The sequence below is a fragment of the Narcine bancroftii genome, chromosome 1 (genome assembly GCF_036971445.1).
Source record: "Narcine bancroftii isolate sNarBan1 chromosome 1, sNarBan1.hap1, whole genome shotgun sequence".
Classification (NCBI taxonomy): Eukaryota; Metazoa; Chordata; class Chondrichthyes; order Torpediniformes; family Narcinidae; genus Narcine; species Narcine bancroftii.
Window position 1 is genome coordinate 403,165,458 of NC_091469.1, and position 72,089 is coordinate 403,237,546.

A 72,089-nucleotide genomic window follows, 5' to 3' on the forward strand; every position below is an offset into this window, starting at 1 on the left:
TTCGGCAGCACGGACTCATGGGCCAAAGTGGCCTGTTACTGGGCTGTATGTCCAAACTATTTTAAAAAAAAGTACATCCACATTCTGTAAATTAGTCAGTGAATTCAAACCTTTTGGAAAGATAAAGACTTCAATGTTAGAATTGAGGTTTACTCCAGGTGTCCCAGTTTCCTCCATATCACAGAGGTGTGCAATTGAAATTTGCAGCTAGTGAGCAGTGAAATTATAGTGATGGTGAGAATGAAGAGGAAAAAAATGGGATCAGTGTAGGATTGTAGTGCATGGAGGTTGATCTCAGGGAGGCCAAAACTCGTGTTCGTGCATTATATGAGTTTATGAGAAATCCCACTTATTGCATTGTAGCTTGTGTGCTAAAAATTAGAGAACATAGAAATCTACAGCACAATAAAGGCACCTTGGCCCACATTAGTTGTGCCAACAAAATAACTAACTCTACCAACTGTCTCTAATTTCCCAATTGTATCAACCTCCAGTTGCATGTACCTATCTAATACTCTCTAAAAGATCCAATTGTACCTGCCTTTACCACCATTGTCAGGCAGCACATTCCATGCAACCACCACTCTCTGTGTGAAGTACTTGCATCTTACATCCCCTTTGTTCTCACTCCCAAGCATCTTGAAACTATACACCCTGGTGTTAGCCATTTCAACCCTGGAAATATGCCTCTGGCCGTCCACATGATCGATGTCTCTCATCATCTTGTACACTTCCATCAGGTCACTCCAAGGAAATAAAATAAGGTTCACTTAGCTTATCCTCATATGTTATGCTCTCCAATCCAGACAACATCCTTCTAAATCTCTTCTGACCCTCTCTTTAGCATCTACATCTTTCCTGTGATGAGGTGACCGGAAAAGAACACAATATTCCAAGTGGGATCTAACCAAGGTTTTATATAGCTTGACATCCTGTTTTGCGGAAACTGCCAAAACGTTTGGCCTGGAAGTCCGCCTGAAGAAAACGGAGGTCCTCCAGAGTCAGCCTGAAGAAAACAGAGGTCCTCCATCAGCCAGCTCCCCACCACGACTACCAGCCTCCCCACATCTCCATCGGGCACAGAAAACTCAAAACGGTCAACCAGTTTACCTATCTTGGCTGCACCATTTCATCAGATGCAAGGATCGACAACGAGATAGACAACAGACTAGCCAAGGCAAATAGCGCCTTTGGAAGACTACACAAAAGAGTCTGGAAAAACAACCAACTGAAAAACCTCACAAAGATAAGCGTATACAGAGCCGTTGTCATACCCACACTCCTGTTCGGCTCCGAATCATGGGTCCTCTACCGGCATCACCTACGGCTCCTAGAACGCTTCCACCAGCGTTGTCTCTGCTCCATCCTCAAAATTCATTGGAGCGCCTTCATCCCTAACATCAAAGTACTCGAGATGGCAGAGGCTGACAGCATCGAGTCCACGCTGCTGAAGATCCAGCTGCGCTGGGTAGGTCTCGTCTCCAGAATGGAGGACCATCGCCTTCCCAAGATCGTGTTATATGGCGAGCTCGCCACTGGCCACCATGACAGAGGTGCACCAAAGAAGAGGTACAAGGACTGCCTAAATAAATCTCTTGGTGCCTGCCACATTGACCACCGCCAGTGGGCTGATATCGCCTCAAACCGTACATCTTGGCGCCTCACAGTTCGGCGGGCAGCAACCTCCTTTGAAGAAGACCGCAGAGCCCACCTCACTGACAAAAGACAAAGGAGGAAAAACCCAACACTCAACCTCAACTAACCAATTTTCCCCTGCAACCACTGCAACCGTGTCTGCCTGTCCCGCATCGGACTTGTCAGCCACAAACGAGCCTGCAGCTGACGTGGACATCTATCCCCTCCATAAATCTTCGTCCGTGAAGCCAAGCCAAAGAAAAGAATATAACCTCACATTTCTTGAACTCAATCCCCCAGTTAATGAAACCCAACACACCATATGCCTTCTTAACTACATTATCAACCTATGCAGCAGCTTTGAGTGTCCTATGGACACAGACCCAAGATCTCCAGTTTGTCCACTGCTCAGAGTCTCCCATTAACATTGCATTCTGCCTTCAAATTTGACCTTCCGAATTTCTTGGTTAAACTCCGTCTGCCACTTCTCAGACCAGCTCCTATCAACATTGCTTTGTAATTTCTGGCATCCCTCTAGACTGTCCACTTGCTGACTATCTCTAATCAGATTATGCCTCTCAAAATACTTGTAAATCCTTTCTTTCAGGATCTTCACCACAGTTTGCCCATCACTGAAGTGGGATTCACTGGTCTATAACTTCCTGGGTTATCTCTACTCCCTTTCTTGAACAGGGGAACAGCATTTGTTAATCTAATCCTCTGTACTTCTCCTCTCCCCAGTGACCATGTGAGGATCATCACCAGGGGCTCATCTTTCTCCTCCCTCACTTTCCTTGGGTTTTGTTCTTAAACAGTTTCTGGAGCCATGGAAATGGGGTATTTGGAATAACACATTGAGAAACGGATATGACTCATTCTTCAAGATTCATATAGTTCCTGAAGCAAACCATAAAAAATAAGTTTAAAATATAACTGTATTTACATTTTTGTGCAGAGTTCTCGAAAAAAACCTAAGCAATGAGTACTGCTCAAATTTACATGGGTATAATACTGTAGATCTGAGATTAAAAACACACTCACGTCCCTTTTAGGGTGAGTTCTAGAGTGAATGGTCTTTGAAGTGCAGTCATTGTGGACATGCAGGAAGTGTAACAGCTAATGTGTGCACTGGAACAGTAAGATAATGATCTTGCAATCTGTTTCTCATTCTTCTTTTGTATGGTTGCTGCCAGGACAGATACAACTTAATACCCATTAAACAGTTTAATGCTCCAGTAAGCAGAATCATGAGAATGTGGTCCATGGTTTGAATAGGGTTGTCACAACCACATCCTGCAGCTCTCCACGTACATGAGGTGACAACAAGCACCCTTAATTCTGGCTGGAAGTTGACCCGATATAACTCTTGTGGTTGAAAGCTGAAAAATTTGTTCTGGGTTTAAGATTATATGTTTTTTTTTTCCCAGATGGCAGTTTTGTGTGACACTTTTCTCCAAACTGCTGCACTCAGTATAGGCTGCCCAGACTTTTCTTTTTTGCTGCTTTTTTTTTGTTTATTTTGGGAGGTTAAATGGGGTTTTAACCATTTTTTTTTTCTTTTTTGAATATTCCAAATTGAGGAGAAAGGGATGATGTTCAATATGTTGTAATGTTATACATTGTATTATGTATTGCAATATATTGATGTTGTACCAAAGTATTGTAAACTGAGCTACTATACATGTCAGTGTACACATTGTGGAATCACTGTACATGTTGCCAAGTTGATGTATACACAGGGAAGTCAATGTATACACTGTGGAGTCTAATGCAAGACTGACACCTCCAGGCTTGCATGCTGGGCTTATATACATCACTGTTTCTGTCACATGGACAGGAAGTGATGTCATCAGCCCAGATAAAAATCTGTGTTGGATGAAGGTCAATTTCCCACATTTTCTACAGCATATCTGCCATTTTGGGAGCCGGTTTGCTTGCTGGTAAGTGAGTCACCACAATGTTCCTGTTTTTACAATTTGATTTTGTATTCTATTCTCCTCTTGTATTGTTTACTTATAATATGTTTAATAAAAAGATTGAGAAATAAAGAAAGAAAGACAACATAAGTAACACCACAGATTTGCTTAACAATAGAGAATAGATAAGGATTCAAATTTGCAGTACCCGGACTGAAGTTTCAACTTGAATTTAATTGGCACGTATATCTCACAGCCTCTTGCCCATCTGCTGAAGCCCTGAAAATTAGCAGTGTACATACATTACCATCCTCAGATGGTAATGTAGCTTTGTCCTATTGCATCCTTTGATAGATTTTCTCCTTTTACTTCACTGGGTCAAAGGACCTGAGCCATCCAGAGCACAATTCCTAAAAATGTATGTGGAATTTTCATAAACACAAACATGCTGGAGAAAGTCAGCAGGTACTACAGCATCCATGGGAGACAAATATGTTTGTGGCCTGTGAAATGTTGCAGCAAAGGTAATCTGTAATAAGGCTGCTTGTCAATGTAGATTGTTGGAAATTGACAGTGGGGCTAGCATATTTGAACATTGAACAGAGAGTGGAAGAACGACACATACTCACATAGTCAAGAACGGTTTATTCAACTCTCTGCTCCTGCTTATATAGGCCCAGTCTCCCACCGCTAGGCCTGGTTTTCCTGCTGTTGTCAGCAAATATGATGTCAATGGCATTCCGGCCACTAATTGGTCAGTATTCCCACTGCACAGGCAGCTTTATCTGGCCGGTTCCCGGGTAGCGGGCCACTACAGGACTCCCCCCCCCCCCCCACCCCCAGAACCAGCGATCCAAGTGTTGTCCTTTGACAGGGAGTCGTGGAGCCTGTATAGTGATCACGTGGCTGGTTTCCTTGTGTGCTGGTTTGAGGCGATCAGTAGCGAAAGTCTCTTCCTTTCTGCCAATATCCAGCACACATGTGGATCCATTGTATCTGGTCACTTGATAGGTCCCCTTGAATAGTCATTGCAGAGGCATGCAATGTGCTCCCCATCACTCAAAAACATATTTACATGTCTTTAGGTCCTTGGGTTGCCTATGTGACAAAGGCTGTGCTATGGCTAAGGTGCCTAGTAACTACCTTAGCTTTTCCAACATTGCTGCTGGTGGTCCTTCTGGGTCCTTGGCAGCGGCCAAGAACTCCTCCAGTATAACCAAAGGTGTGCCATACACCATTTCCACCACTGAGGCATTGAAATCCTCCTTTGGTGCTGCAGGGCTGCCCAGGAGGACCCAGAGTAGTTCATCTGTCCAATATGGTCCCTTGAGACAAGCCATCAGAGACACCTCCAGGGGTCTATGGAACTGCTCCATCAACCCATCGGCCTGGGGGTGATATGTCATTGTGCAGTGGAGTTGGGTTCCCAGAAGGTTGGTCAGTGCTACCCAGAGCCCCAGGGTAAATTGTGCACCCCTATCTGAAGTCATATGCTCTGGAACCCCAAACCTTGCCACCCAGGTATTGATCAAAGCTCTGATGCATGACTCAGTTGTTGTTCCTGCCAGCAGAACTATTTCTGGCATCTTGTGGAGCAGTCAACCATCATCAAAAGGTACCTTGCCCCACGGGAGACCGGCAGCAGTCCTACAATGTCAGTGTGTACATGACTGAACCTTCGTCATGCTGGCTCAAAGGTTTTGGGGGGGGGGGTGGGAGGATGTGTCTTGATGTGTGTTTGTACCTTTGAGACCTGACAAGAATCAATGGTCTTGGTCCATTGACTGACCTGCTTATGGAGGTTGTGCCAGATGAACCTGCTGGTTACCATCTTGATGGTGGTCCTGATGGTTGGGTGCTCCAGGTTGTGCACTACATTGAATACCTGCCATCTCCAGGATCCCAATAAAATGGGGCAGGGTCTACCAGTGAACACATCACACAGGAGTATCTGGGTACTCAGGCCAATGGTGATATCCCCTAGGCTAAGCCCTGAGACCACCATCTTGTATGTGGGAATCTCGGGTCTGTCAGTTGTGCTTTGGCCAGGGCCACATAGTCTATCCTCTGGGATAAAGACTGGATGGCTTGAATCACCAGTCATGACAGTGAGTTGGCCACTACATTGGCTTTGCCAGCAATGAGTTCTATGTCCGTGGTAAACTCAGATATTAAGGACAGGTGTCTTTGCTGCCTGATACTTACTGAAGGTGAAGGTTAATGGTTTGTGGTCTTTGAAAACCTTAAATTGCCTCCTCTCCAAAAGTATCTGAAGTAAAGGTTTAAAAGTAAGTAGCTCAGAGCGACCAAACAGAGCAGAATCTACACCAGACTGCCAGGTACAATGCCAAGAGTTCACAATCAAAGGCACTGTATTCACATTTAGGCAGCCAAAGGTGTCTGCTAAAGAATGCTGGGGCTGCCATTGTCCCTCGATCAACCTGCTCGAGCACACTCCCGATCACCATGTTGGAGGTGTCTACTGTGAGGGTGGTCAGGGCATCTGTCCTAGGGTGCACCAGAAGTGTACTGTTGGCAGGTGCATCTTTTGCCTTCTGGAATGCCTCTGATGCTTCCCTGTCCCAGTTACCTCTTTCTTTTCCTCGCCATGAATGTGAACAGGGGGTGCATGATGCAGGCTACTGCTGGAATGAAACGGTGGTAAAAATTGATCATACCGACCAATTCCTGGAGATCCTTCACTGTGTGGGGTTTGGTGAAATGCCTGATGGCCTCAAAACTTTTTGGGCAGGGGGTGTCACCCCATGTTTGTAGATTCTGTGGACCAGGAGGCCTATTGTTTCTAGCCCAAACTGACATTTGACCAGGTTGATTGTGATGCCGAAGTCACTCAGGCAGGTGCACAGTTGCCTTAGGTGATTTTTTGTGATTGCTGCTGGCTATCAGGATATCATCCAGGTAAATGAACGGGAACCCGAGGTCCCGGCCTACTGCATCTATGAGTCTCTGGAAGGTCTGAGCTGCATTCTTGAGACTGAAAGGCATTCTTAGAAACTCAATCATCCCAAAGGGAGGGATGATCGCAGTCTTAGGGATGTCGTCGGGGAGGACCGGAATTTGATGGCAGCCCCGGATGAGGTCGACCTTTGGAAAATATTCGAGTGCCCTGTATTTTCGTGGTGAAATCCTGTATATGTGACACAGGATACCTGTCTGGTGTGGTGGCTTCATTGAGGTGGCGGTAGTCTTCACATGCTGCCTCTGGTTCCAAGTGCAGGGGAGGCCCAGGGACTGTTAGAACACCACACTATTCCTCCATCTTTTTAAGTTCCTCTTTCGCGAGATTGAGTTTCTTAGGGGGAGGGTGCCGTACCCTGGTGTGGAGTGGAAGACCCCTCTGTCAGGATGCTTGGGCTCAGCTGAGGTAAACTGGGGTGTCACGATGTAAGGGAATTTGGCCAGGATGCGCATTAACTCATTGTCAGAGACTGTGGAAGAGACGAGGTGGGGTGCCTATAATTTGGCTTCGCCCACAGAGAAAGTCTGAAAAATCCTGGCATGCACCAAACGCCGCCCTTTGTGGTCCACTAGCAGGCAGTGGGCCCGGAGAAAATCTGGCCCCAGGTGTGGTTGTGCCACTGTCACCAGTGTAAAAGTCCATGTGAACCAGCTGTTGCCAAAGCAGAGGGGGATGGTGTGGATGCTGAAGATCCTTATACTGGTATTGTTTGCTGCTCCCAGGATCGGGCCCAGTTTCCCATTCCTGGTATTGTAGGCTGATGGAGTGGGGGGGGGGGGGGGGGGCGGGTGAACACTGATCTCGGCACCCGTGTAAATCAGGAAATGCCAACCCAAGAGGGAGTCCCAGACGAGGAGGAGGCTGTCTCATTGGCAAACCGCTGTAGCCACTAATAACGGTTGGTCATGGTGTTTCACAAAACATGCTGGGGGGGGGTGGGGCAGCATCGTCAGGCCTCCATACCCTGTCGCTGATGGTGGAAATAGTACTGATCGGTGGGGGAGTACACTTGCCTTTCCATTGACTGTTGAAGCCTGGCATTTGGCCTTGTGTCTATGGCGCAGCTGTCATTTTTCACTCTCCAGAGCACGTCTGCCCTGGCGGCAACTTCCCTTGGGTCACTGAAGTCCTCATCAGTGGATATCTTCAGGCAGCTGTTCCAGAAAAACCTGCTCAAAAAGCACCGCTCTGGCAAGGCCAGCATGTCACTCATGAGGACAGATTGGGCCCTGTTCCTCCAGACCGTCCATTTTCAACAGTCAGGTAGCACACTGCTCTGTGAGATTCTGAAAGTTCAGGTTAAAAGCTTTTTTGAGGGGATCGTATTTGCAGTTCTGGAGACTGCCTCAGGGAATCAACAACTCTTGCTGCTGTTTCCTGGTCGAGTGAGCTCACCACATAGTAGTACTTTGTGGCATCAGCAGAGATTTGTCTGAGTTGGAACTGGGATTTAGCCTACTTGAACCACACCAGTGGCTGCGTTATCCAGAATGTTGGCAGCTTCAAGAAAATTTTGTGCAGGGTTAACTGGTTGGTCATCTTTGGGTCCAATACCATTTAGACCGGTCAGGGTCACCAATGTAGTGGGTACTACAGCAGAGAGTGGAAGGACAATGTGGTTATAGTCAAGACTGGTTTATTGAACTCTTTGCTCCTGCTTATATAGGCCCAGTCTCCCACCGCTAGGCCCAGTTTTCCCGCTGTTGTCAACAGATGTGATGTCAATGGCATCCGGGCCACTGATTGGTCAGGATTGCCGTTGCGTGGGCGGTCAGCATGGAGAAAGGACGTTAGCCTGAACGGGCTTTGCCGGCCACTACAGTCTGAAATACCACTTTCCTTTCAGTGACATTCTATTGAATATGGGGGAAGGAGGGAAACTGGAAAGTGGATGAGAATGTGACCCAGGATAAATAGCTGAATCAATATATACCTTAAATTATTTACACAAAAATAGAATTCACAGTCTCTAATGTAAAGATTCAAGTGTAAAGCTCCATTTGCAAACCATAACCATATAACCAAAAAACATTTACGGAGCGGAAACAGGCCATGTTGGCCTTTCGAGTCCGCACCGGTTCATTGATTTTGTGCGATCTCTTCAGGCAATGGTCCCGTTCTTCTTCTTCTTCTTCTTAACCAGGGTCTCAATATCTCTTCTTTTACATTTTTCTTGCAGTTCCTCCAAAAATTCGTCTACCCCGCAAACTCCAGGAAATGTTCAGTCCATTTGAACAAAAGTAATGCTTGGGTGAAACTTGATGGTTGCATTCAGGTACATTAAAAATATATAATTGCTATTATTCCAAAGTATGTGTGTTTAACATGGTGATTATATTTTTTTTTGAAAACTTTATTTATAATATTTTTTAAAGATAATACAAACAATAACATAAAAAACACTTGTTATAAAAATACATTATTAGTAAAATACATAGTCTTAAATTAATAAATTAATAAACAACCCCAACCCAAACTAAAAAAATCCCCAAACTAACCCTATTTCTACAAACTAACGGAACCTTATACAAAGTCTAAAAAATACCTCAACATAACATATATAAAAAGTAATTAAAATATCTTAATTAACATATACTAAGACTCATACAATTTAAATATGGATCCCACATTTTAGTAAAAAAGGAATAATTATTATGCTATGTTATTATATTATGTTATTTTTTCTAAATAGATACAAGATTTCAATTCATTATTCCATCTTTGAATACTAATCTCAACATCATCTTTCTATGTTACATACATTTTCTCACAACTGCTAAAGTTAAATGAATAAAAATGATTTGAAATTTATCCAATTTCAATCCCCTTAAATCCATCATAAATCCTAATAAAAATAATATAGGATCAAGTAATAACTGAATATTATATAAACAATCTAAAAATTGTCTAACTTTTAACCAAAAATTTTGCACCTTTTCACAGAACCAAACTGAATGTAAAAAAGTCCCTTTTTGTCCTCCACACCGGAAACATAAATCTGAATCCCTAAATCCATATCTTTTCAAATCTCCAGTGTCAAATATAACTGATGTACAAAATTATAATTAACTAAGTTATACCTTACACTAATCAACTTAGTTACCGCATTTTCACATATCTTTAATCAATCCTCCTCCAATATAAGTTGTAAATCTTTCTCCCATTTACTTTTTATTCTAAAAGCACCAAGTTTATTCATCTTCTCTTGCAACAAACTATACATTTCTGATATAAATCCTTTTTTCAAAGATTCTGTAATTAATCTTTCAAATCTAGACAAATTAAGGAGTTTAATTTCTTGTCCAAAATTTTATTTTAATAAAGCTCATATTTGATAATAAGCAAATATTGAATTCATTGAAATATAATTTTTTTCTTGTAATTGATTAAAAGAAAGAAAAACTCCTTTCTCAAAAAATCCACTACCCTTTGAATACCTTTTGAATCCCATTCCTTTAAATAACAACTATCCATTGAAAATGGTATAATCCTATATCTATATATAGGAGTCCAACCAGTCATTTTACCCTCAGCTCCAATTATACAATCTCTCTTATACCAAATGTCAATTAAATATCGAAGTACAGGAACATTATAAGACTTTAAAAAACTTGGTCTCCACTTATATATAAAAGAATTTGCATCACTTTCTGAAAGTTGAGTTAATTCTACTCTAGCCCATATAGAAATTTGCTGCATATTTAACATTCAATTAATAAATTTCAATTGTGGTGCCTCATAATAATTTTCAAATTTGGGTAACTGAAGACCTCCTAACACATATTTCCAAGTCAATTTTTTGCAGGGAAATTCTAGATAATTTACTCTTCCACAAAAATAAACGAACAGCTGCATTTAATTCTTTAAAAAAAGATTTTGGTAAAAAACAAGGAATAAACTGAAAACGGTACTGTATTCATCTTAATACAATTCACTATTAAAGTTAAGGGTAAATCTTTCCACTTCAAATTTGCTTTAATTTTTCTTAACAATGATATATAATTCAACTAATAAAACTGACAATAATCCACATTTATTATAACTCCTAAATACTTTATCTTTTCAGACCAACAAAACTGAGTAATCTGTTTACACTCCGAATTATCATCATTTGAAACAAGTAGCAATTCACTCTTGTCCCAATTAATTTTATATCCAGACATCTTTCAATATTGTTCCAAACATGTCTGTAAATATACTAAATATTCTTTAGGGTTCGTTAGATAAATTAACACATCATCCACAAATAAATTAATTTTATATTCATCTTCCCCAACAGTAATACCTTTAATATTAACATTTTTTCTAATAGATTGAGCCAAAGGTTCAATTACTAAAACAAATAAAGCTGGAGACAATGGATAACCCTGTCTCATTGATCTTGATAAAATAAATGATGGAGAAATTACTCCATTTGTTAGTACCCTGGCTGAAGAATTATTATATAAGGCTTTTATTCATCCAATAAAAACTGAACCAAATTTAAAATGTTCCAAAATTTTAAATAAAAAATGCTATTCAAGATGATCAAAAGCTTTTTCTGCATCTAAAGCCACTATCAAAGATAAATCACATCATTCTCTAGAAATATTAATTAATGTAATTAATTTAACAACACTATCAGCTGAATAACAATTTTTAATAAATCTTATTTGATCTACATGAATTAACTTTGGTAAATATTTTGCTATCCTATTTGCCAACACTTTAGCTACAATTTTATAATCTACATTTAGCAAAGAGATTGGTCAATACGAGCTACTTTTAACAGATCTCTCTTTTTTTTGGAATAACTGTAATTCTCTGCAAAAAGATTCTGGAAGAGATGATGTTTCTACTGCTTGTTCTAATACTTATCGGAATACCGGAAGTAATAAATCATAAAATTCCAACATAAATCCATCCTCTCCTGGAGATTTCCCATTAGGCATCGTTTGTAACACTTCTTTAATTTCTGTATCTTTAAAAGAATCTAACTATTGAATTTCTAAATCATTTAAAAATGGAAGATTTAATCCAGCCAAAAAAGATTCTACTCTATCAACATCTTGTTCGACCTCTGACATATTAATCCTGATAAAAAGAACTAAATTCATCATTAATTTCTTGAGGTTTATAAGTAATTTCTGTACCTTTTTAAACAGCATTTATTGTCCAAGAAACTTGTTTCATTTTCAACTGCCAAGCTAAAGCCTTATGCACCCTTTCTCCCAATTCATAATACCGCTGTTTAGATCTTTGAATTAATTTCTCATACTGGTAGGTTTGTAAAGTATTATAATGCATTTTCAAATTAGATAACTGTATATTTTATCTTCAGAAACATTCCTCTGCAAGTCTTTCTCCAAATTTTAATCTCTTCCTCAAGCCTATTACTATCTACCAATTTTTTTTTCTTAACTTTAGAAGTATAACTAATAATTTGACCTCTTAAATATGCTTTTAAAGCATACCATAACACAAATTTACTTTGCACTGAATTTAACTGTAAAAATGTAATAATTTGATCTCTAATAAAAGTAATAAATTGTGGCTGTTTCAATAATGTAATATTAAATCTCCATCTATAACTAATTGGAACCACATCAGAACTAACACACGAAATCAATAAAAGTGAATGATCTGACAATGTTTGGCTTTTATAATCAGGACTAACTATTCTCCCTTGTAACTGAGCAAATACTAAAAAAAAATCAATTCTTGAAAAAGATTCATGTCTAGCTGAATAAGATGAAAAATCATTTTCAGTCGGATTCCTCCATCTCCAAATGTCCACCAAATTTAAATCTTTCATAACTTCCACCAAACGGTCCACCATCTTTAATTTTCTTACAGACTTTGGGGATTTATCCAATAAAGGTTCTAAACAACAATTAAAATCTCCTCCCATCAATATATTATCATTTGTCTGATTTAATTTTAAAAAAGCTTCAGAGATAAACCTATCATCATCTACATTAGGAGCATAAACATTTAACAATGTCCATAATTCAGAAAAATCTTACAATTAACCATCAATACCCTACCCTCCTTTTCCAATTCTGAATCCAATGTAAAAGGCAATTTTTTATGAATTAAAATTGCAACTCCACACGCTTTAGAATTAAAAGAAAATGAAATGACTTGGCCCACCCAATCCCTTTTCAATTTTAAATGTTATTTTTCTGTTTCTTGTAAAAAAGCTATGCCACTAGCCTACTGCAGGGAGTGAGCTCTGTACCTGCAAGAAGATATCCGGAGGACAGACCATACCTGGTCAGCTGTCAATCAGTTGACCTGAATAGACCTAAGTCCACCTGGCCGGCTGTCAATCAACCACCCGGGATATAATCCTAAACTGGCCCCTCCTGAGCAGTCACTCTGGAGTTACCAGTGCAGCTACCACTGTAGCAGAGACTTTTAACTGAATAAAGCCTGTTGTGCAGTCTTTCTTGAGTTTCGTGACTGCTTACTGCTGCAGCAACCCATCACAAAAGCCACGTCCACTTTCATTTTCTCAATATAAGCTAATACGTGCTTCCTTTTTATTGGATTACTCAAACCCTTAACGTTAAAAGTTGCATTATTTAATTTAGACATTACAACTAAAATAAATCAAATACACGGTAAAAATAAATACAACTAAGGCTCCAAACTACTACTGAATATATATAAACCCTCCCCCATAAGCAACAAAAGAAGAAGGAAAAAAACACCCCCAAAAAAACAAACCCCCCCTCCCCCATTAAACTAAAAATACAAATAACCCCCTCTAAAAAAAAAATGCAAAAGCAGTACTCCCCTCTATATACCAGGTGTGGTTAACGCCAACAGTGGCTGATGTCTTCGGTAATAACTGGGTCGTCATCTTCTCCCCAACCAGACAACTCCATAATGAAATACATAGTCCAATAAAGATTCAGATGTAGTCAGAACTTCCACCTCCGAATCCATCAATTGTTCAGTTTCCAGCTTTCTACCTCCCCATCCATTTCCAGTTTTATTTATAGTCACCAAAATTTTTGTAGAAAGATCTTGAGTCAACTTGGAATCTGACAAAGAATTAACAAAAGCTAATGCGTCTTGTGCCCTTTCAAAAAATTGTGACTGATACTGCCCATAAAATACCTTCAAAATTGCTGGATATCGAAAAGCATACACAAAACCACTTTAGCCGCATTAAACTCCTTCTGTCTCAAAATAACCTCCTGACTCAAATCAACATTAGAAAAAAGACCATCATCGGGCTTTGATTCATATGAGCTTGCTGAATTGTCGTACGTCAAATCATTTCCAAATCCTGATACCTAAGACATCTAACCAAAACTGCCCGCGGCAGTTGACCTGATAAAGGTTTCCTTCTTAAAGCATGATGGGCTCGATCTAATTCCAAACCCTCAGGAAAATATTCAGAACCCAAAACATCAGAAATCCATTCTTTAAAAAACCTTATAGGATTTCCTCAGGTAAATCCACTATTTTAATATTATTTGATGACTTTGATTTTCCAATGAATCCATCTTCTGCAAAAAGAGGAAAATTACAATCATCAAAAAAACTACATTTTAAAGCACTGGAAAAAAAAAGAACTTGGGCCTACCGAAGAACTGAAGCCTCAGGATCGATTTCAGATGGATCTGAAGCCCCAGTGTATTTCTTCAGAAAGGTTGTCTGAAATGGCAGCATCCTCAGTGTATGCAGCGATGCAAGATGGCTCCACAACTGCCTGTCTGGTACCGCTCCAAGAGGTGTGTGAGAGCGCCACGCTGAGTGCTGCTGGTAACATGGCCATGCACGGGGTGGCTGGGGGACATGAGTAAGAGCGTGTCAGCATGTCTATAGGTATGCTGATGTCTATGCCGATACGTTCCCATTCAAGTCCCGATCCCACGTGACTGCCGCTGCTGGTATGCGTGCTAGTGCGTGCATGTGCTAAACCCTCGAGTGGGTCCGGGCTGTGGGGGTCCCATCCACTGCAGCACTGACAATGTCAGCCTGGCATGGAGATGGGTCCAGACCCGCAGCCAGGCTGCTAGAGAGGTGAGTGCAATACATGAAGAGGAGGAAGAAGAAGTATATTGACTATTTAGATGAAGAAGATAATGAGCTTCTTATGGCTGCTGCTAATATTATGGAGGGTAGGCCTAAAACCTTAAAGGCACCTTCACCATATAAATCTCCAAGTCTGCGGAGCCCTTCGCCTGGACCTGATGTGGTAACTATGTTAGAATGGATAACTAAGCAAAATGAAAATTTGATGGATTATATATCTACTAGCTTTAATAGTATTGACGAACAGTTTGCTGATATTAGAGTCAGAATAACTGACATGTCTGGGTCTATTGCCTCAATGAAGTTGGACATTAATAAATGTTTGACAGCTGTTGATGTGATTCAAGACAGAGTGAAGAATGTTGAAGATAGAGTTGACCAGATTGAAGAATCTATTACTGGATGGCAAATGGAGAAGAAAAATGTTTTGCAGAAGATGGTGATTATATCTTAAATTAAATGGAATTCACAGAAAGAAATGTTTGGCCTGTTCAGGCTGCACTCAGTATTCCCTAATCTGACTAGTGTAACAGTATAATTGTAAATGTTTTTTTTTTCCCCTCTCTCTATTCCTTGTCCAGACTTCTCTTAAATAAAACTATACTCTTCAACTCATTTATCCCTTTGCTCTACATTTTCACTGATCTCTGAATCAGATTTCTCCTGCATTCTGTGTTTAAAAAAAAAAAAAATATTGCCCCTTAAATTTCTTTCCCCTCAACTTGAACACGTTCTCCAGTGGGCAACACCTTTACCTTGGGAGTAGATTCTAACTGTCCTCCCCATCAATGCCTCTCATTATGTTATACCTTGTACCTGCACCATCCCTTTGAATCTTTCTCTCACGTTCTTCAATCCTTGTATACAATTATTTTTACAGAATGACACTGAGAAAGTGACATTGTTCTCCAAGATTCAAAGCATTTTTTGAATAACTTCTCCATTTTTCATTTCCAAGCTTCCAGAAATAAATCTCAGGGCAATTTAGCTTTAACCTCTGGGCATATTTTTCCCATAATGTACTCCATTGTCTGCTTCATTTAGGTTCTTATTTTCAAAGATCTGATTGACAGTCTGGCAGAGCCCTGAAGTTTTTGGCAATCCCACATTGGAAGAAGAGCAAGAGGACCAGTGTTCAGCAGACATGATGCCAGGATTTGTTGTATGCAAGAGAAATACAGGACAGCAGATGTTGGAATCCTAAGTCAACAATGAGAAGCTGGAGGGACTCAGGCAGCATCTTATGGAGGGAGATGATCAGATAGTCTTTCAAGTTGAGACCCTTAATCAACACTAAACTGGGAATGGACAAAGAAGGGGGGAAAAGACTGGGGTGAGGCTGTGGTGATAGAGCATTGGACAGAAAATGCAAGAGTTGGAGGAAGAAGTAGATGAACCCTTTGAACATAGAACAAGGCACAGTACAGACCCTTCAGGCCTCAATGTTGTGCCAGTCTATATATTCTAACCCAAAAAAGACTAATCCCTCCCAGCATTATAACCTCCAATTCTTCTTTCATCCATGTGCCTAAGAGTCTCTTAAATGCCCCAAATTTCCTAGCCTCCACCACCCCTGGCAATGCATTCCAGGCACTCACAACTCTCTGTGCAAAAAAACATCCCTGATATAACCGTTTACAGCACGGAAACAGGCCATGTCGGCCCTTCAAGTCCGTACCCCTCGGCTCTCGCCCCCCTCACCCCAACCTCTTCCACCAGGGTGTCATCTTGCCCTAGCACCAAGGTCAGTTCATATTCCCTTTCCCCCATCCCATCTTTCCCCAGGGCAGGACCCCCCCCCTTTCTGATCTCCAAGGATCAGATTCCTTCCCACACCCCCATTTTCCCAAGGTCAGACACTTCACAACCCCCCCCAATTTTCCCCAAGGTCAGACTCTCTTTTTCTCCCCTCCCATTTCCCCAAGGTCAGACACTCTTTCCCCCCCCACCCCCATTTCCCAAAAAAAAACCTCCCTGATGTCTCCCATAAACTTCCCTCCTCTCTTCACTTAATACAGATGTCTTTTGAGGCCAGATAACCTTGAAGAAATACTCCTTTCTTTGAAAGGAGTTCTGTTAAAGCCTCTCACACTTCTTACCTTCAATGATCCCGACTACTCTCCAGCTATTCACCAACCACCTACCAGCTTGTGCACCTCCCATTCCCTTACATTTTGTCTGTTGCTCCAGATTTCAGGCATCTGCAGTTTTTCTTATTGCCACACAAAGATGTCACTGGGAAGCTGGGAAGGAACAAGTTAGAGAGAAAAGAGAGTAAGGGAGTAGGCAAAAACATGTGTAATCATCGGCCTTATTTGCCACAGGACAGGCTATCAGCTGTACAGAATGCTCTAAAGCTTGCAGGTCTGCTGGGCCACAGACAAGTACACAGTGCTATAGTGAGATTCCTGATCGATACCATCAGTCACCTAGGGAATGTTAGCCTTTGTAATCTGTTGGAAGGCAATTGTTACATCCTACAAGCCTCTTGTGAATGTCAGTACTTGAGGTCACAATAATGGTTACCCACCATTTCCTTATGGTCCATAGTCAATGACAATTTTGTGCTGAATTCCTTCATGCTCCTTGACATTGCATCAGGCTCTCTAATTGGGCAGCCAATGTAACAACTTTTCTATTTTGCTTTATCATCTTTTGCAGACTGTTTCACCAATATCAACAGCTGAATCCATTGCAGCAGAACTCCGCTGAAATTGCCTCCTGAAGGAAGCTGACACCACTGTACTCTTTCAATGGATTTAGTATACTTGAGTTCAGTGGGTCATCACATATAGCCTGGATCATTAAACTCGCCTCTAAATTATATGCCATGTCAATCTCTTAACTGGTGCTGTATGTTTTTACTCAAGGGACAATGTGCCAATTTCTTGCTTTTCTCCCATCTCCTGGAATGGATAGAGTTGTTGGCTGTTTGAGTGGAACAAGATCTTCCTTTTACCATGTTCTCCTCACTACAGGATACCAGATACATCATCTGCAGCTTGGGAACCAGAACAATAGTGGATGGATGGTAAAATAGAACAAGATATGGAAGATTCGGTAGCAAATGGCCAGTAGTGTCTATTGTTTCATCCCTCCCACAGCTTCTCTCATGATTCTCTTTACCTTGTTCAATGAGAGGTGTCTGTTATTGTTGAATAGCAAGCAATATGTTTAAGGGCTGAGGTGAGTGAGCAAGGCTAGGTGTGTGAGCTTATGAATGTCAGGCATAACTCTAGATTGACAATGCTTTTTAGGGTAATATCCTGGTAATAATTATCAGACCATAAAATTAATTGGATCGCCCACATCAATTCAGGTGTCAGAAAATAATTTAAGAGACTCAACTCATGACACCCCATTTTCTTTTTATTATCTACAAAAATATACAATTTCCTATATTCCTATATTGGAACAAGAGAGAACTATTAAGGAATTGCACTCTTTTTAAAACAATTGTTGATTTATTATGCTTAATTTTCCAAAATTGTCTATTATTGTCAATAATACTGAAGTTCAATGGACCTTCTGTGGATTAGTAATTAATGCAACAGGATAAGAGATGAGTTGGCTAGCATAGGCTGGGAACACAGGCTACATAGTTGAACTGTTAAGGACCAGTGGAAAACTTTCAAAGATATTCTTCACAGTGATGAACAGATGTATATTCCAGTTAAAAGCAAGGACATATAGGGTAGGAAGAGACAACTTTTGAAAAATAAGGAAATAAAGGGATTAAATTAAAATCTTATGCCTCCAAAGTGACCAAAAGTAGTGGGAAACTGGAAGGTTGGGAACATTTCACAAGAAGAAAACATAAAGCAATAAAGAAAAGGAAGTTAGATTATGAAGTAAACAAACCCAAATTATAAAAACATATCATGGAAGGATTATATGAAACAGAAAATGGTGGCTAAAGTGAATGTATGTCCCTTGGAAGATGAGAAGATGCAGTTAATATTGGGTAATGTGGAAATGGCTGAGGCTTTGAACCACTGTTTAGAGTTGGTATTCATAGTGGAAGACGTGTAACATGTCAAAGAGAGATATTATCAATGCTATGGGAGTTGAGGACCTCAGTTGTTATCAGTAAAGATGTAGTGCTGAGCAAACTAATGGGTCTAAAGGTAGATATGTCCCCTGGTCCTGTTGGAATGTATCCTGGGGTTCTGAATGAAATTGAATGTTTTAGTGGAGACGTTTGTGATACTTTATCAAATTCCTCTGCACTCTGGGCAGGTCCTGGGAGATGGGAAAACAGCAAATATTAACCACCGTTTAAAAATAAATGGATTAAAGCAAAAGCCAGATGACTATAGCCCAATTGGCTTAATGTTTATAATAAGGAAAATGCTTGAAGCTGTCATTAAGGAAGAAGTAGTGAGACATCTAGATTGAAATTGTTAATTAAAAGGAAAAGGCAACATGGATTGAGGAAGGATACATTTGAAAAATTTACTGGAGTTCTTTGAGGATATAACATGTGTAGTGGATAGAGGGGAACAGGTGCATATTGTGTAGGTAGTTCAAGAAGAGACTTTGACACAAGAAAAGGATGCATGGAGTTGGAGGTAATGTATCAGCATGAATTTGTGATTGGTTAACCAGGATGAGGCAGAGCAATGGGATAAATGGATGTTTCTCTGGTTGCCAATTTGTGATGAGCAGAGTGCCGTAGGAGCCGGTGCTTGGCCTGCAATTGTTCGCAATGAATGATTTGGAACAGGGTACCCAGTATAGTCTATATAGTATTGGGTCATAAGTGGAAATGACACACACATGCACACTCAAACACACTCGCACACACCACCCAAGGTTACACAATATCTCATGATCAATCATTATCACTTACAACAACAAAATATCAGATAGTCACCAGAAAGAATTTTGAAACATAAACCAGCATTGAACTGAAAATAAATTACAAAGGATTTCCACTGACAATGTCAGTCATAGATCAACTAGTGACATAGAGTCAATGCTGCTTTCTTATTCATAATATAGATATTTATTTTGTCTGTATGTGTGTTGTTTTTGCACTATGGACCGGAAAATGCTGTTTCGTCGGGCTGTACTTGTATAATTGAATGATAATAATCTTGAATTTGATCATTACTGTTCAACCATAATTGTTCCTTGAGCTGTATGGCTTAATGACACTTTTTCAACAGAAGGCTAGACGTGACTGCTTAGTTGTGGTTTAAGTTCACCAGCTGCTGTGGTGGGGTTCTGTTATGAGCCCAAAGGACCCCAAAACCCAGCAGCAATAGACATTCATAAAGACAAGTGGCTTTCAAAACAAAAGTTATTTTTAATCAACCTCAAACATGAAAATAGACTCAAACATTAACTTAACTCTATACTTAACTAACCCAAATTAACCCCCTTCTAATACTAAGCGCATGTGTATGCAATGTGTGTGTAAATTCAAGAAAAGTTTTTTGGTTCACAGTTCAATCTCACGTCTCCTTCTTCCAAGTTCTCTAGTTGCAGGCAATCACCATACTGTGCACAGAATTTAACATGTATAAAGTTCACCAGGCTTAGTGCTTGGAAGGTAAATGTTTACCACTCAGGAAGGTTCTTGTAGGGTTTGCAGAAAGAGATATTTGTTGCTCCAGGATTTCCACAACTGAGGTACCACCACTAGTCACCTCAGGGTCTCGCTGATGAAACTTGCCCAATCCAGGGTCTTCTAGATGGTAACCTCTTTCTTCAAGCTACTACAGAATTCCATTCCTTCCTCTATTTCAAGAGAAACATCAGACAGATAGCACTTCCAGCCATCTACTGCTCTGGAACTTGCTTTCATCAGTTTCAAACAGTTTTCCCTGGATTGCACTTTTCAGTTACTTGTCCCACACACTGACTGACTGACTGAGCTGTTAACTCAACTCTCTTCCAACTGAAACTCCAAGGAGAGCATGTGACTCATGTCTTGCAAAACCCCAACCTTCCTGAGCAAAACAACAGGAGTTCTTTCTTCTGCTCCCATCTGTTGTTAGATAAACAAAATCCAGAAGTGACCTTTCTATGAGCACTTTGCAGGAAGCATGACTCCAGCAAGACAATGGTCAAGCCGTTGTCATTTCAATTAACACCTACTTGTGAAAGGTGCTAACAAGAGATCCCGCAATGTGAATTCTTCAGTCTTTTCAAATAAGATCTGTTTTAAAATGTGCGAATGTAAGTGACCTACTCTAAATCTTATAAATTCTCCCCAAATATTAATATTGTTACAGTTCAAACTCATTTCTGGATCCTGGTCCTGTAACTAAATTACCACATACACATCCTTGTACATGCGCATTCGCACGCACGCACACACATAGACACCCAATCCCATACCCACATACATATAGAAGGAAACTGAAAATTTAATTTTGAAATCAGTAAATGGTTGCTGACTAGGGAAACATCAGTATATAAATACTTTGGGTTGTGTTTGAAATGAATGGTTACTGATTTCCTGATAAGTGTTTATCATCGATTGTAATGGGAATTTTAAACTTCTAGTCTCTATGTAGAAATAAATGAATTGGAAATACCAAGTTTGTCATCATATTTATCAAAACATAAAATACCAAATGGAGTAGCTTAGCGGGTAAGTTTCTGCTAATTATTATTTGCTGAGTCTCGGTCAAATGTCATTGAAATCTGACACACTTTAAATGTAGAACCCAAAATTCAGTTCCAAGATGGCATGGTGGTCAAAGTGGTGAGCAGCGGAGAATCCTTTAAGGCATTCCCAGTCACCAATGGCGTCAAGCAGGGCTGTGTGCCTGCACCCACGCTGTTCAGTATGACGTTTACCGCCATGCTGAATCATGCCTTCCAGGACAGTGATGCTGGAATCAGCCTCAAGTAGAGAGTGAATGGGAAGCTCTTCAACCTGACGAGACTTCAAGCTATTACCAAAGCGAAGGAGACTGTCTGAGAGACTTCCTCTTTCCCAATGATTCACCCGGTTTGCTGGCTCAGAGCCAGAGATGCAAGTCAGTATGGACAAATTCTCCACGGCTTGTGTCAACTTTAGACTCACCATCAACATTACGACCCTGGTCTTCATGCTCCATGCACAGAACCCAAAATCGCAATCAAAGGGCAGAAACTACAGGTAGTTCACATACCTTGGCAGCACCCTCTCCCGAGCATTGGCTATTGATACAGAAATTAACCACAGAATGACAAAGGCAAGTTCTGCTTTGGGAATTTAATTTTTATATTTGTTTTTTTCCCCTTTGCCTTTTATGGTTTATTTAATATGCGGGGAAGAATAAAAGATACTGGACTCTGTATATTATATTGTGTGATAAGAAAATGTCATTGTTATATATATTTGCTTGAATATTTAAAAATAAAATAGTAAAAAAAAGCAGTGTGTGTACTGATGGTAGACTTGCTCTAGAAAGAACTTCAGTGTCTGGTACTTTGTCTTGCCATCTTGTGAGAGATGAATAAAACTGATATAAAAATATGAAGATGAGGAAACTAGTATATGTGTAATGAATAAAGCCAGTATGAATAGGATAAGAACAGATATTAGAATGTAGGAAGTAAAGTTAGTCTGAAGTCTGAATAAGATAAGGGTCTTCTAGCCTTTTAGACAGAATCAGCAAGTTCACCAGTATGAATAAGATAAGGATAGATAATAGAAGTAGGAAGTAAAGTTAGTCTGAATAAGATAAGGGTCTTCTAGCCCTAGAATTAGCAAGTTCTGCATATGTAATTTAAGCCCTAGACAGTATTAGCAAGTTCTGCATATGAAGAGGTTGTAGCCCTGAGAGTCGGGAAGGTGTGAATTAGAACAAAGGCAGGTTTGTGAAAAAGGACAATAAGGATAATGACATGATGGGACCGACAGGATACCCCTGGTCCTCCAAGTTCACAGAAACAGCACGTAGGCAGATGGGATTGCCTAATGCCAAACTCATCCAGGAGGCAGAAGAATGTAAGGGGGAGGGTATTCCTATACTGAAATCAACTGTAAAAAAATTGGGTGAGCCCCAGTGTATGTGTGTATTCCCGGGGTAAGGGGAAGCACCCAACTTTGCATTGTTGTATAATAAATATTCTTTGTTCTCAATTTTTGTCTCGAGCAATTTCTGTGAAGGTACTTCTGTTTCTAACAATCTGATGCCTAATACTCTACAAAGACAAGTCATGTGAAAATGGTTGAGCTGCCTTGCATGCCTTTGATTCACAGTCCACGTTTCACAGGCATACAGGAAGGTAGTGAGTACCACGGCTCTGCAGACCTTCAGTTTTGTTGCTGAACTGATTCCTCAATATTCCCATACAGTGGACGCAGCAAGGTTCTATTAGATAATCCAAATATAATCCTCATTTACTCCAATGATATTAGTTGCCTTTGATCATAACAGTCCTTGGTGCAACTGATCCCTTTCTGGCACTAGGTGTCCAGGTTCCTGTTTCCCAGTATCATTAACTTGTTCTAGGTCAAGGGCATATAAGGAGACAGCCCCATCTTCAATCCAATATGTTAGAAACAGAAGTACCTTCACAGAAATTGCTCGAGACAAAAATTGAGAACAAAGAACATTTATTATACAACAATGCAAAGTTGGGTGCTTCCCCTTACCCTGGGAATACACACATACACTGGGGCTCACCCAACTTTTATACAGTTTATTTCAGTATAGGAATACCCTCCCCCTTACATTCTTCTGCCTCCTGGATAGGTTTGGCATTAGGCAATCCTGCCTGCCTACGTGCTGTTTCTGTGAACTTGGAGGACCAGGGGGTATCCTGTCGGGTGTCTCATCATGTCATTATCCTCATTGTCCTTATTCACAAACCTGTCTTTGTTCTAATTTACACCTTCCCGACCCTCAGGGCTATGATCTCTTCATATGTAGAACTGACTAATACTTAAGGCTTACTAATTACATATGCAAACCTGCTAATTCTATCTAAGGCTAGAAGACCCTTATCTTACTCTACTTCCTACTTTCTATTATCTATTGTCTATCCTTATCTCATTCATAGGGTGAACTTGCTGATTCTGTCTAAAGCTAGGGGATTCTTATCTTACACAGACTGATTCTGCTTCCTACATTCTAATATCCATGTCTTATCCTGTTCATACTGGCTTTATTTATTTACCCATATCTATATTAGTTTCCTCATCTTCATATTTTTATATCAGTTGTACTCATCTCTCACACAATACATTGATGTTTTTTTTGCCATGTCCAGTATATATGTTTTAATATGGGGTATTTGTCTTTTTAGAAATTAATTTGGTATTCTATTTGCTTATAAACTCTCCTCCTATCCTTTCCCCTATCATGTGTGGTCCTATTTGTGCCCAGGAAGGGCCCACCTCCCTCAAACAGTGAGATGATAAACGTCGCCTGGGAAGCCCAATAATATTTTTTTGAAATCTGGCAGTTTTAGACTACCTAATTTGTATTCCCATGTTAAATGTTCCACGGAGACTCTAAACCACATTCCCACTCCACAAAAAGTTCCTGACATGTTCATTGAGCATTTTGAAGAAGCACTGGGGCAATGGAATGGGCAATATTTGAAAAAAGATATTGCAATCTTGGCATCACCTTCATTCTGAGACAATTCACTTTGCCCACTAATGTTATGGCTGAGTTCTCCATCAAACCAAGTCCTCCTCCATCTTGTGGAGAAAAGGGAGATATTTTAACTTGTCTTTTATTCCCAAATATTTGATGCCTTCCTGTTGCCACTTAAGTTGGCTTCCTTGTTGATAGGTGTTGGAATCTAGGGGTTAAAACATTATGAAAGAAATGATTAATTAATAAGTGTATATTTACTGCATGGTTCAGGGGAAAAGAGGAATGTGATTAAGTGGCAATCACAGCATGGAGCAAAGTTGGCTGAGCAAAATTGTCTGCTCCAAAAATACAGGGAGAGGAAATGCATAAAACGATTTAGGAGGAATGCTCAAACTAAAGGAGGTGGTGAGTAGCACAGGAGACACAGGCCAGATCAGAACAAAGAATGGCCTGCAAGAAACAAAGGGAATGGAAAACCAGTCTAGGAGGAAGATTAAGGCATGAGGAGGTGTTAAAGAGAACAGCAGAAATTGGCCAGACAGGAACAGAATGGTGATTAGAAATATCTGGGGATGAATTAATTTCTGATCAACACAACAGGATAGTCTGGCCTGGAGGATTAAGATGGGAGTGCTACACCCCAGATATCTGCAAAACAGGAGATGACTTGTGATAACCCTTATGCAAAAAGATCTAGCAAAGGAAGACAACTTTTGTTCTGTATGATAAGATTGATCTATATAAACTGAGCGAACTGGACAATAGGGGTCAGTCTTGGGGAGTAGCTCACTGTGCAGGTGACCTATGAACTAACGATTGACCCAGAGCTCTGTTAAGTTTTATTCTTGTGCTGTGTAATAAATTGACTGTTGAACCGAATACCTTCTCCTATCACTTCATTCAAAGAACACGCTGGACTCAGACAACACATAGACTAAATTAAGAGTAAGGTAAAGCCAGAGTCCGACAATTTGGTGACCCCGACGTGATGAAGATGGAGAAGTGACGGAAGAAAAAGATACGAAACACCGGTCGATTGTGGTGTGGTGATAACAAGTGGCCATTCAACAAAAGGAGGTAAGCAGACGCCTGTTTAAACAAAGTTCTGCTATTGGCAACGATAAAATTGTGTGTTGTCACTACTCTGCAAAAGTCCTAGTTAAAGCCAAAGAATAAAGCTTCAGGGGTTAGAGTCCCCTGCAAGAAACGGGGGTTAGAGTCCCCCGTAAGGAACTGGGGTTAGAATCCCCTGTAAGAAGTGGGGGTTAGAGTCCCCTGCAAGAAAAGGGGGTTAGAGTCCCCCTAGTAGAACGGGGTTAGAGTCCTCTCGTAGCGATCTTGAGATATAGGTTTAGACACTTGGCCAAATAGAATAAGGTGTATTGTGATAGTTATTTGTTTCTATAGTTTATAATAAGTATTTGTTTAAGGATCGTGTACCATAGTAGTGTATAATAAGTATTTGTATAAGGTGTATTGTGTTATAGTTATTTGTTTCTATAGTGTATAAGTATCTGTTTAAGAATCGTATAGTGTATCATAATAGTTTATAATAAGTATTTGTTTAAGGATTGTGTACAGTGTGCCGTTGGTGTTTATAATAACGTGGGAAGGGTCGAAGTAGATTGCAGGGTGTCAAAATCCTACCCGGGGAGAGACCCAGTGAAGTACGAAGTCTAAAGGGTTAAAAATCGGAACAGAGATGGAGGGAGTAAATAGGGATGTAGGGCAAGAGCTCGGGGAAGACAGAGGAGTTCCCCCATCTGTAAACCGACAGTGGGAAAAAACAAGAAATCAATTACTGGGAGGATTACCGAAGGGAGAGGAGGTACAGGCTATGGCATGGTACAAACAGATATGGAAAGAGCTGCAGAGTCAGGGGAAGGTACCTCAAGGGTTTGAAAAAATCCGGCTGGTATTGTACTTAGGAGAAGCAGAGAGGGAAGCAGCCAAGGAGATACAGGAACATGAGGCAAAGGGACAAGGATCTATATGGAATAGAAGAAGGCTTTAACAGCAGAAGGAAGCGAAGGAACAGAGAAGGGCAGATTTACACAATATGACATTGGCTTGCATGGCTGTGGAAGCGAACCTTCAACATGATATTAAAAAGGGATCCCATATCACTAAGGAGAATACGGGGGAGGTTAAGCTCTCAGCCCCGCTATATCCAAAGTTACCAGAGACATTGCCACCACCTTATCCTATTCCCCAGATGCCAGTGATGCAGATAAATGAGGGAATAGTGAATGTCACTGAATTAGCAGGTCACGAACTCCAGGAGGCGAAGGAGATACTTAAGAGAGTTATGTAGGAAAGGGTGGAGGAAATGAAGGAGTTAACAAAGGAAATACAGAATGATGTATGTAAAGTGAGGGAAACTAGTATGTGACTGGAAAAAAAAAATGAGAGAGAGCAAGAACAGACACTTGAGAATGCCTTCTCGGTAGGAATGTCAGAGGATCACACCACCCCCACTCCTCACAATAGACAAAAGGAGTCAGAGGATGAGGAGATCTTGACCTTTTGGAGTCAGTGTAAGGAGAGTTGGACCAATAAAGCAGGAGTACACCCAGCCACAGATCCCTTGCAGACTACACTTTTTAGGGCTGCAGTAACGAGCGGACTGCCAGCTGTAGTTAGGGAGGCGTTAGAGAATAACCCTGATATTCCTGGCTGCTCGAGTGAGCAATGGGAAAAACATTTGACCCATCACATGAAACGTTACAGGGCTAAGCAAAAGGAGGACAAACAAACTACGGAGTCGGCACAAGTGTAACTCCTTAAGCTTCGATTGGAAGAGGCTAGGAAAAAGGCAAACGAGGCAAAAAAAGATTTCCTCAAAGGGTGCGAACCAGATGATTCAGCAGCCACCACAAGGGAATAATATGAGTTGGCACCCGGCCCCATATTGGGCACCGGGTCCCACCTATGTGGGCAGAACGGGAGGTCCAATGGGGGGATTCCGAGTAAGAGGGAGAGGTCGGGGTGCTCCACGAATGCAACCAGCCGTATGTTTTGTATGCGGTCAGCCAGGACACTGGAAGAGAGACTGCCCCCTGGCTTGGGATCCTCGGGACACTGGGGGAAGGGGATATGGACCACCACAAAATGAGCATTGGGTCCAGCCCCAGAGATCGTCAGTGCCACCCCCAGTACATTAGGCACCCTATGCGGCTCTAGCTCCGAAGAGACAATTCCCTTTGCTGACAGAGGAGGAGCAATATTGCCCACAGTGACGGAGCCCGAGCACCCACGAGCAGGCTAGGTTGGCAGACCCTTTCCTGCAGATTAAAGTAATGGACATGGAAGTATCCTTTTTAGTGGATACGGGAGCCAGATTTTCAACACTCACTGGCGCTGAGTTTCAAGATAAAACATCATCCTCTTGCGTCCAGCTAATAGGGTTCTCGGGTACACCAGAAAATCTGCCGTTTTCTACACCATTAGTCACTTCTGTGGTGGGACAGACTTTTACAGATCAATACATTTTGTCAGCCAGGTGCCCTACCAATCTCTTGGGCAGAGACCTGTTGGTCAAGTGCGGAGCATCGATCCTTTGTGGACCCAGCGGAATAGAGGTCACCTTTCCAAATGGATATTCTATGAACTGTTCATTAACTACACTGCATTCCAGTTCTCAGATGTTGTTGGTGGCAGCTGGAGAATTCGCGTCTGAGGGACAATGGGCTGACATTTACTGGGAGCTGTTGCAACCAGAGGACCCACAGAAGGGAGGGCTGCTAAAGCTTTATAATCAATGGAAGCCGTGGATCCAGACGTTACACCCGTATACCCCTCCCTCGGACCCTCCCCATATGACCCTCTGTTATGATAGGGATGGGGATGAAATGTATCAGCATGCCTTTTATGAAGAGGTAGAGGGCAGGCAATGGGAGATTGATTCGGACTACATAGTGGTAGGAAAGGAGGGAGTGGCCGCTACGGTGGCACTGACATCTGAACAGCTAGAATGGTATGAGATGGCAGGTGAGGCCATTCCTCATGTCACCCTTGCAATTGGCACTACTCACCAGGCAAAAGATTTGGGACCGGGGTGTCGGAACTTGATGTCCCTAAGTGACTGGTCCGATACCCAAATACCAACAGTGCAGTTCTCCTCATCTGGTCAGGCATACAGGATTTTGTCCCTGACATATGATCGACTCCTCCTTGAGCATAGACAGATTGAACGCTTTCATGGTAGAGAGAAGATGGATCACCCCGAATCGGCCCCTATGCTAGATGCCTGAGAACCTGTGGTCAGTGGGATCAGCAGATGTGGGTTTTTGTCAGCAGGTTGATCCCATAACCTTTGAACTGTCAGATTACACCCCTATTTGGCAGATGCAGTATCCCCACAAACCTGAAGCTGAGGAAGGTTTGGCAGAGACCATTGATGGCCTTATGTATTCAGGGGTGTTGGAACATTCGCGTACTAGTTGGAATACACCCATTTTACCTGTTCCTAAACAGGACACGGGCAAATATCGGATGGCCCATGACTTAAGGCGCATCAATGGTATTGTGAGAACACCCACAGTTCCAGTACCAAACCCATATACTGCCATGACTGCTTTAACCCCCAACCACAAGTGGTTCTCTTGCATAGATTTAGCGAATGCTTTCTTTTGCTTGCCGCTGGCAGAACCATTAAGTGATGTGTTTTCGTTCACGTATAAAGGTAGAAAGTTGCGTTATACTCGACTCCCTCAGGGCTTTATCTTATCCCCAGGGATTTTCAATCAGGTTTTGAAAGAACAGCTGGGGGGGCTAGTACTGCCATGTGGGGTAGTTCTGATCCAGTACGTAGATGATATCTTATTGACAGCATCTGAGCCTGTCTCCTGTTTGGAGGCCACAAAACTCCTGCTAATGCAGCTGTTCAAGGAAGGTTTTAAAATCTCTCGTTTAAAGTTGCAATGTTGTAGACAAGTGGTCTCCTTTTTAGGTAGAATGGTCTCAGCGAAAGGCATAGGGATTTCCCCTGCACATCGAACAGTGATACTACATCATCCAAAACCAAAGACAGTTAAGGAAATGCTTTCGTTTTTGGGTTTGTCAGGTTATAGTAGGCAGTTTATCCCATCATATGGTGAGTTGACACATCCACTGCGAACTTTGGTGAATGAGCAGGGGATGAGGAATCTGGGAGCTACACTTGAATGGACTGCACAGGCTGAGATGAGTTTTATTCTATTGAAGCAAGCTCTTACAACAGCTATAGATTTGGCGATTCCAAATTATAAACTACCTTTCTTTTTGGATGTTTCTGAAAAAGCACACACAATTGATGGTGTTCTTTTTCAGAAAAAAGGGGGTGGAAGATGTGTGCTCATTTATGTGAGTATCACACTAGACCCGACGGAAGACAGACACCCACCATGTACGAGACATGCAGCGGGAGTAGCAAAGATTTTACAAAAGGTGGCACACATAGTAATGGGACATGGCCTGATGGTATTAACAACACATAGTATTGTAGCATTTGTGAGCTCGACAGCATTTACAATGACTTCGCTAAGGCAGACGAGACTAGAAAAGATCCTGAATGCTCCAAATGTTACGTTTACCCATGAAGGCATTAACATGGCAGACAATATGGGAGAGGGAGAACCACACTGTTGTGAGAAGAGGGTAGTAAAGGATATTAAAATAAGACCTGATTTACAGGCTACACCCTTAAGAGAACCAGATGATACCTTGTTTACCGATGGGTGTTGTTACAGACACCCCACGGATGGATTGAAAGCTGCCTATGCGGTGGTACGAAAAACTACAGGAGGATTTGAAGAAATCATTACAGGGACAGTGAGAGGAAAGGAGTCAGCACAACTCGCAGAATAGCAGCATTAGAATGGGCAGAAGGGAAGGAGGTCAATATATATACAGACTCGGCATATGTGGTAGGGACAATACAGGTTGAGCTTAGTCAATGGATTAGAAGTGGGTTTTTAACAGCAGCAATGACCCCAATTAAACACGAGAAGGACGTTAGGAAACTGGCTGAGGCCCTCCTGAAACCACGGGCATTAGCAGTTCTTAAATGTAAAGGACATGATAGAACAGATACGATGGTGGCTCGGGGAAATCAGGAAGCGGACATGGCCGCTAAAAGGGCAGCAGGATACGGCCCTCAGTTTATTATGATACAGGCAGACAGAACAGCACATGATTTATTACCACTGTGTAGGGTAGAAGTAATAATACAGGAACAAACAAAGGCATCACCTCAGGAAAGGATTGTATGGGAGGAAAGGGGGGCAACTGAGGATCAAGGACTATGGAGATTGATAGACGGGAGGCCAGTTTTACCATCTGGACTCATGAAACCCCTCCTCCAGGAGGCGCATGGGCTAACACACTGTGGAAAGAAGCAGATGATAAGGTATTTGATACATTGGTGGCACCCCTTCCTGCCGGCGATGGTGGAGAACCATATTAGAGAGTGTGAGGTATGTATAGCTTTCAATGTAAAGGCGACTGTAAAGCCACATGAAGGTCAGTTCCCGCTACCTAAGTTACCAGGGCAGGAAATCGTACTTGATTATACGGACATGATTGAGAGGGTAAGTGGCTATCGATACCTCTTAGTAGCAGTAGATGTGTTCACAGGGTGGCCGGAGGCAATCCCTGCCAAAAGAGAAGATGCAAGGACGGTATGTAAATTCCTGATCAACCAGTATATTCCGAGACACAGATTTCCTAGAAAAATTAGGTCCGATAATGGAAGTAATTTTAAGAATAACGATCTACAGGAGGTAGAAGCGATGTTGGGATTGAAACATGCCTTTGGAACGGTGTACCATCCGCAATCCCAAGGGAAAGTGGAGAGGATGAACCAAACAATAAAAGGTAAGATCGGGAAAGTACAGGCACGGACCAAACTAAATTGGGTGGATGCGTTGCCCCTGGCATCAATGTCAATAAGGAGTTCGGTAAGTTCTGTGACAGGATTTACTCCATATGAACTACAAACAGGGCACCAGTTTCCAGGACCAGGAGCCGGAATTCAGACTACGAAGGATGAGGTTAAGTTCAATGGGATGCAAGCTTTATTATGATAAACTAACAGCTCTGGTGTCAGATTTTTCACAACAGGTCACAAGTCCCAACAGAGAAGGGGAAACACCGATACCTTTAGTCTCAGAGTGGGTTCTGTTAAAGGTCATCAAAAGAAAGTGGTCGGAACCCAGGTGGACAGGACCCTACAGAGTGGTGGAGAGGACGTCTCACGCGGTTCGACTCCTGGGAAAAGGAGAGACGTGGTATCATTGGAGTCAGTGAACAGCAACGGACCCACCGACACGGACACTGGAACAGATTCGAACCGAGGTGACTGAGAACCTGTGAAGCAACTACGGACTAAGAACTTTTTGAATGGGTCCCTTTAAAGAGACTATTGGATTACGGTGACTGTATTTCAGTATTCGAAGTGATATTTCTATATTGAAGTCAACAGAATTTAGGGGGCTGTGATGGACACTATGGGTGATGTTGTTCCTAGCCCTTGAAGCATCTGGAGAAGGAAACAACTGTACAAAGGGTTTGTGGTCAGCCTGGGAGGCCCATAACGAACTGAAACAGTACTTTGCGGATTGGACTGACGTTTATGAACACTGTGTTGGGGGCCCCCACTGGACTGAAGTGTGTTCATAATGGCCAAGTTTGTGAGGTTAAGTTTAACAAGGGGTCGGAGATGCCGGTCCTTGCAAAAACTCATGAGGTCTTGGTCCCATAAGTTAACTGGTGGCTGGTCTCATTTTCATGAGACCAAAAGGGGGACTGTTGGAATCTAGGGGTTAAAACATTATGAAAGAAATGATTAATTAATAAGTGTATATTTACTGCATGGTTCAGGGGAAAAGAGGAATGCGATTAAGTGGCAATCACAGCATGGAGCAAAGTTGGCTGAGCAAAATGGTCTGCTCCAAAAATACAGGGAGAGGAAATGCATAAAACGATTTAGGAGGAATGCTCAAACTAAAGGAGGTGGTGAGTAGCACAGGAGACACAGGCCAGATCAGATCAAAGAATGGCCTGCAAGAAACAAAGGGAATGGAAAACCAGTCTAGGAGGAAGATTAAGGCATGAGGAGGTGTTAAAGAGAACAGCAGAAATTGGCCAGACAGGAACAGAATGGTGATTAGAAATATCTGGGGATGAATTAATTTCTGATCAACACAACAGGATAGTCTGGCCTGGAGGATTAAGATGGGAGTGCTACACCCCAGATATCTGCAAAACAGGAGATGACTTGTGATAACCCTTATGCAAAAAGATCTAGCAAAGGAAGACAACTTTTGTTCTGTATGATAAGATTGATCTATATAAACTGAGCGAACTGGACAATAGGGGTCAGTCTTGGGGAGTAGCTCACTGTGCAGGTGACCTATGAACTAACGATTGACCCAGAGCTCTGTTAAGTTTTATTCTTGTGCTGTGTAATAAATTGACTGTTGAACCGAATACCTTCTCCTATCACTTCATTCAAAGAACACGCTGGAGTCAGACAACACATAGACTAAATTAAGAGTAAGGTAAAGCCAGAGTCCGACATAGGGTCTGCAATTCCCTTTAGTCAAAGGCATAATTTCACTTTTGTCCAAATTTATTTTAAATCCCGAGACTCTCCTATAATCTTCCAGTGTGGTGTTTAGTTTGGCCAATCAAAATATTAACACATCATCAATAAATTTATGTCTAGATCCCATCGAATGGTTTCTGCCAGTGGCTCAATGTCTAATACAAACAGATCTGGTAAAAAAGGACAGACCCATCTATACTTAGATATACTAGATATACTTAGTGCCATACTTGCAGATATTTGTCCATTTGTGATCATTTTGGCTTGGGGTTTATGATATAATGTCCTAACCCAATTTCTAAATATTTGTCCCAATCCAAATTTTTCCAGTAACTTAAACAGGAAGTCCCATTCCAATCTATCGAAGGCCTTCTCTATCTACATCTAGAGATACAGCCACCCCGGGTCTGCCCCCGACTGCAACAGATGTATTATATTAAGCAATCTAGCTACGTTATCTGCAGTTTTTTTTTAATGAAGCCAGCCTGAACTGGATTCATCAATTTCAGCAAATATTTTGCCAACCTATTGGCCAAAGCTTTTGCTATAATTTTATAATCTGTGTTCAATAGTGATATAGGTCTATAGGAGGTGGGTTTCAATGGATCCCTATCTTTTTTTTGGGATCACTGTAATAATTGCTGTTGTAAAAGACTCTGGGAGAGTATGTGTTTCCCCTGCCTGATCCACCACCTTCATAAGAAGGGGAATTAAAAGTACTTAAATTCTCTATAAAATTCAACAGGGAATCCATCTTCTCCTGGGGATTTACCCACCTGTAGGGTGCTCAGAATTTGTTCAATCTCTTCTTTCAAGAGGGGGATATCCAGCCCTTCTTTCTCTTCCTGATCCAAATTTGGCAGTTCCAATGTATGCAAGAAGTCATCTATTTTAGTAGGGTCTCCCTCTGATTCTGATTTATGCAGTTCTTTATACAATTTAATAAATGTTGTGACAGAATATGTTGTATTTGTATTGTATATAGGTATGTTTTTGGGAGATAAATTGTGGCAGTTTTTTTAGTGTTGGTAACAGATCTCATTTAAAATACTGGCGCTCTGCTCAAGCTAGATAGGCTGGCTCAGAGTGCCTTTCCAAAGGCTTTGGGGAGTGTCTATAGAGATTTCACTAAATGATTATTGTTTTGAAAAGCAACAGATGAAAGAACTCGGAGGATTAGGTTCAGAGCCGCAGGCTGTCTAAATGCAGTTTTCTATTCAAAGAGGGTCAAATGGTTTTACAAGTAGAGAGAGTCAAAAAGTCTGTTTTCTCTGTGTGGGAGAGAGAGAGGGAAGAGAGAATTCAGTTCAGCAGCAGTAGTTTTAAAAACCCATTGGGTCTCCCCTCTCTACACCCTCCTTCATTCTCACAACCTTAAATGGTATTTCTTCTACTATAATTTTCTTATCCCAAATTCTTTTCTTTTCTTTCTCCCATACTTCCCACTCATTCTCTTTTCTTTCCATATTCTCCTCCACTCTTTCCATCCTGTCCTTCCACCATTGATACACTTAGTTAGTTTATCAATTAAAAAAAAAATTATTTAGCCCTCCCAGAGGTGTTTTTTTTCACGTGTTACATACAAACCAATAGTTCTTGGTGAGTTGGTCCTGCCCCCTCGATCTCCTTTTCCCTCTTCATTTCTAACCCCACAGTTCATTTTCTCTTTCTCTCTTGCTTCTTTTCTGTCTTCCTTCTCTTCTTCTCATTGTTTCTGCCTGGAGCTTCTTATGACCTCCAACCTCTTCTTTGTCCACGGAACCTTCTGGATTCAAAGTTTCTACCCGATGATACTTCATCATCGCCAGATTTAGATAGGCTTCTGCTTTTTTTTCAAGGTCCTCTTCATCGCTGTCATCATCTTTCCTGTATTTTCATGTTCCTTCTTTGATTTTCGAGTCTTTTTATCTGCCGCCACTGGTATTCCTGACTGTCTCTTCATTGTCCATGGAACTTTTTTTTTGTAGGGGGGGTCATTATCTCTGTTTTTTTTTATATAACTGCTTCGAGCCTGGGATATTTCTGCCTCCTGCAGGTCACTCAACAGTTGCCCGACATACCTCATGATCTTCTTGAACCTCTTTGTTTTCTTTCAGGTGAGCTTTTCATTTTCTTCCACTTCTCGGGCCCAATATCGTTTCCTACTACCCCCTCAGTCAAAAGCTGCATAGGTCATGTGAGTCCAACATCTTCACCCGCTGCCAACCCTGTCAATGGCTGTGCGGGCTCAACATCTTTTTCTTCCATTTTCATTCCAAAATGGTAGCTGTGAGGTGTAGGGTAACTTTGGAGTTCCTGATATTGAAAGTTAAAAAGTTAGGAAAAGATAGATAGGTACCTTGGAAGTTATTAGAATAGAGAATGGAAAGTATTAAACACAAAATAATGGGAAAAATAGTTAAAACAACAAAGTTAGAGAAAGGAGAAAGCCGTGACAGTGGACGAGAGGAGAAGGTTGACCTCGGACCTGCTCAGGGGCCGAAGACAGTGGCAGAGATGGCATGAGAACAAAGAAGCCCCCGTTGAAAGAAAAGCCTAAATGAAAAGATGAATGATGACAGTCCAATGAGGGACACCCAAAAAATTATCAGAAAAAGTTAGAAAAGGGAAAAGATGTGGCCAATATGATAATGGAAGATGATGCTGGTGAGGGCACAGAAACGGTGGGCAAGTCATGTCATCGGTATGTCAGACAAATGCATACCCAAGCAGTTCCTTTTTGGAGAACTCTCTGCTGGTAGACACATGGAGGGCAGAAGAAATGTTACAGAGAAACACTAAAGGCCTCTCTGAAGTTGCTTGACACAGTCACGACCACATGAGAAACTCTGGCACAAAACCGCCCTACCCGGCGTGGCCTTATCCACAAGGGCGGTCAAGCTTATGAAGCAAAGCACACTGCTGAAGCACAACGTAAGTGCGAGCTGTGCAAGTCCAAAGCCATCAGAGCAACGCCTACACGTCTGCCCAACATGAGCCAGGTCATTGTGTGCCCGAATTGTCTTGACCAGTCATCTTCAGACACCCCACATCCAATCTTAAAGTGACTAATGGTGTCGTGGTCTTCATCGATGTTGATGGATGAGCGACGACAGAACATTGTGGATGCTGTAAGTGTGAAAAATAAAAATGAGCAGTACCTGGAGGAGGAAGAAACAGGGTTAATATTTCAAGTCAATGAGCTTACATTAGAATTGGAAATAAATTAGATGCAAAAAAAAACTTTCAGCAAATAAATAGAAAAGCAGAAGAGGGACAGAACCAAAGGATATAACAAGCCTTCCAATGTGTGAGCTTTAAAACAATGAGCAACAGTAAAAGAGCTAAGGAAATTGACAAAGCAGGACATCTGCAGCAGCATGCAAAAGAAAATCCAACAATATTAAACTAATTATACAGGCATACACCCCAACTCTGCTAAATTATGCTGTTGAAATTAAAAGTTGCTTCCTTTTCATTCCTTCACTTCCTTCAGTCTGTTTGAGAAAACTCATAAGTTTGAATTTAAGGCTATATATGAACAGCAGAGCCCACCTCACTGACAAAAGGCAAAGGAGGAAAAACCCAACACCCAACCCCAACCAACCAATTTTCCCTTGCAACCGCTGCAATCGTGTCTGCCTGTCCCGCATCGGACTTGTCAGCCACAAACGAGCCTGCAGCTGACGTGGACTTTTTACCCCCTCCATAAATCTTCGTCCGCGAAGCCAAGCCAAAGAAAAAAGATATGAACAGCATAATATGACAGTTTGCTGCCTATAATTGGTTTAGCACAACCATACCTGTCATTCATCTGTGTCCGTTTATTTTGGCATGTGTTCGCTATAATCAGAGAAACAGATGTGCAAAGAAGTTGATTCGGAACAGTGATTTCCCTCCTGTGTGGAAGATTACAAAAGACAGCAGGGAGATGTGGACTGAAGCAAGGAAAAATTTGTATGCCCCTTAACTAGCTGCAGAATCCTAGAAAGATGTTAAATGAAAAAGGTGCTGGGAATATTCAACAGGTCAGGAGCATCTGCAGAGAGACAGAGCTTATGTTTCTGCCTGATAAATTCCCACTTTCAGATTTTCCACCTTCTATAACAATTTGCTCGAAGAAGATTGTTGATTGTTGAAAATGGCAAGAATTTCATTAAATAACAGAAGTATAATTCTATACCACCATTCAACATCACCACAAACTAAAATTCAGCTTGAACTGGCCATGATTTGCAAATCTCATGCACTGCCTGACTGAGACCACCTGCAAATTGGAGGAACAGCACCTCACCTTCTGGCTGGGCACCCTCTAACCAGATGGGTTGGAAGGTTTCTGTTAAACCCATCCCCCCCCTTCTTTGCCATGTTGCCTTTCACCCAGCTCTGTCTGTCTCTCTCTCTCCCCTCTCCTTTTCCATCTATCTCCTTTCACAGAACTAAAATCAATTCTCACCTTTCCTCTTATAATATCCAATTAACATCTTTTGTTGGTCTGGATTCCTCTCCCTGCCAGTCTTCAATCTTTATCCTGATGTCTTTCTGTTTTCACTTGAAGAAGGACTCAGGCCCAAATGTCTTTACCTCCTATGGATGCTGAGAGACCTGCTGATTTCCTCCAGCAGTTCTGTGTTTTTACTCTTTGGCTTGGCTTCGCGGATGAAGATTTATGGAGGGGTAATGTCCACGTCAGCTGTAGGCTCGTTTGTGGCTGACAAGTCCGATGCGGGACAGGCAGACACGGTTGCAGTGGTTGCAGGGAAAAATTGGTTGGTTGGGGTTGGGTGTTGGGTTTTTCCTCCTTTGTCTTTTGTCAGTGAGGTGGGCTCTGCGGTCTTCTTCAAAGGAGGTTGCTGCCCGCCGAACTGTGAGGCGCTAAGATGCACGGTTTGAGGCGATATCAACCCACTGGCGGTGGTCAATGTGGCAGGCACCAAGAGATTTCTTTAGGCAGTCCTTGTACCTCTTCTTTGGTGCACCTCTGTCATGGTGGCCAGTGGAGAGCTCGCCATATAACACGAACTTGGGAAGGCGATGGACCTCCATTCTGGAGACGTGACCTGCCCAGCGCAGTTGGATCTTCAGCAGCGTGGATTCGATGCTGTCGGCCTCTGCCATCTCGAATACTTCGATGTTAGGGATGAAGTCGCTCCAATGAATGTTGAGGATGGAGGGGAGACGAGACAACGCTGGTGGAAGCGTTCTAGGAGCCATAGGTAATGCCGGTAGAGGACCCATGATTCGGAGCAGAACAGGAGTGTGGGTATGACAACGGCTCTGTATATGCTAATCTTTATGAGGTTTTTCAGTTGGTTCTTTTTCCAGACTCTTTGTGTAGTCTTCCAAAGGCGCTATTTGCCTTGGCGAGTCTGTTGTCTATCTCGTTGTCGATCCTTGCATCCGATGAAATGGTGCAGCCGAGATAGGTAAACTGGTTGACCGTTTTGAGTTTTGTGTGCCTGATGGAGATGTGGGGGGGCTGGTAGTCATGGTGGGGAGCTGACTGATGGAGGACCTCAGTTTTCTTCAGGCTGACTTCCAGGCCAAACATTTTGGCAGTTTCCGCAAAACAGGACGTCAAGCGCTCAAGTCCAATTGTGTCTCTAGTTTCCACCATGGTATGGGCTTACACTTTCAAATTAATTTGGCTCTTCCCAGGTGCATCCAGGGCTTCCATTACTTTTCACATACCTTCTAAATGTACCTTCCCTAAGGGAGAGCTTCTCTTGTTGCTTGACCCACGAGTAACCCCTGGATTTTCGTGTTTCATACAACACAAGACTGAGAATTGAAACACGCACATCAAGCTAACATCGTCCTTCAGTACTTGAAATCTGCATTGATTGTCAAGCACCCACTTACACAATCCCACACTTATTCTTCCCTCATGCTCATCAACCCAGATACCACCACTCACTGAGACAGTGGGGGCAATTTACAGTGCACAATCAACCTACCAAACATACCACTTTTGGGATGTGGGAAGGCACATGGAGAAAGGCCACATGGTCTCAGGAAGAACATGTGAGCTCCACACATACAGCACCAGAGTGCAGAATTGAAGCTAGATTACAAGTGCTATATTGGGATGTTTGTTTCTTATTGGGAACTGTGAGAGGGGGACTTGGAATGAGGAAGAACATTTAAAAAGCATCGGCAAACATAAGTTCTTGTTTAATTTTCTCCATTGGTTAATTGATTGAAGTAATAAAGAGATGGGGTGCTTAAGTGGAGGCATCACTGTGAGAATGCCTTATGTAAGAGTGAGATATTGAGGGAGACAAGGCAACAAAAGAGTTCAATGAAGAGGCACAGATAAGGACAGTTTTTAAAAAAAAACTTTTCTATTTCAAAGATTGTGCCATTGGCAGCCTGATCAGGGACATGCTTCTCTTACAGAATGTGGATAGTTAGGGAAGCCAGCAGTATCCCCGATGACTTCACTTGTGAGGAGTGCATCCAAAGGCAGCTCCTTGCAAACTGTATAAAGGAATTGGAGTTGGATGAATTCTGGATCATTTGGGAGGCTGGAGGGGTGATAGACAGAAGTTACAGGGACAGAATCATACCTTGAAAACAGGAGGAGAGTAGCTGCGTGACAGTCAGGGGAGGGAAAGGGAACAGGCAGGGAGTGAAGGGTACTCCTGTAGCTGTTCCCCTCAATGACATGTATACAGTTTTGCATATTGTTGAGGGTGATGACCTACCAGGGACAAGCTATGGTGGTCAAGACTCTGGTACAGAGTCTGGTCCTATGGCAAAGAAAGGCAGGGAGGATAAGGCAAACCCTAGTGATAGGGAATTGAATAATGAGGGGAACATAATGGGTTCTGGGGAAAAGATAGAGAATTTTGGAAGGTATGTTGCCTCCCAGGTGACGAATATCTCTGATTGAGTTCAAGGAATTATCAAGAGGAAGGATGTGAAGCCAGATAGTGTGGTCCATGTAGAGACCAATGATGTGGGTAGGAAGGTTTATGAGGTCCTCCAAAGAGAGTTCAGGGTGTTAGGTCTGAAATTGAAGTTCAGAAACTCCAGGGTTGTGATCTCAGGATGACTACATGTGCCATGTGCTAGTAAGGTTAGAAACAGGAGGATAATTCAGCTTAACATGTGGCTAAAGAGATGGTGCAGGAGGGAGGGCTTCAGATTTCTGGATGATTGGGTTTTCTTCCAGGGAAAACGGGACCTGTACTAGCAGGATAGTTTGCATCTGAACTAGAGGGGGACTAAGATGATGTTAAGTCTACATATAGAGACAAAAATCAAAGTGTTGTGAGTGGTGGAAATAATGTTCTCAGTTGCATCCATTTCAAGGTAATGAGGACTGAAGGAAGGGCAGGACTGGCAGCTCAATGTTCGGGAGTTCTATTATTTCAGATGTGATAGAGTGGGAAGGAGGAAAGGGGGAGGAGAAGTGGTGTGGCTCATCAGGGAACTGAATTATAGCTGTGCTCAGACAGCACAGACTAAAGGGTTCCTCTACTGAGGCTATATGGGTGGCACTGAGGAATAGGACATTATGACCACATTAATTGCTTGTGATGAGCTGACAAGGGGATCGTCTGTACTAGATTGGGTGTTGTGTAATGGACCAGAGGTGATTAGAGAGCTTAGGGTAAAGAAACCATTAGGAGGCAATGATTACAATATGATAAAGTTAAACTTGAGATTTAACAAGGAGAAGCTAAAGTCTGATGTGTGGTATTTCAGTGAGTGAGGGGAATTACAGTGACATGAGAGAAGAAATAGCCACAGTAGATTAGAAGGGGGCACTAGTTGAGTGGATAGCAGAGCAGCAAGGTTGGAGTTTCTGCAAGAAAGAGGAAGATGCAGGATAAATACACACCAAAAAGAGGAAATATTTAAAATGAAAATTGTCACAACTGCAATTGGCAAGGGAAGTCAAAGCCAAAATGTTAAAGTAAAGGGGAGGGCATACAAGGTAGTAAAAATTAGAAGGAAGATAGAGGTCTGGGAAGTTTTTAAAAGCTAGCCGAAGGCAACTAAAAACTCATACGAAGGGAAAAGTATGAAAGTAAGGTAGCAAATAATATCAGAGGATTTTTTTTTAAATCTTCTAGAATACAAAGAATATAAGAGAAGTAGGAGTAGATATAGGACCATTAGAAAATGACACTAGAGAACTAATAATGGGAGACAAGGAGATGGCAGAGGAGCTAAATGAGTCTTTACTGCAGAAGACATAAGCATTGTGTCAGATGTCTAGGGTATGAAGGAAGTGAGTGTAGTTATTATTTCAACAGGTAAGCTGAATGGACTAAGTAAAGATAAGTCTCCAAAACAAATGGATTGCACCCACAGGTCCTAAAAGAAGAGAGACTGCTGTAGAGATTGTGGAGGCATTTGTAATGATCTTTCAGGAATTAAATAGATTCTGGCATGGTCCCGGAGGACTGGAAAATTGCCAATGTTACCCCACTATTCAAGAAGGTAGGGAGGCAGCAGAAAGGTTAGCCTGAAGTTAATGGTTGGGAGGATGTTCAGGCGGACATCGAGGACCAGGTTATGGAGTGGCCATGGTACAACAGGAAACATACTCGTGTGGTAGAACATCGGCTATTAGTTGCTAGTACCTGTAGTGTTCCACAGGGGTTGGTATTAAGAGTTGCTTCTTTTAATGTGTATATCAATGATTTCGATCAGTGGTTTTCAAACTTTTTCTTTCCACTCACATACCACCTTAAGTAATCCCTATGTCAAAGGTGCTCTGTGATTAGTAAGGGATTACTTAAAGTGGTATGTGAGTGGAAAGAAAAAGTTTGAAAACCACTGATTTAGATTATTGAATGAATGGCTTTGTGGCCATGTTTTCAGATGAGGAGAAGAGAGTAGAGAAGCAAGTAGTGAGGAAATGGGAAGGCTGCAGAAGGTCTTGGACTGAAAAGTGGCAAATGAAATACAGTGTCAGAAAGTGCAAATTATGCATTTTGGTAGAAGAAATAAACAGCAAACTATTTTCTAAATGGGAAGAAAATAGAAAATTCCCAGATGCAAAGGGACCAGTGAGTCTATGTGCAGGATACCCTGAAGGTAAACTTACTGATTGAGTCAGTGGTGAATAAGGCAAATGCAATGCTGGCATTCATTTCAAGAGGAATAGAATATAACAGGAATGTGATGTTATATTGGAAAGGGCTGTGGCTGTCATATGACAGCACTGCCCCCTACCTAGTCGGAGGACACACCAGCTGCCAATCAAGTTTTGGTTCCGCCCCACCCATTAGTGCACACCTTGCTGTTGGTCACATATAAATTACCTGGACTCCACTCTCCAGCTTGTCTGTACTTGGTCTTGGGCCATTGGCTGTCATAATTAGATTAACCCTCCTGCCACTGAGCTATAGGCCCCCAGTAAATGATATGGGCTTGTCCCTCCAGCACTATAAAGGTGCCATATGCTCTTTGTTCTCTCTCCTTGCCAGCTTGCGACCACCCTGCTTCACTCCAGACCTAAAAATGTGAGAGGGTGCTGGAGAAACTGTTGGTAAGATGTGCACTGTTAAAAGGGTTGGGAGTGTTTAATTAGTGTCCCTTGGAGCATAGAGCTGTGCCTGCACTGAGTCGAGGGGTGGTGGGGCATTGTAGTGATTTTTTCCTGACCATTGTTTGTACCAGTTAATTTTGTGTGTGTGTGTGTGTGTGTGTGTGTGTGTGTGTGTGTGTGTGTGTGTGTGTGTGTGTGTGTGTGTGTGTGTGTGTGTGTGTACGCGCGCGCCCGTGTGTGCTCTGCATCAGTTGCCTTCGGTAAATAAAATCCTTCTCTACATTAAAACTGTGTTCAGAGTCCTTGCCTTTGAGACCTACCAAACCTGTTTCCTCATTCACAACAGATGTTGAGATTTTATAAGGTATTGGTGAGACAACACTTGAAGCATTGATAGCAATTTTGAGCTCCCCATTTATGAAAGAATGTGCTGACGTTGGAGAGAGTTCAGAGGAGGTTCACAAAGATGATTCTGGGAACCAAAGGGTTATCGTATAAGGAGTGTTTGACAGGTTCTAGCCTGTGCTTATTGGAATTTGGGAGAATGAGGATGGATCTCAGTGGTGCATTTCAAATGTTGAAAGGCATGGACAGAGTAGATGTAGAAAGGTTGTTTTCCCATAGTGGGAGAGTCTAAGACAAGAGGACACAACTTCAGGATTGAAGGGTGTCCACTTAAAACAGAGATGCAGAGGAATTTCTTTAGTCAGAAGTGGTGAATCTGTGGAATTTAAGCAAGTCAGAGATTAATAGGTTCTTAATTAGCCAGGGTATCAAAGGTTATGGGGTGAAGGTCAGGCAAAGGGGCTTATTGGGAAAATGGATCAGCTCATGATTGTATGAAAGGGCAGACTTGATGGGCCAAATAGCTCATTTAACTATATAACCATATAAACATTTACAGCACAGAAACAGGCAAGTTTGGCCCTACTAGTCCATGCTGAACATCTGACTTCCATTTGGCCCATAACCTTCCACACCTTTCCCGTCCATATACCTATCCAACCTTTCTTTGAATATTAACATTGATCTCACTTCTACCACCTGTGCCAGAAGTTAATTCCATACCCCATCACCCTCTGTGTAAAGAAATTCCCCCTCATGTTTCCCCTAAACTTTCCCCTTTTACTCTCAATCCATGCCCTCTTGTTTGAATCTCCCCCAATCTCTGTGAAAAAAGCCTATCCACATTTACTCTATCTTTTCCCCCTTATAATTTTGAATACCTCTATCAAATAACCCCTCAAACCTTCTATGCTCCAGAGAATAAAGTCCCAGCATGTTCAATCTTTCCCTCTCAAACTCTAAAACCCCAGCATCATTCTCATAAACCTCCTCTGTCCTCTCTCTATTCTGTTTATATCCTTCCTGTAATTCGGCGACCAATACTGCACATAATATTCCAAAATTGGCCTCACCGATGCCTTATACAATTTCAATATAACGTCCCAACTCCTGTATTCTATACTCTGATTTATGGAAGCCAACGTACTAAACGCCTTTTTCACCACCCTATCCAAACATGATTCAACTTTCAGGAAATTATATACTATGACTCCTAAATCCCTTTGTTCCAATGCACTCCTCAATTGTCTACCATTTAATGTGCATGTCCTATTTTGATTAGTCCTACCAAAAATGTAGCACCTCATATTTATCAGTATTATACTCCATCTGCCATATTTCAGCCCACTCTTCTAACTGTCCTAGGATGTTGCTTGGACTTTCAGGAACTGAGTTAGAGGGAAAGGTTAAACAGGTTGAGATTATGTATCCTGGAGTATAGAAGAAGGAGGGGAGATTTGATAGAGAAATATTTTGATGGGTATTGAATACATATAGGCTTCTTCTGATAAAGATAGGTGAGATAAAACCAGAGGACATGGGTTAAGAGTTAAATGGGAAAAGTTTAGGGTGAACATAAGGGGGAACTTTTATATATTTTTGATTTTTACAGACTCTAAAACCATAAACAAATGTGTCATAATTCTTCCTTATATTGTAAGTGATCTTCTCTAGGGGAATGTAACTCTGATTTTCCATATTCTATTGTGAGATGGTTAACTGGGAGTTGGACTTCCATGAGATCACTATACACTTCCTTGCGACAGTTAAGGTGATCTTCACAAAAGAAATTTGGTGTTTTGATAACTTAAAACTCATGTTGCATATGTCCACCAAATGATACACTTCTGGATCTTGTGGAAAATCTACTTTTGTAATTTTCTTAACAATTTCCCCCAAATTCACCTAAAAATGCCTTTATATATAGTCAGGTGGAGTGGATGGAAGTTCCAACCTATACACCATATCTGAAAAATCATATTTTGATTTATGTAATTTTTGTGATATGAGGTATAACTGATGCATGAAATTATATTGCACCAATTTATATCTGCTATTAATGATTCTAGTCATACAGTTCATACAGAGGTCTTTCCACCACTCTTTGTTAATTTTTGCATCTAAGTCTGACTCCCATCTATCCATAGATCTATGTAAATTTGGTTTAGGACTCTTACTTTGGAATATATAATATATTCTAGAAATAGATTTATATACATTCCCCTGTTGAATTAGAATCTCCACATTGATGCATCTAGTTAAAATCATATCTGGTTCTAATTTTCCCCTTAAGAAAGATTTTAGTTGCAGATAGCAGAAAAATGTTATAGTAAACAAATAATATTTATTTCTTAATTGTTCAAATGCCATAAACTGATTTGTATATTACAATCCTCGATATATCTGGTCCTTTTCTGGCACCAGATGTCCAGGATCTCATCATCCATAGCTAAAAGTATTAAATTATTTTGGATCAAAGGAGATTTTGGAGATATCCCAATTTTTAATCCCATACATTTTTTTTTTCCAAATTTGCAGCATACATTTTAGTATAAGGTTATTTAATTGAAATTAATTTAGTATTCTATTTGTAAATAAATTCTTTTGCTATCTTTTCATCTATCAAATATAGCCCAATTTGTGCTCAGGATGGGATAGTCTCTCCATCAAACAATGAAGCAATAAACTTTGCTTGGGTTGCCCAATAATATTGTTTTTTTAAATCAGGTCATTTTAGAACCCCCAAGTTTTAATCCCATGTTAATTTCTCCATGGACCTTCTAGCCACCTTAACATTCCATAGGAACCTCCTGGCACCTTCATTAAGGACCTTAAAAAAAGCTCTGGTGTAATGAAATGGACAATGATTGAAAAAAGATATTGAAGTCTTAGAATCACCTTCATTTTGATACAGTTAACCCTTATCAGTTATCTTATCAATGTAATAGGCAGAGTTCTCCATCTCACTAAGTCCTCCTCAACCTTCCAGAGCAAGGGGTGGTAATTGTTTGTACAAATTACATAACTTTTTTATCTACTTTTATTACTAAATACTTTATGCCTTCTTCTGTCTACCTGAACTGACTTCCTTGTGGATATTGTCTATAATCCCCATTTGTCAAAGTCATAATTTCACTCTTATCCAAATTGACTTTACAACCCAAAAGTTTCCTATGATCTTCCAGTGTAGTCCTTAACTTGGTCAGTGACTTCCCCAGTCTGTCAAATACAATAACACATCATCAGCAAAAAGATTGATTTTGTGATCCACCTGGCCCACCTTGAACCCCTTTATGTCCAGATCCTGTTGAATGATTTCTGCCAGTGGTTCTATTGCCATTAAGAATAGCACTGGGGATTATGGGCTGCCCTGTCTACTGGACCTATTCAATGGAAAAATTGGAGACATCCGTCCATTTATAATAATTTTAGCTTGAGGGTTTATGATCATGTGTCTTCACCCAATTAATAAATGTTTTCCCCAATCCAAATTTCTCTAGTACATTGAAAATAAAGTCTCATTCCACTTTGTAGAAGGCCTTCTCCACATCTAGAGCCACTGCCACTCCCAGATCTGGTCCTGACTGTTCTAAATGTATTATATAGAAAATAACCTAGTTATGTTGTTTATTGATTGTCTTCTTTCAACAAATCCATTTTGATCTGGCAATAATTTTATAATCCGTATTCAGCAAAGAGATTGGTCTATAGGAGGCAGGGTTTAAGGGATCCCTGTCTTTTTTGGGGGGATTACTGTGATGATAGCTATTTAGAAAGATTCTGGGAGAGTATGTGGATCCACCACCTTCATAAGAAGGGGCATTAGAACGTTTTTAAATTCTTTATAGAATTCAGCAGAGAAACCATCTTGGCCTGGTGATTTTCCAGTTTGTAAAGAGCTCAAGGTCTGAATAATCTATTAACTTGAAAAAGGAGCTTTCAGTCCTTCTCTCCTTTCTTGATCTAAATTCTATTGCTCTAATGGACACAAGAACTCATCTATTTTTGTATGATCTTACCCAAATTCAGATTTATATAATTCTTTATAAAATCTTTCAAATGTTTCATTTATTTATTTTGGTTTACATGAGATCTTACCGATTACTGTTTGGATCACATTAATTGTTCTCAAGGTTTCTTCTGCCCATATTTGACAGGACAAGATTTTATGGTGTTTTCCTCCAGTTCATAAGTTCATTAATTCTTCTGTCTTGCATGTTTGTAATGTGTTGTATTTGAGTTTCTTGTTCATCTGTACCCTTACTTTGGTAATTTTTTCCAATGGAGCTATCTCCTGTCCTAAAGCACTAACTTCCTTCACATGTCTCTTTTTTTTATTTTTTACGTATTCCAATTATATGTCCCCTTAAATAAGCTTTCAAAGTGACCCAAATAAAGAAGTTGTCCTCAGTAGAGGAGCAGTTCATCTCACATAACAACTCAATTTGAGCTCTAACAAAACTACAAAATTCAGGTTTTCCCAACAGTAGTGTATTTAAGCACCATCAATATAGATCATGGTTTGTTTGTCTGGCATTACAATGGATAATATCAAGGGTGCATGATCTGCCAGTAGCCAAGCTGTATATTCAGTTTGCACTATCCTCCCCTCCAATTGAGCTGATGCCAAAAATAAATAATTTCTAATGTAGGAATTGTGTTGCCTAGAGTAAAAAGAATAATCTCTTTCTTTCAATTCAGTCTTCTCCAGACGTCAAGAAGATTTAAATCTTTCATAAAGGCAAGGGTAGATTTAATTGCCCTGGCCCTGGTTACTTTCTTTGCTGATTTATCAATGACTGGATCCAATCAAAAATTAAAATCCCCTCCAATCAAAATATTTTCACACCCATCACTTACTTTTAAAAAATATATCCTAAATAAATATTACCTTATCAAAATTTGTGGCAAAAATATACATAAGTGTCTAAGATTCTGAGTATATCTGGCAGTACATTATCACAAACCTCCCATTTGAGATGGCAACCACATCTCGGACCACAACTGGAACATTCTTCTTTATCAGAATAGCTATTCCTCTTGCTATAGAACTAAAGGATGATGACATCTCTGGACACACCAATTCCCTCTTGCTGGGTGAGGTGTTTCTCCTATAAGAACATTATATCAGACTGTATTTTCTTAAGGTGTGCCAAAATTTTCTTTCTTCTTACTGGCTCGTTAAACCCGTTAACGATTAAACTTATGAATTGATTTGTTATATCCATTACCCAGAGATTTTTTAAAATTAACCATACCCCTCCCTTATATCTTTCTTGATCTTTCCTTGGCACAGGCATCTGTGATCAAATAAAACTTAAAACAAGATTTAAATAAAGTAAAAAAAAATATATATATATAAAAGAATATTTTGACAACCATCATAAAACCCTTTCCCATCCCTTTGAACTATCTCCCCCGGTGCAACCCACCAAAAAATTGGTGCCCATTCTTCCCTGATATGGAGTGTGTCCATAGCATCTATTTATAGACCTTCCCTTTATCTGAACTCCCTATATCTCTATTTATCATTAATATCTATATATCAAAAAAATAAAGTCTTTGGCTTGGCTTCGCGGACGAAGATTTATGGAGGGGGTAAAAAGTCCACGTCAGCTGCAGGCTCGTTTGTGGCTGACAAGTCCGATGCGGGACAGGCAGACACGATTGCAGCGGTTGCAAGGGAAAATTGGTTGGTTGGGTTTGGGTGTTGGGTTTTTCCTCCTTTGCCTTTTGTCAGTGAGGTGGGCTCTGCGGTCTTCTTCAAAGGAGGTTGCTGCCCGCCAAACTGTGAGGCGCCAAGATGCACGGTTTGAGGCGTTATCAGCCCACTGGCGGTGGTCAATGTGGCAGGCACCAAGAGATTTCTTTAGGCAGTCCTTGTACCTTTTCTTTGGTGCACCTCTGTCACGGTGGCCAGTGGAGAGCTCGCCATATATATATATGTCCATAGCATCTATTTATAGACCTTCCCTTTATCTGAACTCCCTATATCTCTATTTATCATTAATATCTATATATCAAAAAAATAAAGTATCACTATTATATATATATATATATATATATATATTATATATATATATATATATACTAAAATCTATTTGTATTTCTGAAAAGTATTCAAATTAGAAGCAAAATTTAGGGCCTCCTTTGAATCATTAAAAAAGTTCTTCCCACCTCCAGAAAGGAAAATTTTTATTGTTGCAGGATGCAACAGAGCATAATCTACACCAGGGGTGTCAAACTCAAATTCACAGAGGGCCAAAATTAAAAACTTGGACTAAGTCGTGGGCCAAACTAAATATTTATTGAAAATTTTCAACATCATCTGCATGTTTTCTCTTCTTTCAACATATGTAATGTTAAACTTTTTCTTATTAAAATAAATGTTTAATAATAGTTTTGGTTAAACTCTTTCCAGAAGAAGTATTAACAAATGAGAAATAAAATATTCAATAAATAATATTTCTCTATAGCCTTTAAGCTCCTTTTAAATGTATTTTTTTCACAAGCCAACAAGTCAAAAAAATAACAAAAATAATAAAAATAACAACTTGCTTCAATCTTTCAACTATGAACAGTCCAAAGTTAACCAAAGAAAATATTAATCCAAGCTTAGCTTGCTACACTGTGATTTACTCTGATGCACCTGGGTCTAAACCAGATACTTAGATGCAAGTTCATCAAACTCTGGGGTTAGAGTCTGCCTCCCACCTGTCTTGAAAGGTCCTGTTTTCTGTCTTTCGTTTGGCCATTTTCCGTAAAGGGTTTATTACATGTGAGTTGGGCGACAGGTCACAGATGCTGATGAAAGTAAAGAGAGGAGGTGGGGGCGATTAGTGGGCTGACGGGCTGGCGCCAACGCATTTGCAAAGCATTCTGGGATTTGTAGTATTAGCTGTGCATGCGCTATACTGGCACGGCGGCCAGTGGGCCAGGTCTAATACGTATTTGATATGATCTTGCAGGCCAAATATCACGGGCCAAATTTGGCCCGCGGGCCTGAGTTTAACATACGTAATCTACACCTATTTTAATATTTTTTTTCCACCTTCAAATTCTTTCCATTTTTAATCAAAGTTCAAGTTAAATCTGGAAAAGAAACATTCTTGCCTATTTACTTCAATGGGGCCACTTTTTTTAAACTTTATTACAGCACACAGGGTTCTTACTCTAGCAAAATAATTTGAGAATCTAATCAAAACTGCTTGAGGTTTCTGGTCAGGACCTGGTTTAGGAAAAGGGGATCTTTGTGCCTTTCTTTATGTAAATCTCAGACCATCTTTTTACATAATATATCTGGCATCTTTTTTTTAAACTAACTGGATCCTTCCTTTCTATCCCTTCACTCAATCCTACTATTGTAATGTTCATCCTTCTATTAAGATTATCAATTGTATCAAATTTATCCCAGATTTTTCCTTTTCTTTTAATCTTACTCCTCTATCTTTTCTAAATCATCTATACCTTCTTCTGTCTTTTCCACTTTATTTTCTACTACATGCATTCTGCCAGCTAAATCCTCATGCCACACTTTTAATATCTTCTATCTCTATTGTTAAATATTTCAATATTTTAAATTCTATTTTCAGAGGCTTCTATAACCTCTTCTACTATGTTTCTGAAGCAATTTGTTGAAATGGATTTGTCTTCTTTATTAATCTTCTTAACACTTGACATCTCTTCTTTCTCCGAGCAGCTGTCAACTGTCAGTTTTTTTGAATTAACAGCTCCATGTTTTTGGTCACCATCTTGTCTTCGCCATTTTCTCGTCTTAGTTAAGGGTCCCAACTCTTCATTATTACTATTGGATATTCATAATTATTCAAATTAAAAATGATGTTTCCATCATTTCTCCTTGCTTTCCCAATGTCTTTAAAGTGTATGTCTTTGTTTTATAACTCGAGTCTATGGTCCTCTTCAAAGCCGCTGCCATTGTCTCCCTCCTCCCTGCCGCTCCCAACAACCCAAGTGCTGCCATCATTGCTATAGAGGTTTTTTTAATCCTTTTTTTCACTGTTTCTTATTGCAGGCTCAATAGTGCCTGCACTACTTCTAAACTCTAACAGCCAGTGCCCTTCAATCCTTCAATTAAAGCATACTCACAGTTGCTAGATCTTCCATTGACACAGTTGGGCTTGACATCTTCTCCTACAACCATTCCAATGTAGATGTTTCCTTTTTGAGAAATTTCTTTTAAGGAACACTTTTTGTCTTTCTTTCCCATATTGTACTCTAATCTTTCCTGTATATTCTCTTTAGTTTTTCTTTCTTCAGCTAATAAAATTTCTTACTTTACTTCGAACTAACGGGAGCTCCTGAAAAACTGTCCTACTCCCTTCCTTGCATGACATCACTCTGGCCATTGGGGGAATTTCTTCACACAGAGTGGTGGAAGTATGGATTGAGGTGCCAGCTGAAGTGGTGAATGGGGGCTTAATTTTAACACAAAAAAAAATGGGCAGGTACAAGGATGGGAGGGGTATGGAAGGCTATGAACTGGGTGCAGGTCAGTGGGACTGGACATAATAATGGTTTGGCACAGACAAGAATGGCCAAAGGGTCTGTTTCTGTGCTGTAACGTTCCTATGGTTCAATGTGATATTGCCATATGGTCGACATGGCAGTCTCTGCGGAAGCAAAGTACTAGCACAGGGCACCAGAAAATGGGGAGAACACCAGGAAGAGAAGAAATGTAGGTGATGACCATGGAGTAGGACCAGTGAGAGGCTCTGCACAGGGTATCAGAAAATGAGGAGAACACCTCCCCAGGAGGAGGAGAAACAGAGGTGATGGCCATGGCGTTGGACCAGTGAGAGGCTCTGCAGCTGAGGAACACACAGGTTGTTGGTGAATCAAGGTGAGGAATCCACACAGGCTGTGGGCTGTTGGCATCTGCGGTAGAGGGATTCACACCTGGCGACAGACTGCTGGAGACTGGCTCGAGAGTGGCTGAAGGGGTTCCAGGTATTGGAACTAGGATGTGAGAGAGCGCTGAAGGATTCCTGATTGTGCCGAGGTTTGGATCTAGATCTCGGGTTTCTGATGGTTTGGACTGGACTCTGTGTGGAATCCTGATCATAATGGGATGAAGGGCTTGTTACTGTACTGCATGACACTATGCACATGGATAAGGACATGGGAAAATCTCAAACACACATCCTACTTTTTCTGACATAGCAATTGTTAGTTGATGTATTAATGGGTAGCAAAGTTTCTGCAAATGGAATTGTGTTAGAGATCAGTCATAATCTCAGTAAAATAGATTCAAGGGGTAAAATTATCTCATTCTATTTCCCATTAAAATCAGAAATTAAAAAAAAAAGAGTGGTGTTAATGTCACGACTGTGGTCAAACCACTATTGTACATATTCGTTATGTGTAAATAACGTGACCTTTCCTGATTGACCCTGCTCTCACAGGCCGGCTCGTGACTCCTCCCCTTTCTTCCCCATAAAGGCAGTCATGCCACAAGCCTGCCCCCAGTTCGAGTCCGAGTGACTGACACAGGGATGCTGTCCATCTCATGCAAATAAAATCCTTCACTTTCAGCACCTTCACTCTTTGTTCAATTGATCGTGCATCACTATAAGAGCTGAACCTTGATTGAAATCGTGCTTTATGGTAATTCTGTTTAAATATCCATGTGAAGCTTTCGTCTGTTTTGGATGAAAGCACTTAAATACTGGCAGAGTTTTTGAAATCTATTTCCTGGCAGTTTTCCAAAGGCATGGAATGAACTTTCACATAGAGTTACCTTGCAGAATTTCTTATGGACCAGGTAAGATCCTGCCTAGAGCTCTGATACAGAGAAGGAAGAATATTCTGTAACCACATGGTAGGGGCTGCCACTCTCGGTACTGTTCGAAAGAAGCTGTTCGATTTACCTGGAATTTCACCTTTCCCATTCCTTGTCCACTCCAATATGGAGGGTAACTGGGAAGTGAAAATGGGAAAGTGACATATAATCAAGCAATCCCTTTAATGCAGCTGACCATCATAAAGCGACCGCTAAGGTAGAGTAAAAAGACTTGAATTTACATGGTGCGTTACATAAACCTCAAACATCCCCTTCAGCAATCTCCTGCTTTCCTGCCTGCACGCTATTTCTATTCTGTAAACTGGCAGCGAAGTGCATGGCACCAGTTTGGATGAATTACACCAACAGCAGCCCCCAAACTACTCAAAAGGATCAGAGCTACAGGTGCCCAGAAATACCACCTCCAGTAGGTTTCATCCAAGACACACATCACCCTGAGCTAGAAATATCCTTCAGTGTTTCTGAATCGAAATCCTGGAACTCCATCCTCATCCACACTGTGGGAGTATCATCACCAGAATAAAGGTACTGATTCAAGAAGGCAGCTACCACTACCTTCAAAATTGACTTCTTAGTCTTCCATAATTATGCTGTCTGTGAAATGGTCAGCAGGTGGCAGTGCTGCTCTAAATATCAGAATTTGAAAACACGAATTTTGATTCTAGTTAAAAATCTTTCATTGCCTTTGGGAATTACCTGATAAATTTGCACCATTTAGAGTTTGAAACAGCCTTTCTAATAGTAAGGCTGAAATGTGTAGACTGTGAACAATTAACAGGCCGCATTTCATACTCAAACACAGTAGCCCCAGGTACTAACAGCACAAAAATTAAAAACAAAATCGTCAAGGTTTTGACTGCTAATTATCTTGAATGTTACATTGAATGTTACATTAAGCATACATAATATTCTGACAGCAACCATATGTCCGAAATACATGAAATTATAATGATGAAAAATCATGTCTGAAACATTCTGCTGTGTATTTGCAGTACTTTCACTGACTACACAAGAGGTCAGTGTTCTCAGAGTGAAAAGGGATTCCTCAGCACCTAAAGAGTTGAACACACAAATCTTTTTGAACTCTTATTGCTAAAAAGCTGTATTTTTACAGTCCTTGGAATTCTGAAGAATGCACTTGAACAATTTAAAGCAGTTTGAGGATTTCAACATCATTCAAAAATTGATTACTGCAAATAGATCCCCTTGGGTTATCTGACACAAGGTACCAGAACCCTACTGAAAGGACCCTGAGTGACTGCAAAGAAGATTATAGAGGGCGAGAAAGATGGTATAAATTCAGGGCTGTATTTTCAAAGGTGCAAATCTGTATTCACATTGAGCAGTTATGCATCATGCGGAAAAAATAAATTCACCAAGAGGATAACGGTCCATTAATTCTACATTTTTCTGCAGCACTGAGCCTTGAAAAGCATGTTGCTTTGATGCAAAACCATCAGTATAACAAGGGTGAAGTCAACAAACGGTGCTTTGCCAAGTTGCCTGAGGGACTGGACTTCCATAACTTAGGTTTCCGCTCCAGTTGGGAAATTTTGAAAGCGATGTCTGGGAACAATTTTACTTATGAGTTGTTTTCCTTCGCTTGCCTCAAGAGAACATATTTTTATTATATTAGTAGATCTTGATGCTTTCAAGCAAAATTATGGTTGAGAATTATTTTGGCAGTTAGAGATCAGTCATAATCTCAGTAAAATAGATGTGGTGAACTAGCCAATCAAATTTTAGTGTAAATATAACTTAACTGACAAGTCCCATCGCAGGTACAAATTAAAATGTGTTTGAACAAACCAAAGATAGAGAAGAGAGGAGGAGGTGACCTGTAGTGATAGGGGATTCCATGGTTAGAGGGACAAATTGTAGGAGGTAGGTTGCCTCCTTGGTGCCAGGGTTCGAGATATCTCGCATATCATTCTCAGGAGGGAGGACGAGCAGCCAGATGCCGTGGTCCATATAGGGAATAATGCCGAGGGTAGGAAGGGTGAGGAGGTCCAGAAAGGAGAGTTCAGGAAGTTAGGCGCTAGGTTGAAGGACAGGACCTCCTTGGTAGTGATCTCAGGATTGCGACGTCTGCCACATGCTAGTGAGGTTAGAAATAGGAGGTTAATGCAACTTAACACATTGCTGAAGACATGGTACAGGAGGGAGGGTTTCAGGTTTCTAAATCATTGGGCTCTCTTCCAGGGAAGGTGGGACCTTTTCCGATGGGATGGTTTGCATCTGAACTGGAGGGGGACAAGTATCCTTGCAGGCAGGTTTGCTAATACTTCTCTGGTGGGTTTAATCTAGATTTGCAGGAGGATGGGAACAGATAGATGTAGAGCAGATAGTGAGGTGGAGGAGGATAATTATTATGTGAGGACTACATGTATAGACAGAAATCAAAGATTTGTATGTGATAGAAATGTTATCAGGTGTATTTATTTCAATGCAAGGAGTATTGTCGGAAAGGCAAACAAGTTTAGGGTGTGAATTGGCATGTAGGATTATGACATTATTGCTATTAGTGTTCCTAATTGTTCCAGGATTCCATTGTTTCAGACGTGATAGAAGGGGAGGGATGATGGAGAGAGGAGTGGCATTGCTAGTCATGGAAAATATTACAGCTGTGCTTAGTCAGGACAGCCCAGAGGGCTCATCTACATAGGCCATAAGGATGGAGCTGAGGAATGGGAAAGGTGTGACCACACTGACAGGGTTTTATTATAGACAGAGAGAATTGGAGGAACAAATCTATAGAGAGATGGCAGACCGATATAAGAAACAAAAAGTTGTGATAGTAGGAGATTTTAACTTTCCACACATTGACTGAGACTCCCATACTGCAAAAGGGCAGGATGTCTTGGAGTTTGTCAAGTGTGTCAGGAAAGTTTTCTAAACTAATATATAGAGCTACCAACAAGGTCCCACATGGGAGGGTAGTACAGAAGGTTAAGGCACTAGGATTCCATGGAGAGGTTGTAAACTGGTTTTGAAAGTGGCTGAAGACAGAGAATGGTAGTGGATGATTGCTTCTCAGGCTGGAGGCTGTGACTAGTGGTGTGGATCAGGAATCTGTGCTGGGACCATTGTTATTTGTTATCTATGATCTGGATGATAATGTGTAAATTGGATCAGCAATTGTTTTCTGTGTGTAGCATTCTATGGTTCTAAATGCTTCACAACCAAGGCTAACCAAAATCCATGGTCAGATGCAGAGGTCTGGGCTCTTCTCAAACCTCATGATGCCTTCAGGGGATAGGATGGCACTAAGATCAGCCATGCTGAACTCTCTCATGCAATATGGGGGTATGCACAAAAGAATCACAGACAGCTGTATGACACTGATGACCCAAGGCACATCTGGCAAGAAATCAAGACTATAATGGATCACAAGTCAACCTTGCAAGTTAAGGAAAATAATGCTTCAGGACACACTGAACATCTTCTATGCATGATTTGATAAGAACAGGATGATGCTGAAAAAAATCTCCATGTCCCTCTGATGAACAGGTCCTCTTCATAGCCATGGCTGAGGTGAGAATAACTCTATCCAAGGTGAACCCACACAATGCAGTGGGACTAGACAACATAACTGGTTCACTCAGGCCAATTAATGGAGGTCTTCACGAACATCTTCAACACCTCATTGCAGCAGGTCATTGTTTCTGCAGGCTACAAGACAGCCATCATCATCCTGGTACCCGAGAGGGCAACAATAACAAGCCTCAATGATTACTGCCCTGTGGCTCTGACCTCCAACATTTTGAAATGATTTGAGGTGTTGGACACATCAAAGCACTCCTCTCAGAAATGCTCGACACATTTTAATTCACTGACAGAAGAAACCATTCCACAAACAATGCTATAGCCTTGTCCATTCACTCCATCCTGAACCATGCAGAGAATGATGCCTCATATGCTAGGCTGCTGCTCATCAACTTTAGTGATTATTCTTCAGTGGAAGCTGTCCTCACTAGGGCTCAACACCCCATTCTTTAGCTGGTTTCTAGACTTCCTAATGGAAACACCATAGTCCATCTGGATTAATAGCAGAACTTGGAGCACCATTACGCTGAGCACTGGCACACCTCAGGGCCATGTGCTCAACCTGCTCCTGTTCACGCTACTGACCCATGACTGCATCATCAGATCCACCTCCAACAGTGTCATCAAGTTTGCAGATGACTCAACAGTAGTTGGCCTCATCAGCAACAATGATAAGTTGCATTATAGAGAAGTGGTGGAAAATCTTGAGAAATGCTGCAAGAGTCACAACCCGAGTCTCAATATGGGCAAGAAAAAGGAGAGGATCATGGCTTCAAGAGAACCAGGAATGATCACCCTCAACTACACATCAACAACTCTATTGTGGGCACAACATCTCACTTTTCAGGAAAGTGCAACAGTGATTCTTCTGAGAAGAATGAAGCGGTCAAGGATACTGGTCACCATTATGTCAACCTTCAGCAGGAGCTCTATCGAGAGCATCCCAGCATATCACGCTGTGGTACAGTTGCTGGAGAGAAATGAATCTGAGGTCAATCCACAGGACCACAAGAGCAGTATAGAGGATCACTGGCATTCCTCCCCCTCCACCACCCCCACATCGACATGATGTACCAGGATCGATGTCTGAAGAGATTGCACAAATTCATTGAAGAGCCCCTCCACCCCTCACACTATATCTTTCAGCTACTCCCCTCAGGGAAGAGATACAGGAGTTTCAGAGCAAGCTTCACCAGCCTGAGGAACAGCTTCTTCCCACAGCCAGTGAGAAAGCTGAATGACCAAGGAGCTGCTCACACTAACAATCCGAGACTCTCTTATTCTGAAAGCAATATTTATTTATTTGTGTATGTTTGTATGTGTGCTTTGTCTGCTTGTGTGTCTGCATGCTTTGCAACAAGGGCCAGAGAATGCTTTTGCATTGTTATCTGATTGCACAAGTACAACCCAATAAACTTGACTCGGCTTGAATAGGTCTCGTTCCCAGGATTGGGGAGGCTAGAACTACAGTGAAAGGGAGAAAACTTTGAAAGCATATGAGAGAGACAACCTTTTACGCAAAGGGTGGTGGGTACATGGAATGAGCGACCAGAGGAAGTTGTACATATGGTTACACAGGATATTTTGTAAAAATACAGAAATTCTGGAGGAACTCAATGTGTCTCGCACGTCAACCGAGGTAAAGATGTATACAAACATTTTGGGCCTGAGCCCTTCTTCAACATTTAAGTATAAGGCAGGCAGGTGTCTGAATTAAAAGGTTGGGTGAAGTAAAGGAAGGGCAAGGAGGAGAGGCACAGACCAACAAACAAATTGGATATGGATAGGAGGACAGGAGAGGAAGTATGAGAATTGATCGGGGAGCAAGTTGCCTGTTGAGCTTCTCCAGCACCTTTTCATGCACTCACACAAAAAGGCAGGTGGTTGTTGAAATATTACAGTGAGATTATATCAATCTTCTTGAAAAGATTTTACAATGATATTCCCAGGACTAGAGAGTTTGAGCTACAAGGAGAGACTGGATAGAGTGTTTTCCTTTTAGTGGGCAAAGCTGAGGGGGAACTTGTAGAGAGAGGCTTATATCATAATTGGGTGCACAGATAAAGTGAGTGGTCACAGTTTTACCCCAAGGATTTGGAAGTCTAACAGCAGGGGGACAGGTTTAAAGTGCGAGGGGATAGATTTAGTTGGGAGTTAAAGGGAAGCAAGGAATCTTGCTTAAAGGAGCAGGCGCCTCTTGGTAAAAGTCAACCAGGAGTGACAGGGTCCTTCGTCCATGGTCCCCTGAAACTAACAGTTTTCCTTCTCCAAGGGAAGGCATCTTATCTTCGTGGAATCTGGTCAACCTCAATGCTCTCAACATCAGAACCTCTTTTGCACCTGGGACTAAACTCTGCCATAGTATGTAATACACTTATTACTCCAATACGATGCCCAACATCTCCAGGGATGGAGATGTTACCCCTTCTCTTAGACTGCCCCTTGGAATTTAACAACTTGTCCCACCTCAGTTCCGAAATCACAAAAGAGGAAAATGGATCGTCTCCTCTCCCTCTCCTTCTCAAACATTAGGTAATCTCCCTGTTTTCTGATGCCCTGCGCTAATCGTCTTCCCTGGAGTCTGAAATCCCTCAAGGCCGCTGCCATCTTAAGTTGCAGATTTTGAAATAAACAATCGTTGACTCCATTAGCAGGCTGATTAAAGCCTTACTGAGCTGTCGGTAGTTGAACTGGGCAGTACAACCTTGCGGAGCAGTGCTGTGTCTCCTCACTCTCTGTGGGACTGTACCAGTGGCAGCAATGCCATTGCAGCAGGTCTGTTAGTGCCACGATTTTATATTAGGCAGTGTGTGGCTGTTTTAGGCATTTTCTGGAAGGCTTATAAAATGGTTTGACAAAATTAATATGAGCCTCGAAACCTATAGAGAATGAGTTTAATTATTCATAAGAGTTGGTACAAAAGGCTTCATGTATTGCCCAGTACTAGTTACTCCATGGAGGTAGTGGTTAGACTTTCCACTGAAAGTTGCAATCCTTACGTTAAGAAGGAGCCTCCTAAATAATGACAGTATTGATAAAGGAATTATGATATTGTCCAAGTTAAAATGCTCTGTGATTCGATGTCCATTTCTGCTTGCTGACATCTCAACTTTGCAAATGCCCATGGAAACCATACATGCAGGTCTAAGGAGAATATATTTTATATCATCACAACCTGTGAGTTAGAGAAAATTGCTCTGGCTCGCTGCCTTTGCATCTCTCATACTAAATGATATAGCACTGACCCCTCATTTCTGAGCACATGAGCTGCTGGAAATATTCAGCATCTGTAGAGATAAAAACAGTTAATAGTCATGGCTAAAGATCTTTCATCTGACGATCTCTATTTCTATCTGCTTTGTCCCAAAAAATAAAGTGCCATGAATTCATCTGCTCTAATAGAACGAGCTTCGGTATCTTGAAGTTCAGTTTGTACTTGTATCTCCTCATACAAGGCAACAAACAAGAGCTGCACCCTCCATGTCAGGTAAATATTCCTGTTGCGTGGTGTCTGAAACCACTCTTGGAACTTTAATCTGCTGCTGTCACCCACTTTATCTTTTTTGTTGTTGCTATTTTTTTTGCTTCCTTACTTCCTTCCCTCCACAAAGAGGATAGAAAATGTTTTCCAGTGGGTAATTCTGCTCAAGAATGCAACTTGGAAGAGATGAAGCACCTGTGGAAAATTGAGCATGGAAGGGTACATGCCTGGGGCACTCTAGCCCTCCTGGTGAACACAAGAGACCTAAGGGCCACGATTTGATAATGAGTGCTGAGCAGACCCATGTTTTCTCTCTAATGTATGCACCCTTCGCTCAGAGTCACTACTGCCCTCACCGTCCAAGTCATGGTTTGCTATTCCTGACCATTTTATTTGTTTTAAAATTAGCCGAAGCGATACTGGCATCAAATGGCAGACCATGTGACCAGATTGCACTCTGCAGCTAGTAATTTTCACTAGAACAACCAGAATGCGTACTTCAGACACTGCAAATTTTAATCTAATGGCAGGATTCTACAAAGGAGTCATCTGGTTTCCACGTGGCAGTATTTGTTCTTCAATCACCAGATACACATCAACAGGAAAAGATAGCAATCACTGGGGCTGTTTGTTTGCAGTCGACAGCACGCCATAATGCACATAAACACTTGCACCACTCTGGCAACAGCCATGATGTCTTTATTTTCATGAACTGCTGTGACTGCCCTCTCCAAACTAGAAATTTATTTTTAATGGGTGACCCCTTCAGCCATTCTTCAGGCACATGGGGCTTTTGACCAATCAGAGGGCATATAGTCCAATGTTCTCTTGGATTATAGTGAGAAATTTAATGTTGCTTAAAAACGCTTTTTAGAACAGAGGACAGGCAGGCCTTTTGGCGCTCAATGTTGTGCTGAAATATGTATTCCTATCAAAAAATCCTATACGCTTCCTATCTATAGTTCTTTCATCTATCTGCTTGTCTAAGTGTCTCTTAAATGCCATTAAGTTTCAGGCTCCACCACCACCCCTGGCAAGACACTCTCTGTGTAAAAAATAAACATACCCTGTGTGGTGGTATACCACCGGCCTGCTGCAGGGGGCAACCTCTGTACCTGCAGGAGTGTAAGGGGACAGGACAACACCTGGCTGGTGGCCAATCAGTTGGCCTGAATGGATCAAGTCCCACCCTGTCAATCACCCTCTGGAATATAAGCCTGCACTGGCCTCCTGAGGCCTCACTCAGAGTTGCTGCAGCCACAGTCAGCTTGGCTCTGTGGAAGTCTTTGTGGATTAAAGCCTGTTGTTCAGTCTTTACCTTGTGTGTGTCTGATTCTGCCTAACAGTGCACCACAATTTAATCCACAAAATTTTCCCACGACTGCCATGGAAAAACTCCTGTGCCCAGGGAGCCTCGAGGTCGACCCATGCCACCTGGAAGCCCAGACACGCTTCGAGATCTGGCAGCACGTAGTCGAGGCAATCATCGAGGCACACGAGGGCGACATCCTGGGCTCCGATCAGAAGAGGTTGGTCCTACTCTGGTCAAAGCTAGGTCCCCGCACCTTCCAAGTAACCAAAGGCTGCTCCACATACAAGAGCGCAATGGACACGCTCGAGAACTTGTACAAGCCCTCCATTAATGTGGTCTGTGCAAGGTATCTCCTCAATGCCTGAGCCCAGCAATCCGGGGAGATGGCTGAGTCTTACCTGGGACACTTGCGAGAGTTGGCCCGACCGTGTCTGGCTGAACCCAGGGTAGGTGTAGAGGAGGTCAAGAGGCTGATCTGGGACGCCTTCGTCTGAGGGCTCTGCTCGAGGGCCATCTGGCAGAAGCTGCTGGAGGACAACATCTATGCCCACACTTTACACGATTCAGAGAGGCATAGATAAAGTGGATAGGAAACAGCTTTTTCCCAGGACAGGGATAGGAAACACCAGAGGACATCAGTACAAATTGAAGGGAGGAATGTTTAGGGGAGACATCCAGGGTGTGGTGCGCTGTTAGACAGATTGAACAACAAGTTTTAATCCACAAAAACCTCTACAGAGCCAGGCTGGCTGTGGCTGCAGCAACTCTGAGGGAGGCCTCGGGAGGCCGGCACAGTTTTATATCTTAGAGTGTGATTGACACCTGACCAGGTGGGGCTTGATCCATTCAGGCCGACTGATTGGCAGCTGGCCAGGTGTTGTCCTGTCTCTTACACTCCTGCAGGTACAGAGGTTGCCCCCTGAAATAGGCTGGTGGTGTACCACCATATTCACCCCCTTCTTTAAAATTGTCCGGGGGGGGGGGGGGTGGCAGTAACAAAGAATCACACCAACTATGTATACACAATATTTACAGGTTGAGACGATTCGGCGGCCGCCGGGTTCTCTGTGACCATCGTAGGACTGGCTCCTGGTCAGTGGTCAGAGGGGAAGTTGGGGGGGGGGCTGGCGGCAGGGGTGTGGTGTCGCACAGAGGGGCTGGGGTCGAAGTATCCAGTTGTATTGGATGGGTGGGGGGTGGGTTCATCTCCTAAGGCTGAAGTGGGCCCCTGGTGGTCAAGGAGACCCTGTGGCCCATAGTTGCATGGGGATGGGGTTGTATACCCGGTCAGCGTCGTCCTGGATTGGAGGGTGGTGTGGTGGGTGCTCCTGCTTAATTGAATTAAAGAGCGACAATTAAAAAAAAAGGTTCAAAGAGGAGGATTTTTAAATGTACTAGCAAAAGGAAAAGGCATTAGTTTCATTTGAGTTTTCAGAAAGACCTCTGTGGACTTAAGGAAAGTGACAGATGTGAGGAAGCCTCTCTACAATCTTCCCACCATCACTACAAACAAACCATCAATCATTGACTTTTATCTGATCAAGAAGGATTCCTGACACAGTATGTGGACAGGCCGTCAAGAGGAGAGGCCATACTGGATCTAATTCTGGTCATGAACCTGTTCAGGTGGCAGACCTCCCAGTGGGGGAGCATCTTGGTGAGAGTGACCACAACTCCCTGAGCTTTACCATAGCTATGGAGAAGGAGGAAAAAAAAGGCAAAATGGGAAACTGTTTAATTGGCGAGGGACTTATTCCGATGGGATGAGGCAGGAACTAGTGAGAGTAAATTGGAAATAGATGTTCAAGGGATAAAGCACAGAACTAACATGGAGGAAGTTTAGGGACCACTTATGTTGGGTTCAGCTTAGTTTTGTCCTGCTGGGACAGGGAAAAATGGTAGGAAAAGAGAACCATGGTTGACAAAACAGGTGAGGCAGCTAGTCGAGAGGAAACAGGAAGCATACAGGAAGCAGGAAATAGGTAGGGCTCATGAGAAATATATGGAAGCCAGGAAGGAGCTTAAGAAAGGAATTAGGAGAGCTCAAAAGGGGCATGGGAAGGACTTGGCATGTAGGATTAAGGAGAATGAATACCAAGGTGTTCTCTCTGTATGTGAAGAAAAGAAGGATTATGAGAATAAAGGTGGGCCTGGAGGCAGAGGAGGTTGGGGGAGGTCATAAATGAATACTTTTCTTCAGTGTTCACAAGAGAAAAAAGAAGTTGATTAGAGTGAGGTCAGAATAGAACAGGCTTGTGTGGTAAACAATGTTGAGATTAAGGTAGAGGAAGTGTTGGAACTTCTTAAAAACATTAAGATTGCTAAGGCCCTGGGGCTGGATGTGTTATATCCCAGGTTGCTGTGGGAAGAGAGTGAAGAGATAGCTGGGGCATTGGCTATGATCTTTGAGTCCTCTTTGGCCACAAGGGAGGTGCTGAAGGATTGGAGAATGGGAAATGTAATCCCCTTTTTTAAAAAGGGTAATAGGGAGAATCCAGGAAATTATTGACCGGTGAGTCTTATGTCAGTGGTGTGCAAACTAATGGAAAGATTTTTAAGAATAGGATCTATGAGCATTTGGAGTACCCTGCTCAGGTTAGTCAGCATAGCTTTGTAAAGGGAAGGTCATGCCTCACGAGCCTAATTGAGTTTTTGAGGAGGTAATAAAAGGAATGGATGAGGGTAGGGTGGTAGATGTGGTCTATATTGATATTAGTAAGGCATTTGATAAGGTCCCCCCCATGAGAGACCCATTCAGAAAGTCATGCATCATGGAACCTTGGCTTGCATGTAGAAAGCAGAGAGTAGTAGTGGACATGACATCACAGACAAAACCCTCCCCACTATCGAGAATATCTAAAGAGAACATTGCCATCTGAGAGCAGCAGCAATCATCAAGGATCCACACCACCCAGCATACGATCTGTCCTCGCTGCTACTATCAGCAAAGAGGTATAGGAGCCACAAGATTCGCACCACCAGGTTCAGGAACAGCTGCTACCCCTCCACCATCAGATTCTTCAACCACAAACTCAATCAGGGACTCATTTAAGGAGTCTTACTTATGCACTTTATTGTTTTTTTTTCCCTCCTCTGATATTGCACAGTTTGTTTACATTCATTATCTGTTTACAGTTCTGTATTTTTTACTTTTTTTTTGCACTATCAATAAATGATAATTCTGCCTCGCCCACAGGGATACGAATCTCAGAATTATATGTGATGCCATGTATGTGTTCTGACAATAAATCTGAAAAAAAAAAAAAAAAGTATTTTGCCTGGAGGTCAATTACTAGTGGAGTTCCACAGGGATCTGTTCTGGGACCCCTGCTCTTTGTGATTTTTATAAATGACCTGGATGACAAGTAGAAGAATGGGTAAGTAAGTTTGTGGATGATAAAAAGGATGGAGAAGTCGTAGATAATGCTGAAAGTTGTCATAGATTTCAAAAAGATTTGGATGGGATGCAGAGTTGGGTGGAAAACTTGCAGTTCAAACTCAATCCAGATAAGTGTGAGGTGATGCATTTTGGAAGGACAAACTAGAAGGCTGAGTACAGAGTTAATGGTCAGTTACAGGTTGATAGGATAGTTAAGAAGGCCTATAGGATATTGGTCTTCATTATTAAGGGAATTGAGTTCAAGCATCAAGAGGTCATTTTGCAACTCTACAAAACTCTGTTGAGACCACACTTAGAGTATTATGTTCAGTTCTGGTCAGCTCATTATAGGAAGGATGTGGAAGCTATGGAGAGTGTGCAGAGGAGATTTATCAAGATGTTGCCTGGATTGGAAAATAAGTTAGAGAGCTGGGACTTTTCTCTTTGGAGAAAAAAGAAGAATGATGGAAACTTAATAGAGGTCTACAAGATTATGACAGGCATAGATAGGGTGGACAGCCAGCATCTTTATCCCAGGGGAGGAATATCAAACACTAGAGGACGTGTGTACAAAGTGAAGGGAGGAAAGTTTAGAGGAGATATCAGAGGTATTTTTTTTTTACACAGGTGCATGGAATGTCTTGCCAGGAATGGTGAAGGAAGTCAAAACATTAGGAGCATTTAAGAGATGCTTAGATGGACACATGGATAGAAGAAAAATAAAGGCTTACTAGGTAGGAAAGATTTAGTACTTTTTTCTTTAAGGAATATCTGGTTTGAAACAACATTGAGTGCTGAAGGGCCTGTACTGTGCTGATGTTTTCTAAGAACACCTTGCATTGCAAATGACCTTTACAAAGTCTTGCCCAGAGCATTCTTTTTTCTTTTTCTTCTGCTTATCCTTCGTCTCTTGCTTCTCTCACCTCTTTCAATCCTCAGATCAAAATACAAAATAAATTGCTTTAATTCCATTTCTGGATGATTGAGGAAGTCAGTGTGTGACTATTAGATTTGCCTAAAGGTGGGGCAGGATGAAGATGATCAGGTAGAAGGTGTGTGGTTTGAAATAAGTTGTGCATCTTCCATCATTTACATGAGATTTATTAAGTTGTCCTGAAAGTTATTTTTTCCCTCTTTAATTGGATATAAACCAGGGATTGCATTGAGTTGATGGGAATATTATTTGTCAAGGAAGCTTTGACAACAGCTTACAATGGTTTGTTCTGTAATTTCTTGCCATGATGGTTTCAGCAGTAGGTGTCTGGGATTGAGATGACGTAATCTGTTTGAAAGTAGACTAGGAAAGTTGACCTAGGATAGGAGAGTGACGTTGGTTCACTTATCCTATTAGTGAACTGAGAGGACTTTGTGGAGATGGATTTGCTGAAGTATCATCAGTGCCTTCAATAGGTATTCCATGTCTCACGGGCATCAAGTGATGGAATATATCCAAGTACACCTGCCAGAGAGGCTGGACCTTTTTCAACGTGCCTAATCTGTTCCATAGATGAAGCTATATAACCATGCCCTTCAATCTGTCCTGACACACTTGGAGAGTGATGCCTCATACATCAGGCTGCATGTTCATCGACTTCAGCTCATTGTTTAATATGAATATTTCTCATCTCTGCTGGAGATGTGGTCCCAGCAGAGATTCAATCTCCCTCTCTGTAACTGAATTCTGGACTTCCCAATGGAAAGACTACAGCCTGTCTGGATCAGTAGTAGAACATAAAGCACCATCATGCTGACCACTGGTGCACTTCAGGGCTGTGTGCTCAGCTCGCCCCTGTTCATGCTGCTGACCCACGACTGCATCACCAGATCCAGCTCCAACAGTGTCATCAAGTTGGCAGATGATACATCAGTAGTTGGCACAGTGATGAGTCACACTACACTGAAGGGGTGGAAAATCTCATTCTATGGTGTGGGAGTATCAACCTGAGTCTCAATGTGGAGCAGACGAAGCAGATGATCATGGACTTCAGGAGGACTACACTACACATCAACAACTCTGTAGTAGAGAGAGTGGAGAGCACCAAGTTCCTTGGAATTCACTTAACTAGTGACCTCTCATGGACACAACATCTCCTATCTTGTCAGAACAGTGCAGAGAACTTCAGTTGCTGAAGAGAAATGGATGAGAGGCCAATCCACGGGATCATAAGAGTGGCAGAGAGGATCACTGGATTCAACCCCCCCCCCCCCAACCCACAATGATGTGATCTACCAGGATTGTTGTATGAAGAGGGCCCATAAAATCATTAGGGACTCCTTCCACCCGACACACAGCATCTTTCAGCTGCTCCCATTGGGAAAGAGATACAGGAGGATCAGAGCCAGCACCGCCAGGGTCAGGAACAGTTGCTTTCCATGGGCAATGTAAAAGCTGAATGACCAAAGCAATTGCTCACACTCAACATCTGTGATTCTCAGATTTACAAAACAATATTTATTTGTATATGTGTATACTTGTTCTGCATTTATATTTTTTGTCTATATCTGTGTTATTTCTCGTTGTGTGTCTGCTGCTTTCCGCCAAGGGCCGAAGAATGCTGTTTCATTGGGTTGTACTTGTGCAATTAGATAACAATAAACTTGACTTTACTATACAGGGGTTCAATGATTACTGCTGCCCACAAGTTCACGATTAACTTGTAAGTACCGGGATCTACAATTATACAGTAACCAGTGTACTGCCAGGCAACAACAGTATCCAACATCTTGTAATAGCTTTTCTGGCAAAATCATGTTGATCTCAGTACATCTGATTTGTCAGTAAGGTCATCGCTTACTTGTTCACATCCAGACTGCCTGCTAAAACTCTGCACCAGATGCTGAAAGACTCAAAGAGTTAATGTCCTGCCTTGCAATTAAATATTATCACTTTGGAATAAAACTAGACCACAGTAGATCAGACAGACCATAAGACATAGGAGCAGAAATAGGCTACACAGCCCATCGAATCTACCCCGCCACTCAGTCATAAGCTGATTGATTTTCCCACTCAGCCCCACTGCCCAGTGTTTTCCCCATAACCTTTGATGCCCTGGCTAATCAAGAGCCTATCAATCTCTGCCCAATAATTTTGCCTCCAAAACTACCTGTTGTGACAAATTCAATAGATTCACTACCCTCTGGCTGAAGAAATTCCTCTGTATTTCTGTTCGAAGAGGACACACATCAATCCTGAAGTTGAAATTGCAAATGTGGAAACTGTAAGCAGTTAACCCATTTATTATCCATCCCTTTAAAATTGCACTCAGCAATTAATCTTTTTTTAAAAGCAATGTGACTTTCTGAAAATTTCCCCGATTTCATAGATTTTACATGATGCAGCTGATTAAACAAAAGGGTGACATAAGCAGTGTAGCAGTTAGCGCAATGAAGTTACAGTGACAATGTCCCAAGGTCGAATCTGCCACTGTCTTTAAGGAGTTTGTACATTCTCCTCATGTCGGGTCCCCCCCACCCCCGTACTCCAGTTTCCTCCCACATTCCAAACACGTTGGGTTTGTAGGTTAATTGGTCACATGGGTGTATTTGGTCAGTGCGGACTCGTGGACTGGAAGGGTCTGTTACCATGTAGTATCTTTCTAAATCTAAAGTAACTTAAAACTCTCTGATATTCCATATGTACCACTGAATTCTTTAGTGATTTCTGGTGTCTGCTCTATCACATAATTATCATTTTACCTCTTTCTCAATTTTGTCCAAAGCTCACCAATCTGAAATATTACCTTTATTTCTCCTTCTGCAGAATACTGCCTGACATGAGGAATGCTTCCAGTATTTTCCTGTTCTATTCTAATGCAAAATTTACAGCTAAAGTCTTTCAATAACGCCAACTTTTTCAATACCAGTCATAATCCAACATGTTGAGCTACAATTAAAACAACAAAAACACTCAGCAGATCAGACAGTATCTATGGAAAAGAGAAACAGTTGATATTTCAGTTCAAAGATTCCTCGTCCGAACTGGGAACAAGAGAGGTAATGTTCTTCTAGCACTTTTGTGTACTGGGAACAAGAGAGTGTTAGCTTCTCAGATGTCTTGTTTTCCCATTTGAAGGACACTGAAAACAATCCTATTAATTTAACCATGCAATTATTCTTCAGGTTCAAATGCTTAGATGTCAAATGAAACGTGAATGGAGGCTCTTATGCCTGAAGCAAAAAATAATCTTCTGGAGAAACTCAATCGAACAGCATCAGTGGGAGAAAAGGAACTGTTAGCTTCTGGGAGTGCAGAGGAGACAGCCAGTAAAATGAGGATAAGGTGGGAAGGGTTAGACAGGCCCAGTAAGGGAATGGTTGCAGGACTCCTTATACCTCGCTCCCATCTGATCCACCATTCACCAATAGTTTTCATTGAAACACTATCACATTCTTCACATTATATTCCAGTATCGATAGCATTTAGACATAGAACAATACAGCACAGTACAGGCCCATCGACCCTCGATGTGCTGAGCCATATATTCCTTGCTAAAAATAAAGAATAAAACCCTCCCTACCCCATAACCCTCTATTTTCCTTTCATTCATGTGTACGTCTTAAGAATCTCTTAAATATCCCCAATGTTTCAGCCTCCCCCACAATCCCTGGCAAGGCATTCCAGACACCCACAACTCTCTGAGTGAAAAACTTACCCCTGATGTCTCCCCTAAACTTCCCTCCCTTAACTTTGTACACATCCTCTGGTGTTTATTAATCCTGCCCTAGAAAACAGGTGCTGGCTATCCACCCTATCTATGCCTCTCATAATCTTGTAGGCCTCTATCAAGTCTCCTCTCAACCTTTTAAGCTCCAAAGTGCAAAGTGCTAACTTTGTTCCACTTATCACCCTTTACCTGTTTCCATTCACTACTTCTATCAGCTGCTCCCTGCTTTCCCCTGTATGAATCATCTTCCTCCACACAAACATCCCTCCCCCAACCCCCATTTGTCTCTCTTTCTCTGGCACTTGCCAATTAACTGTTTCTGTCTCCCAACTCCTCCCTTCATGTACCCCATCCTTCACTGCTCCTTAGTTATCCAATCCCCCAATGGCCCCTGTCTACCCCTTCCTACCCTGTCTTCTTTCCACTTACAAATTTCTCTCTCCATTCTCATTCTTGCTGAAGGATTTTGATTGGAAATGTTAACCATTCTATTTCCCCACTGATGCTGTTCAGTCTGTTGACATTTTCCAGCAGATTAATTATTTCTCCAGATTCTAACATATGCAGACACCTATGTCTCTTTTTTTGTCTTATTTCTGGCATTGCTTTAAAATCTATTGATGTACAAACAACCAATCTCCTCACATCATTAATTTTTATGTTATAAAATCCTTTGGCTTTATTTTAAAAAGAAACAAAATAAATAAGCCAAGAACAGCATGGAATCAACATGCCTTCAATATTAAGCAACACTTCATCTGTACATCCAGAAGATTTATTTACTGCATCCAGTGCACCCTTTGTGGCATTCCCTACATTGGAGAGACCATTTGCAGACTGGGAGATGGCTTCGCTCAGCACCTCCTCTCCATCCGCAACCACAGCGAACTCCCAGTCCATAACCACTTCAATTCTGGGTCACACTCCTGCACTCACATGTCTATCCATTGTACTGACCCTCCCTGACCACCCGCAGGTTGGAGAAACCACACCTTATTTTCCATCTGGGCATACTCCAGCCAGATAGCTTTCACTGCTTTCCATTAAACCTGCTTGCCTTTTCTTTCCCTCCACATTTCCTGCCTTTCCAGTGCTTTCACCTACACAGGTCTGCCTTTCCATCCCCTCCACCAAATTCTGTTGTCCCCTCCCTCCCTTCACTACCTATTATCTCCTGCCCTGCTACCCCCCCCCCCCCCCTTCCATCTCCCACTCTTTTATTCTGACACTCACTGGCATTCTCTCATACTTTGATGAAGGGCTCAAGCCCGAAACGTCAGTTATGTATCTCTGCCTCTGCTACATAAAGAACGCTGTTTGATCTGTTGAGTCTTTCCAGTATTTTGTCAGAGCATTCAGAAGGCTGTTAAAAAAAAGCATAGAGCCTTACTTTTATAATGATAGAAACATAACACAATCATAAAGAGTTTATGATAAATGTTTTCTTCATTAAAATCCCTGGTAAGGCCTTAGCTTAAGAATTGCATTCAATTTTAGGCCAAATATTTTTATGGAAATTACGTTTGGAAAGGATGATTGTCCAATTATATGGTGTAGATGGAGATGGCAGAATTGTTCTCCTTAGAACAATCTATTTAAAACCATAACTCAGTAAATAAGAACAAAAAATAGTGAAAGGATGGGTGGCCACAAGATACAGGTACAAGTAGTTTCTGGATTCTGTCAGGGTTTTTTTTTTCCCTGAGAACTGTCTGTCAGTCAATTTATCTGCACATCTGAAACCCCCATTTTCTACAATATCCCACAACAATTCTTTCATTTCATCGAATGTTCACTCTAGCTCTACCAATAATTAAAATAATGGAATATGTACTATATCTAGTCATTAATAAATACCATTAAGTATTTTATCATTAGTTTTATTAGTTTGAAAAAGTACTTTTTCAAAAATAAAAAGTATTTTATTAGTTTGAAAAAGCTTGAGAGAATTTGCATCAATTCAGATTTCCGAGCTAACTTATTCATAACACAGGAGCTCCTGTAGAAGACAATAAGCAAAAGAAAAGGCAAGGATTTTTTTTTAAACTAAGTTTCAGTCAGGAACACTTTGGAGGAAGCATGGTGGAAATGGATCCAGTAGAAAATTGGATAAATACCTGTCGCAAAGAAATATGCTAAGGTTATGGAGAAAGATCTGGGGGTTGAAACTAACTGGATAGCTTTAGCAGACAGCTGGCACAGGCAAAACAGATCTGTGTTGCATCATTCTATCGCCACTTACATTAGACAATAATTTATACTGGCCAGTCAATACTCCCCATTTTCCATTGGCATAGAAATTAATCACACAACCAATTACAAGATATGCCAAAGAACTCACATTTTGCTTTTTCATTATCAAAAGAAGGCTTTAAAATGCTCAAAAATATTCTGACATTTTAGCAGTAGATAAATTAAAAATAAATAATTTGTATTTGCTCATGTTACAACAAAATGGTGGAGTCCAGGGTTAGTTCTGGTTGTTGCCTATGAACTGCCTGGTTTACCTCAAAAGTTCTTAAACTGTTGTTTTTGCCTTTATTACATCTCCAAAAAAAAGAAAGAGGGAGCGAGTATATTAAAAACAATTTATGTCTCAGCACTGCTTTGTGTAACTTTTATTGCTGGAGCAGGTTTGGGCGATGGATTCTACAGACTGATGGGTAAACTGTTCAGCACCAATTGGCACAAAATTCAGACACTTGTAGAAACACCATCAAAATCATAGAAACAATTCCAATATAACTTTCTTCAATGATAAAAACTGATCCACCCTGTTTTAAGAGCTGGAATATTAATGTTCCTTTCCCCAATCTTAGAATACTTAACACAAGAATATACAAATACAGTAAATGCACAAAAATGCTGGAGAAACTCAGCAGGTCCCACAGCATCCATGGGGGGGTGGAGGGGGCAAAGATATGACAAATGGTTCAGGCCTGAAATGTTGGTTATACATCTCTGCAGCAGGATCTGCTGTATCTCTCCAGCACGTTTTGTGTATTTACTACAATCACAACGCCTGCAGAATTTCTTGTTTCACTCCATATACAAATGGAAGTCTTTTCCTTACACTGGACTGCAGTGGACATAGTAGTAAGTGTCCTCTCTGTCTCTCTCTCTCTCTCTCTTTCTCTCTTTTGCTCTCTCTCTCTCTCTCTCTCTCTCTCCCTCTCAAGAAACCTGCAGTTGGCCTCAGACCATCGAGATACATTCTCAACTGATAATTCGGATGTGTTTGGAAAATTCACCTGAAGAAGGCTTGTTTTTTTTTAAAAAACCTCAACCATCTTTCAGGCAATGTTTAAAAGCCCACAAGAACAATTTAGAAATAATTTCCTGATATAGTTTT

The 72,089-nt window shown here is 41.5% G+C and overlaps 1 long non-coding RNA gene across 3 annotated transcripts; it reads left to right on the forward strand.

Moving 5' to 3' along the window:
- Positions 1-3,497: 3,497 nt before the first annotated feature.
- On the forward strand, positions 3,498-21,847 carry LOC138753193 (uncharacterized). 3 transcript variants are annotated; one of them, XR_011351031.1, is made up of 4 exons: positions 3,498-3,575; positions 8,711-8,806; positions 14,892-15,001; positions 17,224-21,847. It is a non-coding gene; the product is annotated as an uncharacterized lncRNA (long non-coding RNA). The 3 variants fall into 3 exon arrangements; XR_011351029.1 differs by having other exon boundaries at positions 14,910-15,001; XR_011351032.1 differs by having other exon boundaries at positions 14,914-15,001.
- The last annotated feature ends 50,242 nt before the right edge of the window (positions 21,848-72,089 follow it).